Here is a 72,089-nt window from a genome sequence, read left to right as displayed (position 1 = left end):
TACTGAGTGGTAACACTGACATGGTGGCTTGCCTTTTGAACTTAGAATGAACTTAGAATTTGATTGCAGTATTCCTTTCTTTGCATGCATCTTAAATGCAGGGGTGGAAGTGCTGCTCCATTTGCTTCATTCTGCTCCAGCCTGCTTTCCCTGCTCCAAAATTGCTCCAACTCGACTGCATTAAATTTAGTGGAGCACGGTTTTGTGGCACAGTGGGCCATTACTGGTACTGACAGCAAGAACCGCAATCCGAGACGATTAAGTTAAGCGACTATGAGAAGCGCAGCTGGGCAATGGTCTGTTATGAGTTCTGTATACAGGGTATGTGGCTGGTGTAGTCAAAACAATGGCAGCACACCGGTAGCAGAGGTGTAATGCATCTCACCCGAGCCTAATACGTATAAAATTTTAATATACTAGAAAAGTATGCAGCATAATGTTTGCTTATAAGCAAATTTGAGGAATTCGTTACGGAAAATGTTTTGTGCACTTGATATAGCACCTACTCCCAGCCTTTTGAATCGCCTGTGGTGAGGAAAATGAGATCAGCGAGTGAAGCAGGCGCACCAAACTACTACGAGGTAGCGAAGCACTGGAAGTGGTAGGCAAATATGTTTACTTAGGACAGGTAGTAACTGCAGATCTAGATCATGAAAGGGAAATAACTAGAAGAATAAGATTGGGATGGAGTGCATTTGGTAAGTATTCTCAGATTATGACTAGTATCTTACCGGTATTCCTCAAGAGGAAGGTATACAACAGTTGCATCTTACACTTACTCACCTATGGAGCTGAACCGTGGAGGCTAACGAAAAGGGTTTTATTTAAGTTGAGGACAATGCAGATGACTATGGAATGAAAAATGGTAGGTGTAACATTAAAAAATAGGAAGCACATAGAGTGAGTTAGAAAAATAACTTGAGTTAATTACATTCTAGTGGAAATCAAAAAGATGAAATGGGCATGGGCAGGGCATGTAATGCGTAGAGAGGACAACCGATGTTCACTTAGGGTAATAAACGATTCCAAGGGAAGCAAATCGTCGCAGGGGACAGCAGAAAGTTAGGTGAGCGGATGAGGTTAAAAAGTTTGCAGGAGTAAAGTGGATGCAGCTAGCACAGGTAGAGGAGTATGGGAGAGGCCTTCATCCTGCAGTTGGTATAGTCTGGCCGATGATGACTACGAGCCATTGGAAACTTGTCCAGCTGCAACGAACTGCACGGTTTGTTTCTAGCGATTCTGCTGTGAATACAAGCAGGTGCTTCACCACCTAGCCTGTCATGCCTACGACAGACAAAAGCACACTTGGCACTCTTATGGAGGTGATGCCACTTAGGTGCCAGTCACTAAATGTGTTTTCAAAAGTGTTGGAAGGTCATACAGGGCCTATCGCCAGTGTGTTGAAACTAAGCTCAAGCAATAATTTGAGCAGCCACAGAGGGCCATAAAGTAATGAATTTGAAGGGGAAAAAGGCTATACTTAAAGTGCCACCTATCTTCCCTGAAGGCGTTACTGGCCAGTATCCAGAAATTTATCGGCACAGGCGCAGGATCAGAAAGCATATGCACAAGATAGAAAGCAGAAATGTACTGTTCATTGATGTGAACTTCGAACTAGTGGCGATACTTGAGTGCATCAAAGTGGTGAAGTCCACCTTTGAATCTTACAAAACAGTATAAATCTCTTAGTTAAACGATCTTCAATTATGAAATGTAGAAGGCAGCATTCCATTTGCTGCTATTTAACCCTTTGACTGGTTTGCCGTACAGGTGCTGTGGCCGCATGCCGACCCGCGGCGTTTTTGCAGTACAGGTATTGCGCTAAACGCATAGCGTTTGAAATAGTTCGACACTGGAGGTGATTTTTTATTTTTTTTTAATATTCAACAGTCAAAGAGTTAAGTGAGGAAGCTAGAATTCTATTATTAAAAGCGAGTCTAGAATCTTGCTCCAAGACATAATGTGATTGCTCCAAAACTCTCGCTTTATTGCTTCAAAGCTGCTCCGAAGTTACTTTATTACTGCTCCCTGAGCTGCTCTAAAATGCTTAAGCCTGCTTCCACCTGTGTAAATATGATTACTTTCTTCCCCTGTACGGCGCTTCAACCAAGAAAAAGCTCAGTTATAATTTCTTTCCCATGTTTTTTTGTTTTGTGACTAAACTACTTAAACTAATATTCTGCCTTGAGGTCTTAACCAACTTAATAATCTCCTTAATAATAAGCGAAGCATATAAGCAGAAGGAGCGATCACTTTCACTTTGACATTGACATTAGATGTTGCAGAAAGTCAAGTTCATCATGGTTGACAGCAAAGTCTTATTCATTGTAATAAATTTATGACTGTATCAATACTTCTGCATGTTACTATTGGAATGAGGTCTTTGAGATTTGAATAGATGTGGTCAGAGGTAGGGAGATGAACACAGCACTGACTGTCAACTGAGGTTTACTGGAAAACGGAGGAATTTATGCACATTTTCATAACGTGACTCAGCCGAAGTCAAAACGTCATATACACGTATACCAGTCTTCTCTCCTAACAAAGCATTGACAAAAAACAAAAAAAAGTAACAATGAACAAGAAATCACAAAAATCCAAAACGCAAGTGAAGTAGTATACACCATGAGCAAGCACATGCCTCACCGCTAAACATTCGATGAAGACAAATGAAAAAGCCAGGTTGAGCTGTATATGGGCTTCCGTTGTCAAAATATAAAGTATGAATGAGCAGGATTAAGTCGTGTCGTTAGCCTTAAAAATCACCAGATATAGAACCGAAAACTGCCATAAAAGAAAAGATATAACATACTAAGCGTTTTGAGTAAACCTACGCTACTTACAGGATCTCAAGTTCTTTTTCACTGAGCATAATCGAAGGTGCACTGACGCACAAGCCCTTTTTCTGTTTGATGACTCTTGCCTCCAGAATCTTTCTTGTAATCTGCTTGTTGCTTCTACCAATAATCCTTGTTTTGTGAAGCCCAGTGCTTAAAGTCTGGCTCAATTGGAGGGGGTCTGTAGTGATTCGAGCATTGGTGGAAAGGGAAATAAAGAGAGAAAGTGGCTGGTTGCCTGTTTTGCAAATCGTTTTATACAAAGGGGAGAAATCATTATTTTTCTCCATCTCTGGTTTTTTTTTAATACTCAATGTGAAACTGTTGAAACGATAGAGAAGAAATCTTCCAATTACACCACTGACAAGAACAAAACAATGGTTACCTGGTTTGTATTCTTACAGTCCTCATGCTTGAATTCAAGCTTGTGGGGATCTCGGACCCCTCTTAAATATTACGAAGGGGGGGTCTCTGACACACCCCCTGGCTTTAAGCCCTGTAGAAGCCAGGGCATACAACCTGTGCACCTGCTGCTGTGCAAAGCAACGTTTCCTTTGCAGATGTTTCTTTTTTGCAAGTTTTTCATAGGTATAATTGTGTTCTCAGAGCCGTTCATTGAGGCATCTACCCGTTTGTCCAATGTAACGTTTCCCACTGCTTAATGGGATCTCATACACCACACTTGTGCTGCAGGGTAGAAATAAAGTCGGGTGTTTTATGCTACATGCGCGTCGCTGCACTCCACAGGTTTGAGTGATCCTACAAAGCTTCGACAACTTTTCCGAAGCTGTAAAAACTACTTCGATATTTACCTTTTTGCCTATTCGTTTCAAATCATGCGATATGCTGTGCAGATAGGGTATTGCAACCAGATTTTGCTGTTGTATTCTGTCTGCTGTGTTAGGCATAGCTTCCTTGCTGTTTGTTTTCATTTTTTATAGGTTCCTTCAGCAACTGAGATGACACCACTTTTCGGATAGCCAGCTTCTTTCAACCTGTCAATTTGATGAACGAAGCTGCTTTCCAGGCATTTTCGAGATTATCTCATTCTTCTTTTGACACCTCTTCCTTTCTTCTGTCACTAAATCTCATGTCAAACGTAAAATAGGAACAAATTTTCTCACCATCCCGGCACATTTCATTTTCCGCACTTTTGTTTCGCGACCTGGTGGGCTTGGCTAGTCTTGCATCAGCTGACGGACTGGTTGGCCTTGGTGACCCGTACTCAGGACATTCTCAGTGCCTAATACTCCGTGTCATTAAAGTTTCTTCCTCCTTCTCCCAGTGCATTTCTTTCTTTACCGTTTCCACCTAAAGCATCTTGTCCCAACTATATCTCTCATTTGCATTAACCTAGAACACTGCTTTTCCTTTGCACCATTGCCATTCAGTCCCCCATTCATCTTGACTCTCCTCCTTTTAATTGGTGTACCTGGCTGGAGTCCTCCATGTCGAAGTGACAGATGGCCCTGGTTCTACAAGTTGCAAACCTCTTTGGCCGTCATTTTTGTAGCCAAATAAAGTTTATTATTACTACTTCTACTAGGTCTTGAAGTACAGTTTAAAGAGTTGAGGAAAGGTCTACAGGGACCAGCATAGCTGAGAGCGAAACCTAAAAAACACAATTAGACCTTAAACTTGGGTCGTTTTATTTTTCAGTTCATAACTTATATTTTGGATAGTTACAATGAAGCTCTGAATGGTCGCTTTTGATCTTGCTTCTATACCTTAACATTTCTAACTGAAGATATGAATGCATTCTAGAAATGAAAGCAAAAGCCTTCAGGGCTAGGCTTTTTTTGTGCTTCTAAGTGTTGCAATTTTTTAGAAAAATTTGGCATTGGCAGAACAGCCAAGTTGAGTATTAAATTTGGGTAAAATGAATTCTGCTTTAACCATACACTCTAAAATTGCCCAGTACTCTTGCTGAATTTTGGGGGTGCTATTAAAATCACTTGTTTTGACATTTCAAAAGCCTTTTTCTGTTTCTTCTTTGGCTGCATATACTGCAGCTAAGTCTCTTGATTTTAAGCGAGTATCTCAATTTTAGGACACTTTTGATGACTCAGTACTCGTGCCTTTTCCTTTCTTAGAAATTTTTGCCTCAAATTCAAGTTAGTTTTTTATTTCATACAAAGAGGAAGCAGCCACAGTTAAGCAATTACGGTAAGTGTCTTGATGAGCTGGCCCATCAGGTGATGAGGAATGCTTTGTATATACTGATTCACTAAATGAGAAGCATGGGCATGTTCAACTCAAATAAAATTAGCTACCTTTTCTTAATCTTCAAAAAGCATTTGATACAGTGACCCTTAAGATTTTAACTACCAAACTGAACTACTTAATTGTCTTCTGCTGTCCATTTATTGCTATTCTTATGAATTTTTGCATCAGATTAAACAACCAAATCAAACCTGGCGATAATGTATCAGTAAAGGGGGTTGTAAAGGGTGGGGTTTATTCCATCTCCCATACTTTTCTCCTTAATTTAATAACACAAGCCCCAAAATTTAAACTTCCACGAGTTTGTCCTTCTAGAATGAACAAATTATGTCACTAAGTGTTCTGACAATGCAGTTTCAATGAATAGGTAAGACTCTGTTGGCACCATGCAGGGGGTCATGCCGACGCCCATGTCAGTATCTATATCAGTGTAAACTTTCCCAAAACCTAATACTGTTGGCGTATTTAGCGCAAAAAATTTTGATGCGCGGGCTAAATTGAAACCACTGTGATGATCGAGTGCGTACCCGGCCATAGCCTCCTCTATTTTTTCGAAAAAATAGAGGAGGCTATGACCTGGCTCTCTTATGAGCCCGCTTCATATGCGCGGGTATACCTTGCTCTCGAAGCTTGCCGTCCCTCCTGGGCGCTACGAAGGAGGAAATGACAACTTTGGAACAGTACGCTGCCACCTACGCTAACTGCTCGGGTAGTTTCGGCCGCACACAGGCGAAACCGAAACTATACAGCGGGTGAGCGCAAATCGCCATGCTAGTCATGCATGCTGATCTTTACGATTCAATACGCGCCACGCACCGCCGCGGGTGTCACTCCTTTCATTATGTTCGGGAGCGCCCGGGAGGAATGGCTAGCGAAGCGTTCGTACAACGTACACCCGTACATATATAAGCCGCGCGTACTAAATTATCCTCTACCGAGAGGTTTCGTTTTCTGCCATGCGCGGCCTAAATTCATGTGCTAAAAGCTGGGACGATAATGGTGCTTCCAAAAATTAAAAAACTGATATAGATATTGTAATTGCGACCTCAGCAAACCTATAGCTGTTAGTAAATGAGGCGCTAGTGCGCATAACTAGTTAAAAAAGTATTATCAGTTATATACCAGCGCCTGCTTAATAAATTGTTACCACGTGTTACCTATTGCCTGCTCCACACCACCGCAGAAATCGCACCGCATACACGGGCACAATTAAAAGCCTCCAGCCGAACTAACCCGTGAAACTGCATGTTAATTCTGCAATGCCCGCAGTCCCGGCATAGTTTCTTTTTTCACGGCTCGCACCCGCAGCAGTGCTGCAACGAATTGCATGCCACCCGTAAGCGTGTACGTGGCGTCGATACACGAACTGTCTGGCGACTCGAGCAGGGTAAACCATGCTAATTCGACCAGGAGGTGACTTTGTGCCAGGAATTGCATGGCTGCGATTTTATTGGAGATCGAAATTGAATTGCGATGGCCCAGTGGAAGCTAGGTGGAACGGGACTGCATGACCATGTCACAAAAACGTAGCAGCCGTGGGCAAAACCAAGCACCCAACAACGCAACAGTGTCTTCTGCAGTGTCCCCCCTCCCCCGCTGTGCTGGTGCAGTTGGCGTACTCAACTTCTGCGTCCAAGGGTGTGGGATTCAATCCTGACTGGGGTGACTGCTTTTCGATGGGAGCGAAAACTAACAAGGCGCCCGCGTGTACTGCGCGGTACGGTAAAACCCAGCTAGGTGGTTGAAATTCTCGGAGCCTTCCACTATATACGGCGTATCTCATAGCCTGATCGAGTTGCTTCGGGACCTCATAAACCAAACCAAACCACCTTTTGCAGTGCAGTTTAATTCGTCCGCCACGTACCCACCTCGCATACACAGCATATGTAACGCGACTCATTCGAACATTTGACCTCGAGAGCTATTATTCGAACTGAAGTGGAAGCGCAAATTTTCATTTGGCGCTTGATCTCAGTGCGTGGTTATAGGCAATATATGTCTGTTGGGAACATAGAATGTGGAAAAAGAAGTAATTTTTTTTTACTATATATTTTGCGCGGCCGGATTTACAAGCAATGGTATATCCGGCAGCCAAATGACCGCGTATATCGAACAATTTGTTCAAATTATTCCATGTTGGTCTCTAACAAATCCAGTGCGTAAGATATGCATCAAAGTGCATCGCCGAACTTTCATCCTCTGATGTGCTCTTTATTCGCTTCGCCGGTTACGCGATTGCCATAGGGCTGCGCTGTAAACTAAACTTGATAAAATATTTTATTTATGTGCTCAATTAGTAGAGCTGGCTTACCTGCGAAAATTGATGGCCATTAGCAACCAAACTGGAAAGAGGGTTGAATCCGTGCCGCGGAGGGCGTGGCGTCGCTGGGAGAATCGACGGCGACGATGCGTCGGCCGACAGCTGCCAGTTGATGACCAGACGCATTGCATGCTTGGTTTGTAAAGGTGACCACTGCATGCTGCCGATACTTTACGTCGCAGTCGAGAAAAAAGAAGTGAAAGCGATTAAGTTGACTTACGTTGCACTCTCTCCAGGCGTTTTAATTGAGCAGTAGCCCGTCCATGTTTGGTGTCAGTGCTGCGTTTTCATTTTTAGTATCAACCAAGCAGCTCGATCAGACCACTAATAATTGTGCTTGAGGGAGTATATATGACAAACACTAAGTGACGACTAGATATATCAAATTTTCTTTATTAAAAATAGTAGTTGGCAGGGCCCTTACCTGCAGATATACTTAAAGCCTGATAGCATCTGGTTTAAGCACCCTTCCATATATATTTCATGGAAATCAGGTTAAACCTAGCTGAGTCCACTTAGAAAGGTACCCTCTCGCAAAACATGGCTTGCCAGTGCGAAAGCACGAAGGTGCTGTATAGAAACTAGCAGATGTCGTTCTTGCATGATGGAAACTGGCAGCTTGAAATATGAAATCTATGTGTGCCAGCAGGAATTCTATGTAATATTAAGCATTGCAATACTTTGCTTGAAAGCATTTTTTTTTTTGCTCATTAGTTTCATTCACAGTGCACGGTGTCCACTCGGAGACATTTACTCTATTTTCCTTTTCCAAAAGCTTGCTTCATCCCTGAAAGAGTACTGCCAAATTTTTCACTTTTTTAAGCTAAGAAAATTTCTCGCTGCAAAGTTGGAAAGTGTGCCAAGTAATTAAGTAAGGCAACAATGCTATGCTTCAGAATACTCCGGCTACTGGAGGCATTAAGCTGAAGGTTTCATCATTAAAATCTTGTCAAACATGAGGATAGTCCGAAAGTGAATTGATAAACTACTGATGTATTTATGGTTCCAAAAATGGCTGGAATCACACGTGTATGCTGATGGTACAGTATGGCAACTTTTGCTGCTATACGTACCTTAATTACTATTTCTCAATTTTTTGGAACGCTGTCATCTTGACAATGCTATTTTTTTAACTGCCGATTTTACTTACAATTACTGTGCCTAAAGGTTATACCAGAAACTGAAATACACCTAAATTGAGCAAATGCAACAAATATTTCGGGGGCACTTCCGCACCGCTGTTAAGGAAACATGCCACAGCATTTAAGACTCCTGTATCCTCATCCCTGTACATTTAGTTGGCTACTTGTTGATCCACCGATATTAGTTTGCACTTTTATCACGCACACCAATTTGTAAAATTACTAATTACCACATTATGTAAAAGAACTCCCAACTCACACATCTGACTTGGGATTCTGAAAGGCAATGCGTTTTTCTCATGTCAAAGGAGCTGCTTGGGTAGGCAGCTGGAATTCATCCGGTCATACTATCTGCCACTCATCCTTGTCGCTCAAATTGCCTTTTTTGGTAAATATGGCCTTTTAATGCAGTCACATTAAATTAGGCGAGGGCTTCAACTATTGTTGCATGTAAAAGAATTACAGCACACGCTTCTTTTTATGCCTTGTTAGTATGCTGCCTCACCATCCCAGTAGCATAGAGGCACAGCAATAGTGTATTAAGCGGGTATCCAAGGTTAGAATCTCATTGCTACAAGCATGTCACCTCGCTATTGAACGCAATTCACTTTGAAGGGCCAAGATTTCAATATTTTAGTAAAGTGATTAGCACTGCCAAATGTTTGAGCATTAGATGAGGTGACAGTATGGGTGTAAGTATCCCGCAGACAAGGGCATTGCAATTAAGAAAGTTGTTGCTCATCTGCAAAATACTGAATTAAACCAATCTTATAATTCAACAAACACCGCCCACTTTGCCTTTTTATCATCAGTCCCTGTCTGCAGTTCGAAACATCTTCATTAGGCTGCCTCAAAAAATTGTCTACGAAACATATCTGTGAACTTGAACAAAACGTTGCGGGCTAGTTGGTTCATCGCAAGGGGGAAACAGCGCAAGCTAAACGCAGACAAACAGCTCATCCTCCCTTTTTGTCCGTGTTTAGCTTGCGCTGTTTCCCCCTTGTTATGTCTGTGAACTTTTCTTACTTCACTGGCTTTGCGGATTATTTCCTGTCTCAAAAGGAATAACAAATACATGTGGTTCTATGACGCATACAGTAAATACTTACCTTTCTAGGTAGGTTACAGAAGGGAAGTAATGCAGAAGGTAGGCAGTCTAAACATAAATGAGTGTGTCAACATGGTGTTTTGGCACTGGAGTGTTTATTACTCCAATCATGTGCGTTAATAATGAATGAAAAGGCACATAAGTAGGAATACTTTATTTTGACACAGAAGCTATGGCCAACGTGTGTGTGTTGCTATTACGCTCGTAAGTGAAGTGCAGACTTGTGAGTACACTGTTGAGCCAGTAGCACAGGGAGCAGTCAACTTGGACCAGGGAATGCCATGCTTTGAAAGGTGGGCAGCTGTTGTGATCTCTCGACTAGCATCAGTCACGTGCAGGATCAGCTGTCATGGGGAGAAAAAACAAAAAGTATGCAAGCTCAGAACAATAACAAAACACTCAGAGAAACTCACGAGACGTACCAAATTTAAATAAAAAGATAACAGGACTGCAGACTATGCAGCAGCTCATATATTCTAATAGTGGATTTGCATATGGTCACTACACCTTCAAAAAGGAAAGAAGCACAAATGCTGAATTCATGACTCGTCAAAGGAACCAGACCAAAAGAAAAGTGTGCACCATGTAGCACAGCTCAAGAATGAGAAAAGCCAAAACAGCGAAAAGGTTACCCTAAGTAAGGCCAGTACTAGTGCTCTCTGCATGCGTGCGGCAATATATCACTGCAGTGCACACGCACAGCAGAATTGGACACCGTAGGTGGTAAAGAACTGATATGAAGTTATCAACACTGGCCACAGACATCAGAACAGACAGCTGATTGTGCTTTGGTATAACGCAAGCATGTGGGCTTTGGTAGGTTGTGAAGCATATAAATAAATGTTGAGACATCTTGAAAACCATGTGTGCACATTTTCATTTGCTGCTGCATCCAAGAAGTTTCGCTTGCACTGTTCATTAGACGACATGCGTTGCTCTCGGATTGTAGCGTTTGTCGACTACACAGCATGATTCCAGAATTGCGACTGACTCAGCTGTGGACTTTTCATTTTCTAAACTTGCAAAATCCTTCCTATGGGCTGTGAAAAAGAATGAGGAACTGTTCCACCCAAATGTAGTCGCTCGCCCTCTATAACGCACATGATGGCAGCCACAAGTCATTTTGTGCCAAACAGTAGTTTCCATACAAGTAACAAGAAGTTCTCAAACTATGTGACAGGACCATAGCTATTTACTTTGAAGGTGGCCACAGCAAACAGGCAACAACTATGAGATGGCCAAATCCCTCACCGAACTGCAGTACCACGACAGTTGCTACAATGCTAGCATCCTAAAACCTCTGGCTGTCTTTGATATACAGTCCTCATCACAAATACACCAGTTCATGTTGTTAAGGAGGCTGTCCATGAGCATCATACTTCTCAAAGCAGCTAAAAAATATTGCAAACAGAGACCAACACTTGACTTTAAGTGCAGTAGCAGCACTACTAACATTCAGTGTGCTAATGGAGTATAGACATCCTGAAACAGATAAGACAAAAAATCAATTATAAATTATTTAGCGGTTGAAGATAAAAACCAGGTGATGATCTGTACAGAGTAATGTCTTGCATGTTGTTAACAAGCAAAATGCAACTAAAATTAGGTACATATGCTCCTGTAAGATGAAGTGCTGCACTGGCCTAGCCCAAGCAGTGCGAGTACCTCCAGTCAAAACGTTTTCAAGTGCCATCATCCATGAGATGGTTGCGCAATAGCAATCGGAATTTTCACAATGCAGCGTTTCTTATCTTCAGTCAGCATTTTTCACTCTTCCCAATGGATGCAACCCTCCCCAAAGCTCCAAACTGAAGACATCAATTGAGTCATGCAGAATTGTCAATAATGACCTGAACCACAAACCAACTTGGAGAGGTGGAAGCAGGCTCGAGCACTTTGAAGCTATAAAACGGGAGTTTTGAAGCATTCAAATTGTTTTGGAGCACGTTTCTAAAGTCAAATGATTCTATTAGCTGAATTTTTTATACCTGACATACCAAAATAACCTATTTGATTCCTTTTTATTCAAAGATCAATGCATTGCTGAAAATACAAGACTAACAGCCAAAACATTGTACAGATGTTTCAAATAACACACATGACCTCAGCAACAATTTGGAACAAACTAGCAGAAAATGCAATGCTTGTTTATATACTTGAAGCCCGAACGATAAATTTGACTAAAAGCGTGACTATTTTAGCTTGAGAAATGTGGACTATACCACTATGATGTGCCCAAGCACCACTAGACTAGTTCGGAGTTGACATCAATAAGCAGCACATTTCCACTCCCTATCTTGTGCATATAATTTTTTTTATCCATGCCTGTTCTGATAAAATTTCCAAGGCACTGGTCAGTGATCCCTTCAGTGAGGATAGACTGCACTCAAGGGTAGCCCTTTTCTCCACGTTTTCGCTTGAGTGGCACCGAAGCTTCCTTAATTTTAACACGTTAATGATAAGCCCTCCATGCCTGCCTAACACTTGTGACATTTGTAATGATTGACACCTTCATGTTGTCACGCCCATAATACTGTATGTTTTTGTATGACGTAGTTTGACAAGCTTATTATTAACAAAGAGGTTCAATGAAATAGATCTACGACTATCAGAAACGAGGCTCATGCTGGTCTGGCTTATGGGATTCAATGTCCCAAAGAAACACAGGCTATGAGAGGCTGATGCTCTTCTATTTAGCAGGAAAGGAAAAATATATAAAGGCCCTGTTACGACACAGGTATGCAAACCAACAGAATGAAATTGAGGAAAGCATATAATTAACTAATAAAATACAAAATCTGCATTGGTGATGTCTGTGCGTTGTCAGTGCACGATAAAGATCCCCAGGTGGCCGCCTTCCACTACGGCTCCCCTTTCTCGCTTTCCACTTTCATTCCCACCTTCATCCCTTCCCTTATGGCGCGGTTCAGGTATCCGCATAACAAGTGTGACATACTGCGCCTTTCCCTTCCTGTGAACCAATTATTATTATTATTATTATTATTATTGGTGATGAACGGTAATTAGCAAAGTATCTACTCTTAAATGAAAAATAACTCATTGCAAACTAGAAAAACAAAACAAAAACAACAAACATGCCACCGTTGAGGTCCGAGACCTCCACATTATGCATCCCATGCTTTACAAACTAGCTACAATGATGGCCGTGCAATATTTTACTTTCAAGCTATTTATGTTGCATGTATCCCAACATAGACAGCATTCACCAGTGCTAAACTAAACCACAGTAGCAGATGTGGGAATGCCCTGTAAATACACGAACAAGGTTAACGACTGGGGGAGTTGGTAATCATTCATTTTAAACCAGCCAAAAGACGAGATACAGAGAAGCCAGCCTCATCTCGTTCACTTCTATTCTCTGTCTGGTCTTTCGGCTGGTTTAAAATGAAATACAGCAAGTGCCAAGTATAACATGATGTGGAGCGTGGTGTATGAAGGGTTGTGTATGAACGAGCCGCGCTCCCGCGGTGCGCCACTGCTTGTAGTGTGCCCAACCTCTGACAGTCAGTGAGACTCTCACGAATTCGGGCAGTACGGCCAGTGTAACTCTTTCGTCTTCCCATGATAACTCTAGACTGTTAGAAATTCGCTGAAAAAGAATGGTAAGAATGGGCCGTTTACAGTCTCCAAACACACCACGAATTATGTCAGCTGTATTGCATTTCGCTTCTGCTAAGGGGGGACATGGCTCTTAAAATTATTTTCCATTTTTTTGACAAAATTTGACAAAACCTGGCATCTTGATTCAGTTTCTTGCACTGATATTAAACATGTAACCATTTTTCCAACTGGCCAATTAGTTCAGGAGATAATGAAATTAATTGTTCATAATTTGCAGAAACATTGAAAAAATAACAGCACTACAAAAAATTCACATGGACACTGCTAGGTACTAGAAAGCGTAATGAATACAATGTTAGGACCATTTTTTTTGTTTAACAAATATTAGCGATGTTATAGCAGTTCAAAATTTTCAATTTTGCTCTAAATCAGACAGGAAGGCACTCACATTTGGAACAGTGAACTTTGAACAGCTATACTGCTATAACATCGCTAATATTTGTTATACAAAAGTGCACCTAACATTATATTCATTATGCTTTCTAGTACCTAGCAAAGTATTCATGTGAATTTTTTGTAGTGCGATTATTTTTTCATTGTTTCCGCAAATTATGAACAATTTCATTTATCTTTTGAACTAATTAGCCAATTGGAAACATAATTACATATTTGAAATCAGGGCAAGAAACTAAATCAGAATGCCAGGTTTTATCAAATTTGTTGAAAAACGTAGGAAAAATAGCTTTAAGGCGGGGGTCCCACTCCGGCAGCGCGAATGTGCCATTTTAGGCAATGTTTGCGTGAGCATTCTGCGCGTTGTTCTTTTTCGAACATCACAATGTAGGCATCATTCGAAAGCTGAATATACGCTCTGTCAAATGATGTGCGCTGCTTTAGTGTGCCAACGTTATCAACTGCATGAGAGGTGGTATTGCAGACGACAAATTCGCTAGCGTCGTTGATATACCCTACTTCGGATTAATTTGCTGAAGAAACTGCTGCACTTAGAACAGTTTCCTTTGGCCTACACGTAGAATGGGTATTTATATTAAGTGACATGGCGCGTAATTAGTTTTAATTTAATCAGTATTTGATCGGCAGCCTTTTCAACATGGTAAAGTTTGGCTATTTTGGGCACGAATATCTGCGCTTTATCAACGTGCACAGCAGTAAAATTTTTACCACTTCGGACGCACATTGTAATAGTTGAGTGTACGACGTTTCATCGAAATTTATTCGCTAGTTCGTTTTTAATTACCTTTCCAATTTGAAGATTTCCGTAATACTGCCTCACATCGCATAGCTTGACCAGAAAAACCGCTCATTCTACAGCCTAGGAATGATGCATGGCGAAACTAGAATAGTAGTTATTTGTGAACATGATCGCAAATTGCGCTTTATACAATTAGCACGATTATACTGAGCCTTCAAATATAATCAATTTTTCCTACACGGCATTCAATCGAGAAGGCCGTCATACTCAACAACGTGAGACTTGTTTGAGTTGGCTTTTTTTTTTAACATTGTATTACTGTAAAATAAAGTTAAAATAAGAAGCACAAACCATGGTGATAATTAGAATTTGCACCTGTATTCGGTCATTAAAGGTTTTTTACTGCTAGCGCCATCTAGGTAAAAGCAGCAAAAGTGTGAGTTCATTCAATTGCCAGGAGAGGCGCGGCGCGCGTGACTACACTCCTTCAAAGTATTGAAGCTAGTCAAGAAACCTAGAAGTCAGCTTCTCTGCAGTGCAAAAACCCCTTCACCATGGCGGCCAAACCTGTTTTGGGGGCAGAAATCAGGTGCAGTGCAGGAGACGTCTATTGTGGCAATAATGACCACATCCATTTCCTGCACCCCTCTTCTTCTTGTCGCAATTATGGGATTAAGAACCCCTCCGTTTGTGAGTGCCATTCATAACACCTCCCCTGCCCCTACCTCCTCCAGGCTCTCAATAGCGAAGGAATTCTGCTCAACACATCAGGCTGGACATAGAAGTATTCTGCGCTGCACCCAACTTCTGCCCTCAAAACAGGTTTGGCTGCCATGGTGAAGGGGTTTTGCTCTGCTGACTTCTAGGTTTCTGCAACCCACCTATACTACTTTTGTGCTGTGAATTGTTTTGCTTGTTGCTATTTGCATTGCTGTTTGTGAGGTGAGTGTCACACTTTTCAAAAATTCATTGCCTGTCCAAACAACTTCTTTCTGCAGCAGATCCGGTTTCAAACATTCCATAGAGGAAGAATTTCGACAACTCTCTCACCTGATGCAGAGGCTACAATTCATGATCTAGAGGAAAGCAGAGAGTGTCAGTGGAGTGAAAGGAATGAATGGATACCTGGAGGCACCACTCCATTGAGAACGTGGTGCGAGACGCCACTGGTTCTTAGCACAAGGAGACGCATCTACTCAAAGTGGAAACACAAACAGTTCATTAGGGAAGGACCGCGGAGTGAAAGTTTTTTTTAGGTGACAAGACATGACACGCACACTGCGTGCGTGCACATGTTTTGCGCGCATACACTGTGGTTTATGCAGGGGCTATTCGCTCGCACGAAGAACCTGCACATGGTCACCGCATCACCCTTTGCACCCCTGCATTGTGTGCGAACAGTGGACGCTCGCCTGCAGTGCTAAGCCGCTAACCTTCACGCCCAATCACTGAGGGGCTTTGCGCTATTTTGTGATTTTCTGAATATGCTTCTGGCCCTGTACTTTTTCCCTCACGCATTCGTATTTCGCCAGGCGCTTCATGCTCGGATAGCAAGTGACACGGCTAGCAAAACCAAACAGAATGCGCAGAATCTTCCGGTAAATTTACATGTATCGGGCTTGCTTTTCGGCTGGCGACAAAAGTGCAAATTTATCAAAATTAAGACATGCCTTGACAGATTGCAGGTTGCTTGGTCGAGGTTCTTCATCCGTGCGCGCAGTTGGTCCAGTGGTATTTCTCGCAAAATCTAGACATTATGTGTTTGACAGCGAGTGCTACGGATATCGCCACGTTATGCTGCATGGTGTGCTGGCAAAATGCTCGCACGTGACATCACGATACGCCAGCTGGCGTACCACGCGTATGATCCACCGTTTAGATGCTATGTGCGTCATGCGACTCTCAAATATTGGTCGAAAAAGGAATAGGACAGTAGACCAAAAGAAATAGTTTCGGCCGGCGGTATCGAGTGGTTGTCTCCTTCACATCTTCGTTGGTGCGTGCTCTGTTCCCTAGAGCTTTCAGTGGCACACGTGTGCTTAGGTACAGCTGTCCTCTCGGAAAGCACCGTTTTGAATGTAGCTTCGCAGCCGCTACAAGAAATACAACTGCAAAAGGACGACGTCGCATACGGAGTACAGATGAAAAGAAAAAAAAAAAAAAAAAAGAAACGAAGGAATTCGACGCCGCTGAACCGAATGTCGAGCGTTAGCTGAAATGAGAATGTACACTGTTTTGGTTCATTGCTTTTCATGCTTATAAACATTACAAATATGTGCTCATAGATAATCAAAAACCAGACGTCATCACCGATAATCATCGTAATGAAACGATAATGAAACGTAACAGCCGTTGTACGTCTGTCTAATTGTATTTGGTCACTTACGAAGCGTGTATGGACATCTTCGCAAAGGTGGGACAGTTGACCGCACTACGCTGCGTGGAAAGAGAGAAGTTTCAACTGCAGACAGCGTAACATAAACAAAGTGACACCGAGAGGGCAGCTGGGCGCATTTCACTGACAAGAGAAAAGTGCTTGCCTACATGTAAACCGAATTACCGGATTCCTTCGGCGCACACGCAGTGGCATTAGTGGGGCCAAGTAGGGCTAATGCGCGTGCGCAGCCGGCACTCTCTACTTCTCTGTGCGTCTACGCTATGCTCAAAATAGTAAGCCTCGAAGCCGTGGATTCATGTTTCAAGGCCAGGGGTCTGTTTTATTATTATTATTATTATGCAATGCACCGTAAACGCTTTCGCGGACATTTAGTGCATGTGGTGGGTTGACGGAATGAAGCGCGTGTCTGTATCGGGCGGTCGTGCAGAACAGAGTACTGATATCCATCGCGGCACACGCACATCGCCACTGTTTTTAGACTGCAGCAATGAAAAAAATCGAACATATTTATTAGCACAATGACAGCCTCCCTTTACGAGCGCACATGCCCAGTCGAAAAAAACAACAGAAAATTTCTCATGGTCTGTAGTCTTGTCGTATTTTTGACCTGTTGTCTGACGTTCGTTGTTTGTAGTTCTGTATTGTGACGTTCATTGTCTGTAGTTCTGTATTGTGACGTTCACTGTCTGTAGTTCTATATTGTGACGTTCATTGTTTGTAGTTCTATATTGTGACGTTCATTGTCTGTAGTTCTGTATTTTGACGTTTTGTAGTCTGTTGTTCTATATGTGACGGCATGCATTCTGATGTCCCACAATCTGACATTCCGTACTCTGATGTTCTGTAGTCCGAGGGCGCATGTTCATTTCACATACTGTTGTGACTTTCTTCTCTCCTATTGTGAGAATATTCACACGTGCAAAATGCAACCACAGCCAAGTGAGAAAAATTAGTCTGAAGGGATCATAGTCATTAATTGGGCTATTTTGCAGGCATAGACCTAGCAGCTCTGCACAAAAAAAGTGTGCAAGCATGCCGAAGACATGCGAAACAACACCTGTGAGAAGCCGCCTTTATTTGGAATCCATAAAGCTGTATTTCCACAAGGCGCTTGAACGGGAACACCTGAATGACAAAAAGATGCAGATTTCAATTAAACACCTATTTAAAATGCATTTTTAAACAAAAAAAGTGGTTTCGATGAAGAAAAATTGATGCTAGTTATTTTGAAGGTAACTGAAAAATAAAATAATTATTTTGTACTTTTCCATAGACATTGGCAATGGAGAATGTTGCAGTGACAGGCACAAGAATATTTTAAACCTCATTGTGCTCATTATATGGACCAGAAATGGACAGCACAAGGCCATTTTTGTATTACCATTTTATCAAATCGTAGCCCGCCTCTCCTACATAAAGCCCACAACTCTAACGTAAGTGGTAGAATGCCAAAGTAGTAAGCCTTCATATCGAGCAATAAATAAATGTTTAAAGAGTTTAACAAGGCTCATTGAAAATAACTGAAAGATTATACGTGTTTAGCCTAACCATTACTGCACACAGATATCCTCAGGACAGCCAGTATGTAATGCCCTTATAACTGCGGCCCATGCAAGTCTTTCTCTGCTAGCAAAATCTCCTGAAATTGCAATAGCTTTTATTGCCTACTATAAGCCTATAAGCTTTTATGTTAGAGAACTGAGCAACCTGTGACACCCGCTGATTAGCTACACCTTGAAAGCAAGCATAACTCCGCTGCAAAAAAAAAAAAAAATCCTGTGCATACATTACTCTGTCACCCACCGGAAGGAATACACTATAAATCTTACCCTAGAGAAAAAGGCGCAGACATTTCTGTGCCAGGTACTGCGGCATCATCTTGTAGCGCTTGACCACATCTTCTTCGCTGCAGCTCACCTCCTTCAGCAATAGCGAGGTGTCTGCACAAATAAAATCATTAATTATTTTCTATTCAATCATTCATTTGATTTTGCAAAAACGACAAAATCACAATTTGGATGAAAACTTTACATATTTTCCAGAAAATTATTGCTCAACTGAAAGCATTGATTTACTACTGAAATACTGTTTAGCATAAAATAGAACATTGCTAGGGTTAGCATGCTGAAATACAACTACTGCTCTGACCATGGTCAAGCAACTGCTGTATACATTTCCAAACGAGCAACACATGTTGTTTAGTGTTGTTAAATTTTGCAGCAAATATGGCTTATTTTTTCGTGCTAGCCAAGTTCAGCTATGAAAGTGACTCAAAACTGCTAGCATAAGTGTTGGTGCCTAACAACCAACACGCACATTGAGCCAGTCATCCATTGATAATGATAAAACCGTTTTGTGTGATCTCATCAGCCTTCCCCTGCACTGTATTTCAAACAGCAGCCATGCTTCTTAAGCAGCATGGTTTGCAGCTTGCTGATAGCCACAGTTAAACCATCACCAGCTTCAGTTTCTGAAATACCAAAAACAATACAATTACAATTATATTGTATACAGCCACCACAAAACCAAATGAAATCTCTTCTGCAGTTCATGGAAAGATGTTTTCGTTTACCTGACAACTGATGCCACTCCAAAAGGGTAAGGTGGAGGGAACACTCTTGAGATGGCTCTGCTACGAAGGCTTCCTGTCACGCTCCTTGTACTTCATTCCCCCCGAGGTAAACGGACATCAGCTTGCAGAAGTCGGAATCCGATCGGAGACTGAATTGGTTCATACAATTTCCATGGCCAAGGTGGACCTGTAAAAACACGAAGGTAAATGTAATTGATGTGGCTGATTCTTTAAATAAATAAGACTATGCATCATTCAAAAGAAGCACACATTTTGTTATAGTTGTTGAAGAGACAAAAGCACTTGACTGGATAAAGTTTGAAGCAACCAAGTGCAAGTTATTTAGAATATACTTTAATCGTGAATCAACGGAAACGCGAAACGGCGACGACGCTCTGTGTTACTGGTATAGTACACCGCAAACTATTTGCATATGCAAGTCACAATTGCAAGAATTGAAGTGTTTAGCGATAGCATGCCATAAAATGGATTTACACTTGCGCTATAAGAGTATACTAACTTGACCTTTTATTTATTTTTTTTGTTGCGATTATACATTCGTAGAATCCTTGCCCATTCACCATTATTCGTACAAAGCGAGACATTTAAGGCTGAATCGCATGCACGCGAAAACTCACGCGAACGCGAACGCGACGGCGGCACGCGTCGCGCGAAGCCTTCGCGCGAACAGAAATGCATGTGTCGCTTGGCTCGTCGCTCGGATCTGCCGAAATAGAAAATTTCGCTCGTTCGCCCGGAAGTAACCGTACGTCACTGCCGCTCATTTCGCATGCTTTCTTTATTTTGTCGTGTTGCATTGTGATTGTGCATTACCGCGTAAACTTTTCGCTTTGTACGAACAATGGTGGATAGCCAAGGATTCAAAGAACGTCTAATCGCAACCGAAACAACAGTAGAAACAAGGGGTCACGTGACTATTCGTGCCGATTATAGTGCAAGTTCACTCACATTCGATACGGTTTGCTGTAAATACATTTTACTTTGCCATGTTGTCGCAAAATAACGTCAATTCTTGCAATCGTTATGACTCTTGTTAGATTTGGCAATAGTTTTGCGGTGTACTAAGCCACTATGCCAGCCAAATGCCAGCGTTGTCGTCGTTTCGCTCGGTTCGCGCTGTTGCGTGCATGCGTCTTCCCCAGTAGGCGACGGAGCGAACCATGATCGCTTACGCCGCGCCGCCTTGTCGCTTCGCTCACTTTTTCGCTCACATGCGTTTCCCGCTTTACGCGGAAATGCACAATCACGATGCAACACTGCAAAAAAAAAAAAAAAAAAAAAAAAAAAAAAGAGAGAGAGAGAGAGAGCGCGTGCGAATAGAACGGCAGTAACGTATGCTTTGCGTTCATGCTGTTAGCTGATTGTGCATGCGATTGCGAGGAAGGGGCAAAATTTTCTATTTCGGCAGGTCGGAGTGCCGAGCCAATCGACACATGCATTTCTGTTCGCGCGAAGGCTTCGCGCCATGTGTGTCGTCGTCGCGTTCGCGTGAGTTTTCGCGTACACGTAGCTCAGCCAAAGAAGCGCGTTTCGCGATAAGCATGAACAAAAATACAGAATCGATCCGTGCTCTACAAGGCGTTATCATTGAAGATCTGAAAGGTTGGCGACAATATTTTGCGACACATAGCACAGCTCGAGTTCTCCAGGCAAGACTAATAACGCCCGTACTTGGCTGCTGCTCGCGAACTGTAGTCTGCCGCCTTTGTGCTTTTCATGCTAGGAGGCTAGAGGCAGTGCTCAAGATCAAGATGGTTGCTTAGGGTAAGAGTGACGGTTTAGAAACTTCATCCGTCATCGTAGCTACTAAAAGTAGAAAAGAAAGACAAACATCACATTACGTACCTTCTTCCGCGCATCACGCTCGTCATGGCGTTTCCGGTTCAGCCTGCTAAAGGCCCGGGGCCGTATTACGCACCGCTCTCAAACGGATCGCTCTCAAAATCGCTCTCAAAGGCCTATGTCCTATTGGTCAGTTCTGATCGGTCAGTTCTGCGTCACCGGTGGACGTCATCAAACGTCATGAACACGAAAGAAATGATGACGTTGAGCCCCTAAATATGGCCGCCAATTGAGAGCGTTTTTTTGAGAGCGACAGAAGCAGTCTCAAACGTTTGAGAGTGAAAATGGCGGCCGCGTAAATTGCGATGCGCCGCTTTGAGGCATTGTATCGGCGATCCACAGCGAAGAATGAAGCACGAGCACGCGTTTGACTTGCCGGACAAGTTGCTCCGGCTCTGTTCAACTCGGGAACAAGCAGAAAGTGTAGTGACTGCGCGACGATTGCCGACGAACATCGATGAACGGCGGCTTGCGGTCAAGTACGTCGTCACCGCGGCGGCAAGCGCACCGCATTTTTTTGCTACCGGAGGCTTCCAACCACGATTATACCGTGCTTCCAACGTACGTAGGGAATGTAAGATCGTTTGCATCACGCAGTGCGTCGGTAGCGGAAGCCATCGGGCGGAACGATGATTGCCGTCAAGGATACGGAAACAAGTCGCTAGGCAAGGGGTTTTACGCACGTTGTGAACATCACAATAGTGAGTAGATTTTGTTATTGACTGCGTGTGTTTGCCAAAGAGTTCTGAAGATCATAGTAAACTTGTATTGTGCCTGCTTTATCTCAGATCTGCGACGCGAACATGCGCATTTCGTGACCCTGGCTGCCCCGCCGGACCAACGCCTCCTCCACGGCGCGTTCGTCTAGCGTTTGTGAATGCGCCGTAAAAACGCCTGCTTCTTTTCATTTCATCCTTCTGTCAATTATATATGCGCGAATCAAAAGCGTCCAAAATAAAGTTGTAAGTTCAGTGCAGTTGTGTGTGTCCCTAGTCTTGTCCTTGTCTGCCAGCACTGCGACACCATAATGTTTGATAGCGGTACTCCTGTGCACCGAAAGGTGATCGAAGGTCTGCTGAACACCTGCGTCATTTTCCTGATTAAGATCTAAAAACCCGTGTTGGTGATCGAATGATCTTGATTATATGCATTGATGTGTGCAATACCACTTGTTGTAAGTCGGCTTCTCTGCAAGGCTTTTTTTCCCAACCAAAAGGTCTCGTTCCCACTCGTGCATTGTTTTTTAACAGTTGTCTTCAAAATGACCTAGCGAGAGCTGTCGAAAGGGTTCTGTATACCTGCCCTTTATATGTAAAGCACAGGATGAAGGGACTATTGATTGTCCAGCGCGCCTTGCTCCTCGATGACTGGTTTCGGGCCATTTGTCACGCTCCCTGCCTGCGACACATTCGCGGCTTGAAAGTGAATGCGCCGTAAAAACGCCTGCTTCTTTTCATTTCCGCAAAGACCGGGAGTCTTTTCTGAGGACAAGACTTTTTAATTTTTTTCTCGAAAACAAGCCTTGCAGGGAGAAACTGACTTAGATTTCGGCTTCGGCAAGAGATACATTTCCTGAATATGCTGAGACGGGCTATATGCCAAAGAATGCATGTTGCAGTGAAATTTTGTTCATGGCAAAAGCAATAGGAGACAAATATTTATAGTGTTTAAATTTATTTGCTGCCTAAGAGATCGGGGTGCTTCTGTTATGCAGGTAATCATCACTACCAAGTTACAAGGCTGTCCTTACAATGATGCTTGCCTAAACAGCATTGGCACACGTTGTAAGCATTCCTGCGAATGTTTACGATTCTGGCTGTGGGCTACTTAGTATGGATCTTCAATTGAGTGCTAAAGCACGCTCAAAAGCTGTTGAGATTAGCAAAAGATGGGCCTAAGTGGATGTCATATTTTGGTTACCCATGAGACGGCAACTACCCACTGAAGTCATGGCTGATTACACCAGCGCCAAGCCATCCCAGTCCCAGCTCGCTGTCTCTTCTCTGCTACCGTCTTGCAGCCTGGTACAGTTGGCTGTGGTCACTGTGGTGTAAACATGCTTAAACTGAAAAGTGCAGTATTACAGCAAGGCAGTAAATGTTCATGATGCTGATTGTAATCAGAAAATACTACCAACAAAGATTTTTTTTTTTTTTTTTTTACTGCCACTTATATTCAGTAGAAACACTTATTTCTTGGCAGCAGCATTTCACTTGAGTGTTTTTACTGCAAAAGAGGCAGCATATAGAGAAGCACATGTACCTTGATATACATTGACCATACGACATTGACATGTACATTCGAGAATAAATTACTAGGCCCAAAGAAGCCATTGCATATTGAAGCTACCTATACAAATAGGTACTGTATGCATGGTGCAGTATACAAAATGCTTATATATCAGATATAACAAAGCCAGCTGGATGGTAGACTATTAGACGTCTTGCTCTCTGCTGTAGCAGCTGCTAGGAGAATAGTGCATTTTACTTGGCTTCAGTGCCCAGAATGACTGCTGAATGACAAAAATCTTAGTGACAATAAAATAACTGCTATCATAACAAATGCATTGCTGGGGCTATGTGTGAATAAAGGTTATTTTACACTAATAAAACGTGCAACACTGTCAAGAAAAATGCTAAACAGCTTGAAGACAGTAGACGATGCTAAACTATAAGCATCCAATAAATGACTACGCCATAAATGTGTGATATACACATTTTGCACAGCTACTTTTGTCATTGGCATTTATTTTCTAAGTCTTTTCAACAAATAACCAAAAAAATTCATCTTCTGTTCAAACTGGTATTTTAATAGAAAAGGCTTGTACATAATTCACACAATATTGAAAGAGAATGCGTAATGTGTGTAAAATGAACATATTTTGAAACACTAAAGACTCTTTGATGGATATAAAGGCACTTGAAAGCTAGTTGTCATAGTGCGATCGCAGAAATTGAGCCGATTTCGAGCTCGCTCGCGGCATCACATGCATGATACGCTTGCTTTTCCTGCCGACAGAGTGGACACCGTCTAGCACGAACAGAAACTATGACACCGTCAGAGAGGCCTTGCAACAATGTGCGACCAACACCATCACTCTTACCGCTGCGCGAAATGCAACATACTAGACATCCCTGCTCAGGCCTACCTTTATCGCCTCTAAACTGAGGTCTGGTAGAATTAACTCGTTCTCGCCTCGGTGACAATTAAAAAAAAAAAAAAAAGAGTGCTTTCTTTCTCTTAAACAAACCAAAACGGAGCGTAAACGTCGGTTTCTGTACCTCACACAGAACATCAGCTACTGAACATGAACGGAATGGAGCAGCAGTAGCATCAATCGCAATATGAAGAACCGAGCCCAATGTGCCTGAAGTCAACTGGTTGCTAAGCACAGCAGCGAGTCACTATGGCTTGCACGACAAGTCAGTGGTGAAGGGTCGTGCGTCGGATCTCGTTTCCCGCACTGCAGTCGCGAGCTCTTGCATAGCGGCTGACACCTACTTTACTGATACTGTCAGCTTCCATCTATCGGTAGAAGTAATAGTGTAGCCTTCATTTTCCTCTTGTATTTTCCAAAGAAACAACACTAGATCACATGGCTACCGCTCGTCGCTCTTGTCATCGCTGGTAAGCACTGATGAAAAACACTCTTCAGCAAGCTATTTTCGTGACAAACACTTTCACCAAGCTGTTCACTGCAGGTTCGTAGCCTTTACTGCTTTCAGTCAGATTTTTCCGGCAACTAACAACATCCGCAGAGGACCTCGATTTTAAACTACGCGTAAAAAACAGCAAATAGACTGGAAAATCAGCTGGGGCCCGATCCTCGATATTCGCCTTCCCCTGGCGGCGCCATATTGTCTTTCTGATTGGCTCTGAAAAGAGTCACGTGCTTCAAACTTGTGGCGCGAAACCATCAGTTGAGGCAAGCACTTTTAGCGGTTACGTCAAAATGACGTAGCCGTGAAAATTGATTTCAACCGGAGCTATCCTTGTTGCCTGGATGACAAATACGAATGATTTTGGAGTGGAAGCAAAGTTACTGATGGTGGTTTGGAGAACACTTACGCTCGATTAACCAATGTGATGAAAATAATGGCATACTGGGAAGGAGCGGATGCTCAAATTTGATTGGCTGGAGCTATGTCACGTGAAACACGTGATACGCAGGCATATTTAGATTACGTCAAATTGACGCGTCATGACGTAACTGATGTGCCGCCATTACCGAAAATGCTGACGTTTGGCCGCCATAATTTCGCCGAGTGGCGAGGTGCCCGAATTATGCTAATGAGACTATGGCGACAGGCAAGCTGATTTATGCAGCCGTTAGCCTACCGTAGTTTCTTAGCTTGTTATTAAAAGTAAAAGGATAACTTTATATACACCTTGCATGGCTTTTAAACGCAATAGAAAGGCAAATAATGAGCGCGTATGAAATAAAGGACGCTTGAGACAATCTGTAATGGGGGCAGAAGCTTGCGGCCGCGTGACGGCGCTAACTGCTTTCTTATTTCAAACCCTTTCTTCCCATGGTAAGAAATCATTGGTCTGTGCGGTTATGATAACCCAGCAATGGCGGCGGCCATGGAGGGAGGCATGAAGGGAGGTGTACGCTTTCATTATAGTGAACTAGAATATATATTCTAGTTCACTATAGCTTACATGGAGGAAAGAAAGAACTTGTACGCTTATGAGTGGTCTTCGTGCCGTTCGTCGTCTGCAAGTAGTGATCGAGGATTTGCTGCAGCACAGCAATGCTGTCAAATTGTCTTGAAAGATAGCTCGTCAGTACAGTCAGATCAATCATCTGACGAGGAGTGTAGTGTGGCGGCTTTGCAAGCTCCGAGGCGAGAATTGTCCTGCGCTCGGAATGTTGAACTGTTGAGCTACTGGTGCTTCGGGTGTGATCGCCAGTGGTGAACGCCTCTGATGTTGGATGGCACGAAATGTATTCGTTCGGCCGAGCGACAAGCTCCCGGAATGTGTCGGGCTTCTCGATGGGTGTCGACCAGCAGGGCAACGCAGTCAATCTGCTGGAAATGGTGCAGCACGTCGAGCATCACAGAGGTAAGTGCAATAAGAAAACCTGTAAAGGTGACTGTTCATACAGCGTCATTCGCATTCAAGTTGTACGCAGGCGGGAAATGACTGAAGATTAAAGGAATACTCACAGGACGCATGCGGCGAATCCGATATTTTTAATCAGCACTTTGCGTTGCTTTTAGCTGCATATTTCTACGACGCATTATAATTTTCTTCAACTTCTCTACACTGCACGAACTTAAAAAAAAAAAAAAAAAAAAAAAAAAAAACCTGAGTGTGCTTGTAGTTGTCAAGATTTCTTGGTTAATGGTTTCGACGACCGAGGAAGGAAAAACAAGTGAAATCGCCTGATATAAGTCGTTCCCTTAATTGCAAAAAAAAGAAAGAAAAAGTTAGCCACAATACAATTTCCGCCACCAAGCCGTCTTTACCTGTTACGGAAATGGTTCACTTAGGTTTAGGTTTTGCACTGACCATTTCTTGCATTCATAGATTACACTTTACCGCAGCCTAGCTTGTAGCTTTGATGATTTTGAATGTTCCTGTGCCATGAGTGTTTGATATTTTATTTGCATATAATTTAGGCACTAAACATTTGCAGGTGATCGTGTGGACCTTGTGCAGCCGTTGCAGCACTTCCAATCCGAGTCATCATGTGGTCGAGAAGTCCTGGGGCCATATTCAACATCATTAACCTCTCTGCTAGGCTTGTATAATCTGGGAGGCCACGCCTTGTCCCTGGACGGCCACATCAGATGTGAAGTGCTATGCAGATGGACAGCTCTTTTTGAAGATCGTTACAGCTTGTAGTGTGTGCAGATCACATGACATTGACGCCACCTTCAAATGGTAATCGCAGCAGGAACATCAACAAGTACAAGGAAGAGGACGTGCAACATTTATATTAACTCGGACAGGAACAACTTGATCACCTGCACTTGAGATTTTCACTCGCTGTCATGATTTTGATATATGCCACAAGTGATCAATGTGCACATTCTTACTGCTTCATGTTCGATAGCATACTGCTGAAAAGCCGTCCAAGTCTTAATTTTTTCTGTGGTTTTGAGATATAACCATCTCTTTGGTGTACATTTTGTTGATAGCATGTGCAAGAACCAAGTTCAGCTTTGGGGTGGCGCAGTGGTTACGGCGCTCGACTATTGTTCCCAAAGACGCGGGATCGAATCCCGGCCTCGGCGGCCGCTTTTCGATGGAGGTGAAAAGCAAGGCGCCCATGTGCTGTGCGATGTTAGTGCACATTAGTGCGATGTTAGAACCCCAGGTGGTCGAAATTTCCGGAGCCCTCCACTACGACGTCTCTCATAGTCTGAGTCGCTTTGGGACGTTAAACCCCACAAACCAAACCAAACCTTTCCTTGGTGCTATAATTTTTTGTCTACCATCTGTAGACATACTGAGTGTATTCTACAAGTGCTGTGGCCCTTGCTGAGAGCTGTCATTCTTTGTTGTATACTTTGCTTTTTTGTGTTCTGCTTAAACTCAGTGTGCATTTTATTAAGTGCTTCATGTCAATGAAACACAGGAAGGTACAAAAACGTTCTCCTTCTACCTCCAGAAGTGCCATTCTGAGTAGGACATGCGGGCAGCAACAGTTCACAATTCACTTTGGTGTTTGTGGCAAGCAGGCAGCCTGCGATGTACTACTTCAGTGAGAATATTTGACATACGTGCACCCTGGTGGATGTGTCTGCAGTCGTTTACCATAGCAGAGTCCATTTCGTTACACCTATCTTGTGTGCTACTAGGGTGAAATGTGAGGTGCCCACTGTGTTTTTCCACAAACTGCAGAGTGAAGCGAGCTGTGCTTCTTTGTATTTGGTTGCCTTTATGCTTGTTTTCTATTGCTTCCTTCATATGCTGAATGTAGATGAACAGCAATCAACTAGTTTTCCCAAGGATAATTTGTGCATCTATTTGGTGGTCATTGTCTTTCATTGTTGTATGCACGGAAAATGAGGCCCCCGCCAACTTGTCAACCCATTTTGGCAATTTTAGATTCCACTTTTGCAAAATTTGCCAGTTTCATTTTGCACTGCAATTACTGATGCTTTGTAGTGATGTTAATCAAGATCCCAGATAACCTGTTTAACCTCTGCATCATTTGTGTGGCTCGGCGATCAATGAACATTTTTGTATTCTTCAGTTTTTTCACAAAGGCAACTATTGACTTCTCTGTTTTGTAACTAGGTGATATTGATGTGCATGTGCACCCACTGGCAAAAGTTCTTGAAGGTGGCTTCGCAGGGGAAAGAATGCATTCATTTGTGTACGGGATAAATTGCTTGACATTTCATGTTTCACTATATAACTCATAGTCACAATAATGATGCACAAGCGCAGGAGTGAAATAAAAACTTTTTGATAAGATTGTCCTTCATAAATTTTTGACTGCAGCTCTACAAAATGCTTTGCTCCTTTTGTGCATTGCTACATATCTTGTTCCATAAAATACCTCCCTCCATGATAGCGTTGTGTGTAGTCCTTCCATACCTCTATTATGAGGCTGCTATCTGGGCCATTTGCTTCTTGACACATTCTTGCTGCTGCCACATGCCCTCCGGCACTCACATATGTTAAAAGAGGGTTGGTAAAGCTCACATATTCATGCTCTAAGCCACTGGAGACTGGCTTCATCACTCGAGATGTTTATCGAATGATTGCAGCTGTGTATAACTGCTTCATTACTTTTTTTCTGTTAGTTGCTTTTGTAGCCTTCATTGTTCTTTGTGAGCTTTAAATTGAGAATTTTAAGGAAGGGGCACAAATTTTATGCCAATCACTTTCATTTCATTTATGTAGAAGCACTTTCAAGGAAACTTGTGTTTCATCATCACTTTTCAACATTTTGTACCATTGTGCTAGTACTGAGTTGTATAACTTTTTGCTCTCATAAGTGACAGCTGCGCTAGTTTCACTTACACCTATCCTATTGTCGCATGTGTTTTCTATGTTATCTAGTATCCCTATGCTTTCCTATTATATCAGCTTCAGCAATCCTCTCTGCATTTAACCCTCAGAATGTGCTGCATATTTTGCACGTCTGCTATGTGTACAGCCTAAATTGAACACCACAATATATTCTTAAGATTGCATTCAAAAGATAACTTCCTGAAGGTACAATCCTATTGAACACAGTAGACGTCATACTATCCATAAGTGAGCCATTCTTTTTCGTGATGTATTGAAGAATTTGTGAACAAAGCGATTTCATTTTATCTTGACCACATTCATCTGTTGTTTCTGTGGTACAGCCTCTGCCACAGCTGCATCTATAACTCGGCTGTTGACACTGTGGTCAAATGTCTTGCGAGCCAGCAGAGCCTAATGTAGCGTTGATGTTCAGCTATTGGCTTCTTGCTTTTTTTTTTTTTGATGCAGCAACGTTAAAGCCTCTTTTCTGCACAAAACGCGACGTTGTGAGTGGAAAATCTTGGGCACATTTCAGACAGGTGACATGGCCGAGTACTCAGTGTGATGTCTCTGGCTTCACCTTTGAGATGAATGTGTGAGGTGATAAACCTTGCAGGATCTTTGGGTAATAAGACAGGCAACCCTTAGGCCATGGAAACGCATCCGTACAGCTTGGTTAGAGTGGGCTTTATAGGTATCTAGACAAGTGGTCTTCCACATAATTGGATAACTTACAGGTATATGCTACTGATATGTATCATAGAATAAATACTAGATGTTAGCAGTAGCAAAGTCGATTCACACGAATGAGAGTCTGCAGACAGGAGCCATAAAAGCTGTTGTGTCATAGCGGTAAATGCTGAGCTTGCGTGTCCCCACAATTGTTTTTAGAGCATGAAGTTTTCAAGTGCTGTGCTGGTTTGCCTGATAGCCGTCACACTGAGTGACTTGCTGAAATAATGCTTAAGGCTTGTCTTCCTGAGCCAAACATTTCTCCTTTTTGGTAGACTGCATAAAGGGAACATTCTAGGTGTGGCAGGCATTTATGCACAGATAAAATCATTCTTACACACACTATAACTACCTTTGCCCTGTCCATAACAGAATCAGGGAATACTTGCTCTGTCCCAGGTGCCGACTACCATTTAAATGACGTTGAGTTCCATAATCTTTGATACTGGTAATACTGCGGAACGCATAGCATCCCTTGACTGCAGTTGCAGCCTAGTGGTTTGAGCATTTGGGGACCAATCCTCAGTGGTGTTGGGTACTCATTGGTAAAACAGTGGGTGCTTGCTTTGCTGGTGTTGGGGTTATCTTGGGCCAAACACTTGGAGAATGGGTTTTTGACCCTATCTTGTGTTCCCTTGCTTTGTATAACTAATTTCTCTTCTTTGGTCTCCAAGGCCGTGCCACCTTTCAGATATGGCGATGAGCTGTACAAGTACAACAATACTGTAATTACTTGAATGTGTGACAGCCTTTCATTTTAGGCTGTGTATTGTAGAGTGTGCAGTGCTGTAAATAAATTTTGTATTGTTTTGTATATTGTAATTTTCAGTTTTCTTATAAGCAAGGCTTCATGTCAGGTGCATGTAAAAAAAAATGCCAAAAAGTACCGAAAGCAAATGATACACCAATTGTTAGTCAACGACGAGCTGTTTAAAGCTACAGGGAATGTGTTACGTGAGTAGCAGGTCTCTTAAAGTGTGCATGTTTTACCAAAATAAAGGACAGAAGCTATACTGCAACCTGTTGGAAGAACCATGCATACAAGACGCACTAGCTGCAAATCATACGCTCATTTAAATCACGTTTAGTTTTCCAATGATATGCAATCAGAATGTCGAAAAAGTAAATTTCATGCTTTATTCCCATATTTATGCCCATATTCAGGTGAGGTTCATTTGAGCATGTTTTTGAGTCAGAGTGTAGAGAGTGGATGTTAGACAGTTGCACGTTGGACATTATGCATTGCTGGAAGAGCACACAGGGGATGGCACAGCCAATACAAATCATACAGTATTATCACCTGGCATTAATGAACCTTTGCCAAAAAATCCAGAACACCACCCTGATGTGCTGCAGGCCACATTGCTGCAGGCCTTGCAATTCATGCCTCTTTTTGTCGAATATTGTTCCTGTGCATGCTTCTGTTTTTCTTTTTTGTTGCTGTTACTTTTTACTTACGGTGTCTTTAAAGTCACGCTTGCTTTCCCCTTTGGCTCCCTTGCTTCACTCAGAGACAGGTTCGGGCTTTGTGTATATAGCATGTGCACTGGTTAATGTGTGCATGAATGCTACATTCAATTGACAATTGCTTCAAGAAAATGGTTTCCGTACTGCATCTAGCTCATTGTAATTAGGCATCATATATCATATTCACTCTTCATGTCTGTTCCTTCACTTCCTGATCGTCAAATAGTATATGTGAAGGCATATCTCTAGCCGACCTCATCACCCTTCTCTCCTCTGAGGAATCATGCTGCACTGAAAGAAAGTGCCGGATGCTATTGCAAGTGCAAAACTGGTAAACAGTAGCAAAGGAACTAGGCTGTACCTGACAAATTTTGTTTCTCTTGTGACATTGTGGTGTGATGTGCACCTGCATCAGACGAGCAGTGTTGCTACTTTTATAAAATGTTTTTATGCAACATGCTCAGAAACCAAGCAGAATAATACCGACAGCTTTTTTTTTTTATTATTATTATTTTAACGAGGCATCTGCCACAACAGAGTGACACACTCTGCATGCGGTGAAATGTGCATACAGCGTGCTATGTCTAATTCAGGGCACATTAAATGCCATCAGCGTGAAAGCTAACCTGTTGCTGCCAGTGGGCATCTGGATACACTTTTCATTGCATTTTCATTGCTGCCAGAAAATCTTATCTGCTTATTTTTGCGGCTGCGTGAAAACGTCCCCGCCTCGATGGCTCAGTAATGATTATAGACGCTCGGCTCTCTGACCCGCAATATGTGCGTAGCCCAGCTACGACGATCGCATTTCGATGGAATTAACACGCTAAAGGTGGTCCGATGTCAGCGCATGCTAAGATCGCCAGATATATGGCCTAATCGAGCTCTCCACTATGCGTGTTTTCACTACGCCGCTCCAGTCGGGCCGATATCTGCACGCTACGCCACAGAAGCCGACACGTATACCCGGCCGTAGCAGACTTGCTAACATGATGGAAACGGTGGGCTGCCGCAGGCAGTTTCCAACGACAGTGATACCCTGAGAAGGCCAGCGTTGTCGTCGGATAGGTGCGTCTCTTCTCTAGAGGCAACTGCAGCCCGAAAATCTGTTGGGCGCTTCCAATTCTCAGTCGTAAACAAATTCTTTAATCCTGATACTCGCCGATTTCTCTGCGCGACTAAGTCCATAAATGAAACACGGACAGCTAGCAACATGCAGGCATCTCAAGTGAGGCATCGCTCACACTTGACGACCGGCTGTTTGTGGGGTTTGCGTCGAGTACCGCCGTTCGCTCAGCCTAGCTGCTGGTGGACGTCCGACAGCGTGTGTACTATGATGCACTGTGGTCGCAACTACCGTTACTATAATAGTACAGTACAGCCGCAATGTATACGTAAGTATCTCACTATCTCCTCAGCCTTGCCCTGCCGCGCGACGCGTGTATGCAGCGTAAACACTGTTCGCACCGACCCTTCAGCTTCTTGGCATCGCAGCGTTGGCATTTTTGTAATCGGCGCCAAGTAGCAGACGACGGCGTTATTTTTTGTAACTTTTTTCCTTGTTTTTTAAATTTCGTCATCAATTTCTGTTTATACGCGTTTTAGCGCCGCCCCAATATTTACGTCACGGGTACGTCACAACATGGCCGAAAAGGCGAATATCGAGGATCGGGCCCCTGTTTCTTTGCAGGCCGCCATGTTCACGCCTCGCTGTCGTCAGCTGACCCTCGCGGCGGAAATCGTTACCTAGGCGCACATTTAATTGTAATACTGAAAATGCTTCTATTTTTAGTTGCCGTATTATAGCTTCGAACAATGTTTCTTAGGTAAATAGAACATTTATACTTTTATTCGCTGCGTTTTCACGAAAAATGTTTGCACACGGCCCCTTTATCGTGCAAATAAAAGTTTCCGGGGTGGGGCTTTGCTATTAAGCACCCTAGCCTGCTTGTAATTGGCTAAAGCCGTGATGTCGTCACACTTCACATACGGTGGCTAGATGGGTAGGTGTGCCGACCGGCAGGGCACAAAGCGTAGTTCCGCGTGCCTCCGCTTCATGACGACGAAACTGGCGCTGTTGTTCTCCGCCCGGTGCTCACCGGCGGATCGTCTGCTACTTGTCGCAATCGCATCGCGCGTTTTGTTAACCTCATTTTTGTTTAAAAACATTGCTTATTACTTGCGTTATCAGTCAGAATAGTAGCTGAAACTGAGACTTTTGTGGTCTGGCATTGAAACAATAAACAGACGACACTAGCTACCTGTTTTCTCGTCTGTTTGCTATCTGTCATCGTCCACATGCAAGCGCCGTAGCGGAGCAGGCGCTGCGCTTTTTGTGAGAAGTGATCGGAATGAAGACCAAAAAGGACACAACTTGTTTCGCACCCTTCTGCAAATCCGGCTACAAGTCATCGAGAAAAGGACTGAAAGTCTCGCTGTTTTCGGCGCCGCGGGATCCCGAACTGTTCAAAAGGTGGGAGCTTGCTCTTCATCGTGCCGACAAGAAGTTGCAGCCACACTCCGCTGTGTGTGAGCGGCATTTTATCGAACGGGATTACAAATATATGATAGAAGGCAACGTTGTTAGCCTCCCACGTTCTCACCCACGATTGACGAAAGATGCCGTGCCTTCTGCCCTGCCCGATCGCTCCTGCTTATCTGTCAAGAAAGGTGACCGCGAAACGAAAGACGAAGAATTCCACAGGCTGCCGCCCAACCAAGGCTGCCAGAAGTGACAGCCACGACCCTGAGACAGTGCCGGACGATCCAGTACCTTCAAGCTCCAGTGAAGGTATCTCTACGTCTGTAACCGAAGTGTCACCTCGTGCGGTTGACATTGACTTCACCACCTGCACGGTATCCCACAGCGGCTGGACACATCACTCTATTGAAGATTCTGGCGTCTCTGCGTTCTCGACTTGCAGAAAAAGCGGACAGAGCATCGTTCTGGTGAAAGTAATACTCCTGGAGCACTGTGCGTCAAAACTGCGAGCCACCGTGTCCGTGCAAGGCGCCGTAACACAGAAGCTGGATTTGGAAACTCTTGAACAGATTGGGGACCTTTGGCTGACGTGGATGCCATGATTCCATGTCAGGGCATAAAATGCAATGACCAACTTGACACCGTCCTCGCGAAATCCAAGAATATAAGAATCCACGGAAACACAACATTCAGCTCCAAATGCGTCGGCATATCGCCACAAGTCAAGGAGACTGTTTGCATTGCCGATACGCAAAAAAGTTGCTCCTAAATCAGCTCGTACAAAAGAACAAAGGACCGGAGGTCGAGGGAGCGCGAAAAGAAGAGAAAGCTTGTAACCGCAAAGTTCAAGAGACTGAAGCGAAATATGTTTACTCTTGAGACAAAACTGGAAGAAATGAGGAGGAAGAACTCAAAACTAGAAAGCTGCGCGCTCATGTCAAGAATAGAAAATTTGCCAGTAAGACAACAGTCACAAGTCATGGCCTGTTTAAATGCTTCAAAGCGGAAAAGCACGAAGAGTTTTAAGTACCAGCGCGAGTGGCTGCTCGAATGCTTGATAATGCGGATGAGGAGCAAACGGCTTTATGAGCACCTGCGCAAGGAGAAGATCATGCTGCTGCCAGGCAGAACGTGTCTCCAACGGTACCTGCGCGGATTTCGAAGCGGATTCGGCTTCAACAAACGGGTGTTTGCTGCATTGAAGGAAAAATGCATATGCATGACGGAGCAGCAACGTCATGGCGGCATTATATGATGGATGAAATTAAACTTTCCGAGAACCTGACGGTCAGTCACTACGGGAAAGTGAACGGTTTGGTGGACCTCGAAAAATTTTCATCTAGCTCCAGCTCAGAATTGGAGGATCACGCCCTAGTTGTTCTCTTCCAACCATTCACGGGAAAGTGGCACCAGGTGCTTGGCGTTTTCGCCTCGAAGGGGAACGTGAAAGCTGATGTGCTAGCAAAAATTATGGTGGAGGGTGTGATAACAACAGACGCTGCTAGCTGGAATCGTTCCATGTGCGTATTTTTGCAATTTCTGGGAAAGCAGGACAAGTTAGAAAGTCTCGCAGACTTCGCCTCTTTTCTGCAGCTCAAATCTCCGCCTATGATCGGTTGTGAGGAGCATAAGATTGAGATCACTAACAGCGTCGTCAAGTTTTACTCTATCATGCGCCTCCACTTCTTGGTCAAGAGCAAGAACCTGGCCCGTGAAAACGCGCGAAAAAAAAGAAGACACCTGAAATTAAGACGCGTGCTTTGAACGCATAGACATGATTTTGGGGTGTGTTACTTCACTGACTCAAAAACACTGTGCATGTCATTTATTGCACTTTCAAAAGTTCAGCTAGAAGATACCGTTTTGCAATACAAGCTTATGCACTCGTTTTATTTTATTTATTCGCAAGGTCTGCTTACGCCCATGCACACGCATAAATCACAGCTGAACACTGTGTTAATATATATTCGCGTTGCCTTGTGATGGCGTGGAACATTTAATGGAAAAAAAAATTAAGAACGAGGAAGTGACATAACAGTGTTTGGAGTTGCTTGCCTGAAAAATCGGGAACGCAGCAAACACGCTGTACGTAAAAAAAACAGCCTTAAATTCGGCTCCCCTGCCTTTGTAATATGTTTACATCCCTTCCCTATTCCCGTAAGACAGCTTGTTTGCAATAAACTCATTTGCACTTGGAAAAAAGTGAAGCGAGTCGCTTTCTGTCATGCGTGGCGACGGCCGGAGGAAACGGTCATGAACCGGGCTTTCGCTGGTGGCGCCACTGCGGCGTCATGAAGAAAAGGCACGCGTTACCCCCGCCGGTCGGCACACCTACCCATCTAGACACCGTACTTCACATGTCTGAGCCTCGTCATTTTGACGTCACGCTCTCAAACTTGAGAGCGATTTTGAGAGCGGTGCGTAATACGGCCCCCGTTCACACTTGCGACTAGCAGCGGTCGCGCGACCGTTTTGGTCGAAAAGCGACAGTCGCAAATGGTCGCATCGGTCGAAAAGCGACTGCCGCTGGCCGATCGGGCACTGCTCGAATTTTCAGTCGCGCGACTACTAGTCGCAAACCATTTCACCAATCAGCGAGGTCTCGGAGTACTCGATCGAGCACCTTCTCAATGCAATTAAAGAATACCCCTACCTTTTCTACAAACGGCACCCGGAATTCAAAGGCAGGGAGATAGGATATGGCCTGGGAGGAGATTGGAAAGATATTCGGACTATCCGGTAAATACCATGAACTTTTGAGAAATGGGTTTTTCACGCAGGTGCAACATTTTATATTGACACCACGGTAATTGACATCGTCTATTCGTCGTCGGCGTTCTCTTGGAAACACGAGAGCGCGGCATGCGTACCGGCTCGCCTGAAAAAGCTGAAGTGTCTGGCAGGCGGCAGCTACCGACGTTCACTGTCATCGCCCAGCAGCTCTCCTACTCCCAACTCGTTCGGAACGAACGAGACGGCGACTGTCGCAAGTGTGAACATCGGTAGTGGCGAGCTCCTCTCCTCTGGTCGCGCGACTGGTAGTCGCGCGTCCTCATCTAGTCGCAAGTGTGAATAGACCTTAAAGGCCCGTTCACACTTGCGACTAGCAGCGGTCGCGCGACCGTTTTGGTCGAAAAGCGACAGTCGCAAATGGTCGCATCGGTCGAAAAGCGACTGCCGCGGGCCGATCGGGCACTGCTCGAATTTCTAGTCGCGCGACTACTAGTCGCAAACCATTTCACCAATCAGCGAGGTCCCGGAGTACTCGATCGAGCACCTTCTCGATGCAATTAAAGAATACCCCTTCCTTTTCAACAAACGGCATCCGGAATTCAAAGGCAGGGAGAAGGATATGGCCTGGGAGGAGATTGGAGAGATATTCGGACTATCCGGTACTATGAACTTTTGAGAAATGGGTTTTTCACGCAGGCGCAACATTTTATATCGACACCGTCTATTCATCGTCGGCGTTCTCGCCTGAAAAAGCTGAAGTGTCTGGCAAGCGGCTGCTACCGACGTTCGCTGTCAGCGCCCTGCAGCTTTCCTACTCCCAACTCGTTTTTCGTGAAGGCGACAGTCGCAAGTGTGAACATAGCTCCTCTCCTCTAGTCGCGCGACTGGTAGTCGCGCGACCTCATCTAGTCGCAAGTGTGAATAGACCTTAAGCCGTCTGCTCCATCCCTCCATTTCTTCGTCTGCTGTTAAGTGCAGCGTTACGATTCATTTCACGCTTCAGAATACAATTCAAAACACATCGTAGCAAAGAGACGCTTACCTGTAATATGAAATATAGGTGCAATGTGGTGGGCGCCGCGCGGATTTTCTTCGCCTTCCCAAAATCTTCAACATCGTTCTGTCGAAGTTTCCAATGTCCCGCGGTGAGGACTTTCGCACTGTGTCTTCTCAGATGATATAGCACTTGTGCTCGTTCTCGTGTTAAATGAGTACGAACAGAAACGTCGCAGATCAGCATAAAGTCACCGAAGGAGAAAGACGACTGCACGGGCAGCACTGACGTGATCCGCGAGACGAACAACGCGGCATCTTGCTAACTTGAGTGGACGAGGAGGAAGCGAAGAAAGAAACAAAAAAGGGAGGGAGGGGGGGGGGGGCTGTGGACTGCCGGCGGAAACGACACCGACACTGTAAGCATGCGGATAGTGGGAGAAGGAAGAGGGGAGGATAAAGAAGAAAGAAGAGAATGCAGATGGTCGCTCGCGTCCCGCTGCCGCCAACGCGGCATCCATCTTGGCCAACTGGTTTTTCGACCGGTACTGACTACAGTGACGGGGCCCGTCACTTTAACAAGGCCGCTGCAGTGACGGGGCCCGTCACTTTAACAAAGGCGCTGCAGTGACGGGGCCCGGCACTATATAGGTAGAGTCCCTAGAAGTATTTGCTAGTCTGCCGTCCGAGCGGAGTTCCCTATGGAACCGGTTGGCCGCTTCCCGGATGAAAGCGCAGGGGGCGCTGTACGCATTCGGAGCGTGGTCGCGTTGTGTACATGGGGTGCTGTGGCGGTTGGGCCGTACTGCGAATCTGCGCCGCGCTGATCCGTTGGTGCCGTGGCAAGGCTCGTGCACCACGTGCACTTTTTTTTCGCTCGCGAGCCTGAATGCGCGCAAATTAGCTAGCATGTGTGCAAGTGTGCAAGTGTGCCTTTTTTATGGATATGTGATCGCGTCAAGTGCAGAAAACGGGGTAAGCGTGATAGCACGTGTTTCTTGCCCGGGTGCAAGACCGGGTAGCGCTCGTGCAAGGTGAAATGTTCTCTCTTCAGGACACCGAAAGACGCAAGGAAGAGGCAAGAGTGGGAGCGCAACATCAAGCGCGGCGGCAAAGGCAATAACATTGTTTATTGTCTCAGCTAGGGCATAAAGGAATATGTAAAACGAAAATTAAAAGGCGTAATAAATGAAAGAAAATAGGCTGGCTGTGTTTTAATAAAATTCAAGAGAGAACGATGATAAGGCCCTTGCGTGCAAGCAATGTACGAAGATGGGTTGCTCGGTGAAAGGCCCACTGCCGTCAGGTGCCGATATTGTCGGCTTCAGTGGCGGGCAAACCCACAAGTGGTGAATTTTGTGAGTTGCAGACCGGAAATCCTGGACGTTGATATAAATATCGGTATATATAAATATCGGATGATCCGGATCGGGGTGGCCCTCACATTACTGTAACACGAATAAGCTAGTGTCGACGTTTGTGAGCGACACTTCAAACCCTGCTTTATTGAGCGAAGTTTTAAGACAGGTAAAGGTAATTGAGATTCCACGGGATGTTACGCAACTCACGAAGGATGCCATCTCAACGCTGTTTCCTGACACTCCAAAATACTTGTTGAAACCCCTGCCTCTCAAGAGAAAGGAGCGCAACTTGTACGAGCAAAAACAGTCAGCAGGGAGACCTGCAGAGAAAGAAAAAAAGTGCACTGATCCTGAAGCATCAGTGGAGCCAGTTGAAGAATACAGCGGTGGTGGATCGTGTGACGTGAGCCTGCTCCAGGAATGCAGAAAGCTGCATGCCACCGCCACTGGGGACAAATGTCGATCTTTCTGATGTTGAACAATGAACATTCGCATAGTGCCACTCAAGCGAGGACGAATCTCCGGAGGCAATTGCCATCGGCGAGTTCTGTTCCATCGCAGTGGTGAAGCTGCCATGAATGCTGCTGTGTGCATTCGAGGAAACAAAGTCAAGGAGATAGCTGTAAAGTCGACAGAAGAGGTAATTAATCTTATTCAGGACATTGCGAAACTCAGCTTGTGTCCTGGCAGCGGATTGAAGCCTATTACCAAGACCTTTCCCACCTACAATGGGCGTTACTTAATTTGCGACGAACTGTACCATTATTTCTGATGCAACATGCATATAGCCTGCAAATACGTGCGAAAGTTAACTCAGAAGACCCTGTCAAGAAGAAGAAAAAATTAAGAAACAGACTTATCAACCGACTAGGCGAGGTAACAGTGTGAGTCCAGATACCTGCCCTGACCTCACCTACATTAAAGGAACAAAGCAGGCCGAGTGGGAAAATCTGCTGGAAGACCTAGGCAGTGACCACTACATACTAAGAACGACAATTGAAGCAGCCAACGTAAAGAAGAAGATCGGAACGGCCCACCTTACCAACTGGGACGCCTTCCGCAAACACTGCGAACAACTAAAAGGGGAAATCACTTCCGTGGAGGAGTGGGGCCAACAACTGAAACAAATACAAGAACTCTATACGAAAGAAATAGATAGAACAGAACAAGTACCGGAGGTGGACAAGCGGCTGCTCGGGCTATGGGAGGCAAGACGCGGGCTCACCAAACGCCGGAAAAAGCAAAAGCTAAATAAAAAACTCAAAAAGAGGATCGCGGAAATCACGATAAAGGCAGAGGAGTACGCAACACAACTGGCCAGGCAGGGATGGCAGCAGTTCAGCAGCTCAGTGAACGGCACGCTCAGCACGGCCAATACGTGGCGCATACTAAAGGCCCTCATGGACCCAACCAAGACAAAAACAGAAAGTGGCAAGGCAATTCAGAAATTGGTCCACCAGTACGACGGAACAGACGAAGAACTGCTAGAAGCAGTCCGCATCAAATGCTACGGAAAGGACAACCCCCAGGGCTACGACGGGGAGTACCAAGGGGCGGACAATCCTGCAATGGACAGGCCGATCACGGGAGAGGATGTCCAGGCGGCGATAAGAGCGACAACACGAAATACAGCAGCCGGCGCAGACAAGATCAAGAACGCCTTGATTCGCAACCTCAGCGACGAAGCAATCGACCAGCTCACGGTGTACCTCAACATGCTGTGGGCAGAGGGGATGGTCCCGAAGGAGTGGAAGCACGCTGTCGTGGTTATGATACCCAAGCCCGGCAAGGAGCTTCAGATAGAGAACCTGAGACCCATTTCCCTCACGTCGTGCCTTGGCAAATTGTACGAGAGAATCGTCACCAGGCGAATCCAACAATATCTAGAAGCCGAGGAGGAGTACCCGCACAGCATGTTCGGCTTCCGGGCGAACCTGTCAACGCAAGACGTCCTACTGCAGATCAAGGAAGAAATCATAGACACGGCACCCAGAACTGGCGAAAACATTATCATGGCCCTGGACATCAAAGGGGCCTTCGACAATGTTAGCCACGAAGCCATCATGGAAGGCCTAAACAACGCCAATTGCGGAAGGAGGACCCACGACTACGTAAGATCCTTCCTATCAGAACGCACAGCGACAGTGGGGTTGGGAGACCTGCGAAGCGACACCTTCACCACCCCACGAAAGGGCACGCCGCAAGGATCCGTAATCTCACCAGTGCTCTTCAACATTGCGATGATCGGACTGGCCAGAAAACTCAGCAAGATCGATGGCATCCAGCACGCAATGTACGCCGACGACATTACGGCTTGGACGAATCGAGGCTCGCTAGGACAAAAGCAAGAGAGACTGCAGGAAGCAGCAACATGTGTAGAAGAGTACGTGAGAGAAAGGGGCCTAGCCTGTGCCACGGAGAAGTCGGAACTTCTTAGGGTAGGGTCCAACCCCACCAAGGTGGACCTGACAGTAAGGTTAGAAGGCCAAAATATACCGGAAAGGGACATGATACGCATCCTAGGCATGTGGATCCAAGGAAGCAGAAGATGTACCCACACAATCAGTTTACTCAAGACGTCAACAGAACAAGTAAGCCGCATGATAAAGAGGGTATCGCAGAACAGAAGCGGGATGAAGGAAAGCGACACGATCAAGCTCGTCAAAAGCCTGATAGTCAGCAGAGTCACGTACTCGTTGCCATACCACCGCATGACCAAGAAAGACAAAGAACAGACGGAGGCGCTGCTAAGAATAGCGTACAAGACGGCACTCCACCTACCAAAAAACACATCAAATGAAAAGCTGCTACAAATGGGCCTAAACAACACATTCGAAGAACTAAGGGACGCCCAGCTAAGTGCGCAAATAGTCAGGCTCCAACAGACAGTCACCGGCCGCAAGCTCCTAGAGAGATTAGGACACGACGTAGAAGGGATCGTAGATAGAACAGCCGCCATTCCAGACGAGGTCCGTCAAACACTGGATGTCAGCCCCCTGCCGAGAAACATGGATCCCAACCTCCACGCCGCTAGAAGGCAGGCCAGGGCAGACTATGTGCAGCGGAACCTAGCCACAATGGAAAATACGGTATACACAGACGCGGCCCTATACCCATGGGACCGCAGGACCAGAAAGTTCAGAGTCGCAGCAGCAGTGGTAGACCACATGGGGGAACCAATCAGCAGTGCGACGTTAAGAAACTGTACGGTAACGGAGGGGGAGGAGGCTGCCGTAGCTCTAGCGGCCGCCGAAGGTTACCGTAGGAACAAGTCTCTCATAATCCTAACAGACTCCAAAGCAGCATGCAGGAACTACACACGGGCAAAATAAGCAAGAAAGTGCTGAGCATCCTCCTCGAAGCAAGGCTTCCAAATAAGACCTTAAGACACAGGATTTTCTGGATACCGGCACACACCGGGATAGAGGGTAACTCGAGGGTAGACAGCCTAGTTCGCGAGATCACGAACCGAGCAAGGCAGTCAGAAGCCCTGGAGGACCCCATAACGGTGGAACCAACGTATACAGAAATACTAAACTGCCACAGAGGGCGGAGATTCAAATACCCACCACCCCACACATCATTAACACAGCACGAGGCGGTCTGCTGGCGGAGACTGCAAGCAGGGACATTCCACAATCTATACATACTACACAAGATGTTCCCTACACAATACAGGAACACATGTCCGTGGTGCGGGGCAACCCCCACACTATACCACATCACATGGGAATGCGAACGAAACAGAGCCTTCCACAAACTAAATAACCCGAGTGCGGAACAATGGGAGGGTCTGCTGACCAGCAGCGAGCTCACGGCCCAAAGGGCACTGGTGCGGCACGCCTGCGAAGCAGCAAGACTCAGCGGTGCCCTGGAATAGGGGCGCCGACCTTGTGAAGAGGCCGAAGATATGAAGACATCGGCCCGCCGCTAAAACCAGAAACTTTTTAGAGCAATAAATGTTTTTTCTCTCTCTCTCTCTGTCTCGAGCAGTTTGCCGTATGAAGGACAAGGTGGCAAAGCTGGTAAAAGCTCTCGGTGAAATGAAAAATGAAAATGAACCTTCAAGGACAGAGTTTGAAAGAAGTGTTAGTGCTCTTCCTCTCAACTAACAGCTGGCTGTTAAAATATGTTTTAGAGGTTGCAAAACGGAAGTCAACAAAAGTGATGGCATATTCTGATGAGTGCACTACTAGGCTTCCTAAGTACCAAAGAATGCCTATCAGCAGTCTGCCTGAAGCGCGGTGCGATTTGAAGGGCTCGGGTTCCCATCTTGCGTGCTTTAATTGTGCATGCATCCGAAAGTTTCTAGTTCTACATACGTGTTATAACTTAGCTAAACGTCCGAAGAAGTTAAGATGAAACTATAGTGTGAATGAAAACGCCGGCGACAGCGCTCTGTTGCTCGCACACATGGTCCTTGGAGCCTAGAATGTGCGTCTAGTATAGTTCTCCATGCAAGCGCAATTGTTTGCACAAAATCCTCAGAAATCTTCATTACAATACGGCACGGCGGTAGCTTCAGCAGGATAATAGGGTATAAAAAGCAGCTTCGTTTCTACATCGGCTCAGGGGCATGCGCGCAAAACTTCGCTCACGAAAAAAAAAAGTCGCATCCGTGGTTATGCCAACAACTCGGCTGCGAATTCAATATTACGACTAAACTGAAATCAAAGACTAAAGAGCGGCATCGCATGTACAAGGCACCTGACAATGAGCATGCAGCGAATGCATTTCGAAGCGCACGGGCGCGCGCGTCGTCTGCTCCGTCAGCAGTGGCGCACTCCGGTTCACCGCAGCGCCACCGCGGCGATCATTCAGCGGCAGCCCCCGCCGTGGCCGGCGGACGACAGACTAGCAATATTTCTAGGGACCCTAATATAGGGCACTGTGCACAAGTTAGCACAGTGACAACGCCATTGGGTGTGACGCATGCTTGCATTGGCTTCACTTTAAATGTGCATCTGTCACATCTGCGCCAAGAAGTAAGGTGTGGTTTTGTCGAAATTGTTATACATGAGATTTTTGTCTCAAGATATGCAATGTTTCCTGTTGATATTTTGTCGTATGTTTAGTGTATAAACTGGGAAATGCCAGCTTTGTTCTCTTCATACATGCATGCACAGAGAATTGTATATTGAATTGTATACCCCTCGGCCCTCGTCTCATCTTTAAATAAATTGGTGTAAATGATTTTTTCTCCTTTCGACTCGGCATGACTTGAAGCCTTCATTTGCCAAGCATATGAAGTGTACCGTTGAAACATTCTATCAAGGTAAGATACAGATATGCCTTAACATGAATTAAATATAAAAGGTTTTAATCTGCCGGCCGCTACCAAGTGTTAAAAATTTATGCAATTGAAACAAATAAATTTGTGCAGTGATACATATATTCCTTTAATTGCGCAGCACCAAGTTTCTAACTGCCTTAATCTTTCACGAGAGGTGGACGCTGCACCTACCTCTACGCTATCGCCATTATGTTACCTAATACTGGAATATGCAACGGTTCCTATGCATTTCTTACTAATGTCATGTAACGTCACGTGTGTGTATAGGAAAAAGTCCCAGGACGGTTAAGCCTGTGTAACGCGAGATTCAGCAATAGCTGTAAGGAATATATGTGTAAAATATATATCTAAAGCGTTCGGGATTTATACTCCTGTCACACGGGCACTTTCAATCCTCATTGAGTAAATGCTCATCGAACTCAATGCAAATCGGAGGTTGTCACACGGCCACTTTCAAGCGCAATTGAGTCCAATCGGGCTTGGCCCGATGCCGATTCCCCAAGCGCGCTTGAGGTTTCAAGTAGACTCGGAAAGCGGGCTTTAGCACTCTCGCTCTCACTGAGCTATAAAAATGAACACAAGTTACTGTAATAAAAACAAATTTTATCGTATCAATTGCTAAAAATGCATGCTAACAGATATTTAGGGCACTGTGCTAACTTGTGCACAGTGCCCTATATAGTGCCGGGCCCCGTCACTGCAGCGGCCTTGTTAAGCACTGTAGTCAGTACCTTTTCGACCTGCCGGTCGCCACCGCGCGATCTTGGTAAGCTGCGCATGCGCGAGAATAAAGAAGGTAGGCGAGGAGGATCTGTTTGTAGTCTGGCGGATGTGACGTAATAAATTGCTTATTTTTGTTTTTTGCTTGCGTGTACTCTCGAACCCAGACGTTTTTTTTTATCGCCGCCGCAGCCGCAGGTGCTTTTTTTTTTTTTTTTTTCCTTTTCAATTTTGGCGCGCAGTGGTACAAGCAAGCGGGAGGCTTGTTCGCGCCGTGTTTCAGATTGACCAGACTGGAATGTATTCTGCAAAATAGACTGGGCGGCACCCATCCTTGCAAGTTTCTTCAGACTTTCGTAAATACAGCGAAAATGCAGCGCAAAACACTTACGGTGGCATCCCGTACTTTCCTCGCCAACTTAGGAGAGCTCATGGCGCCGCTCTTCTCACGTTACAGCTTGTCTGGAAAGTTTTTCTGCATCGATGCGTTATTGCTAAGTGATCTCAATTCTTTTTTCGGCATCTTGCTGTGAGTTGGTGGCTTCAAGTGAAGCGTAGAGGATCTACGAAGCTCTTTTCCGTGCGCCAGGAAGCAGTCCCTTCAATATCCATGCTTCGATCGGTCGCCGGCGGCTCATTTTCGAGTGCGCCTCCGTTTTGCTCCCGAATAGCCCTGTCTTAGCAAGAGCAACCATTTCTATTTTTTGTTTCAGTGTGTGCCGAAATACTCTTGCTGCACAGCGATTTTGGGATCTTGGCTACGTCGCAGCTTCTGCTCATGGGCTCTCCTGCACCATGAATGCCTTGTGCCTCATGAAAGGTGGGTACAAAATGTGTGCTGGCAAAAACAGGTTGCTCCACAAGAGCGCTACTATATGAAATCGAAGTGACCTTATTTATGAAGCTGGCACTGGGCATGCATTTCGGTCAGCACCGTGACAGCCAAAGCAGTAGAAAAGGGTGAGGGGGGTGGGGGTGCCAGTACATATCTGCCGGACTGTTCTGACCACTAGATAGGACTAACCCGGTCATACGACTACAACTGTATAACATTTTAGCTAAGCGTGATAATATTAATGACATTTTTGCATCAACTCTAGGTGAATTCAAATTCTGTTTCTAGTTATGATTGTATATTGTCTTGTGCACCATACAAGGTAATTGCTGTTCATGGGCACGGTAAAAAAAAATGTTTTTCAATGTTCACCAGCAAATCTACTCAGTGACAGTGCTATTTCTGTGGCCATTGTATAGATCCTTTTTGTATTCCTGACTAGAGCGGGTGAAATCGCTTCTTTCAGCTGTAGCGCGTTAACAAAATAAATGCTGGTGCATATTTTCCAGTAGCTGTCAAATACAGTGAGAGGGCATTCAGGTGCACAAGGTGGGACTAGGCTGAACCAGTCTGTTCCATATAGAGATACTAGTGCCCACGTAGGCCTGTCATGGTAGAAAATAGAATTGTATAATTGCGCGAAGAGCTTTCCAGTAGCATGCTTTGATAGGCTAGCTGGCACACCACTGCAGTGTGGTTTGGCTGTGCGAGCAGGCCAAGGACGAAAGGAACGCACATGGAAATGCCAAGTTTGTTTTATCATTTCTTCATCTCCGTGTTTCTTTGGTTTACACTGCCAAATCATATTCACGCTTTCCTATATGTTATCTTGCAAACAGCAAATGCACTGCTGACACTAGGGGCAAATTTTATTTGCTCTTTTTGGTTGAGGCCAATTTATTTTACTGATAGAACATTAAATGTTTCCATGTGAGTGCCATGTGACAGCTACTAGCATTATACTTTCATTCTGTGTTGCAGCGGGATCATTCATGTCTTACCTTTCCCAGGAGCCGGCATTTATTGCATTGTTCCGATTTCCAGGCCCTTCCCTGTTTGGTGCGTGTGCTGAAACAGGAATCCCTTGGAGGCGATTTGCAGCTTTTGTTCATCATCTTGATTCCGTCCCCACATAGGTAATAGCCACTGCAGTGGCACAGGATTAGGGTGCTCAATTGTTAAACCCAAGGACACAGGATGAAATCCTGGTTGCGGCAGTCCCTTTACAATGGAGGTGAAAAGCAATGCCGTGAACTGTGCGATGTTGACACACATTTAAAGTTAAAGACAAGGTTGTTGAAATTTCTGGAGGCCTTCACTAAAGCATGTATCTATGTCCCAATATGGAAACAGTCTGTCCGGGCAATGGACAGGGAGAAAATCCAATGAGGTCATTGAGAGCATATTTACCACAGTAGCAGGGGTGAATTTAGGTGCCTACCCTGTTGGGGGGGGGGGGGGGCACAGCTAGTATTATTGCGACATATCTGTGTGCTTCCATTTTTTTACATAGTGGCCATGCAGACCAGTTGGTGCAAACCTAAGTTGCTGGACATGGACATGGGAAGCCAAGGACATGGGAACTCAATACAAAGAAGTACATGGGACAACACTGTTTGGTCTGAGACCCATTTCCAAAGCATTTCACCCCAAAAGAACCAAGCATCAGGTCAGGGGAAATCCTGTACCAGTTGGAAAACTGTTGAGTACCTGGCGGCACCTGGAATCAAACCTGGTACCTTCTGAACGCGCAGCATTTCTTTTTCTTGTGTTCCTGTGTCTTTGGCTGGTCCAATATGTTAGATTTAAGTTTAGTACAATACCCCAAGAAAACAAAAATGACAAAATATTTTTGGTCAGTACATAATCTAATTGCCCACTGTTCTTTTAGTTTTCATGGCATTGTTTGTCATAAAATATATATCCATGAAATTTGTTGCCGCTTAACTAAATTTGTGCAGAGCTAAACACAAAATTTCACCGATCCAGTCTTTGTGTGTGTGTGTGAGTGTGTTCAGGTAAAGACTATCAGTGTTACAGAAACATTGTTCTACATGCTAGTTTAACATATTTGACAATGGCTAAGTTTCAGAAATAAAAAGCACAGCTATGAGGTTCCTGAAAATTTTCAGACAGCTCGTCCCAGTGTATATTATTTTTTTTAAGAACATTGGTGAGTATGCTGAGCACTGATGTCTTCTTGCAATGAAATTTTTTCTAGCTTGGTCAGTTCTTTCAAGAACAAACTTAGTATTATCCTTTAACCATAATCATCACGGAATGACACGGATCTGGTGTGTGAATCCACCCCAAGTGCTCTGTAAAAAAAAAAAAAAAAAAGACGAAAATGTACTGCATACACCAGCGCACCTTTGACCAAGGCCTTTCTGAATTCATGAACGATCATTAAGCTTTTTTAAGATCTTCCAAAGCCACGTTGAGCACCATTATAACGAGAACCCGAGCAAGGGCTACTACCCCACCAAGACATGATGGCCTTGTGACAGAATCTGCCTCACATTCAGGAGGTACCAGTTTCGATCCTGGTGCTGGTGGGTACAAGATTTCTCCCGGCCTGATTCTGGGCTCTTCTGGGATAAGATGCTTGGGAAAGGTATTCTAGTTCTTTTCAGGAAAAGGGTCATGAGCCAAAATTCACGATTCGTTCCACCATTAGACAACCCTAAGTCCGCTTCGTGCAGCAGAAGCCCATATGCAGTTCCTTTTTCCTCCTTTCCTAAGCCATGAGCCCTGGTAAGCCAAGCACCAGGCTGGGCCATAGCTGGTACACATTTGAGAAAATTGAAAGTGGAAGTCGAACCCACCACATTGCTGTAATGTGGAATGATGCTGAGATAAGGAAATAGTGAGCCAGCACTATTACTAACTATTCAAGAAAGACTACTGATTACTCACACTGTGGTTCATTAAAAGGATGTACTCAGGGGTGCAAAAGCTCAAATAAGATTTGTAGCGATTTTTGGAGCAGCAAAATCTTCGTTTTAGAGCAATAAAATTCATATTTGGAGCAGCTCACAAGAAAAAAAAAATTAATTCAAATTTTGGAGCTGTTAAACATGGAAGAAACTTTGCTTTCGGCACAAAAGAATGAAGAGGTGTGAATATCGGACTGTATGAATGCGATCCAAAGGAAATCTAGCAAAGGCCACCTATCACCGATGCTGCGTGTATTTATTTTTGTAAATAAGCTTTTTGTACTGCTAGGCATGCTATCACACACACAAAAATGTGAATCATAAAATTGAAGAGGCTAAATAAAAAAAGCTAGAGAATATGCCTTTTTTTTTTTTTTTCATTTAGCACGGTTTGACAACCTTAATCATGGGACTTTATGTTGCTTGCAAGGCTCAAAAAACATTGTTTTACTCTCTGCGAAATCCACAGCTCGTGTCGTGCGAGGGCAGCTCCGAAAGAGCTTAATTTGAAGCAGTGACTGCGATCAGCCTGTGTCCAGAAGCGAGCGTAGTGCAAAGACAAAATGTTGATTAAAAAGCAAATACAGAAACAGACAAAAAGAAACGCCGACCAAAAGGCGAAATGGCAAATGCCGAAAGCAAGTTTTAAGCAAAGAAAACCGACGAGCGAGCACATCTTCGGCTTGTAAATTATACTTCTTGTGGACTGGCGGTGGCTTTGACACAATATTTTGATTAAGGACAGGTGGACGATTATTAGGTTATGTATTTCATGCACAATGCATACCTTATAGTACTTCAATGTTGCAGCATGCATAAATGTTAATTTTGGCAGTCTTGGGCTCCACTACGGCATTATGGAATTCAATAGCTAGGCTGCTGTGCGTTTCTCGACCTTCTGATGTTCGAAATAAATTTCACATGTTCCACCTCCAGTTGTATTAGCACGAACTTCGGCGGTGATGCAGGCATTGCGAAATCAGGGGGTAGACGAGTCGTATGTGAAAGTGCTGCAAGATATATTTAGTGGGTGCACAGCAATCATAGTTCTGCATAAAAAAGTAACAAAATTCCCATACAGAAAGGTGTTAGACAAGGAGACACGCTCTCCCCAGTACTATTCACAGCTTGCTTAGAGGAAGTATTCAGAGACTGGAATGGGAACAGTTAGGGATCAGGGTAGATGGAGAATACCTCAGTAATCTGCAATTTGCTGATGACATTGCCTTGCTAAGTAACTCGGGGGATGAACTGCAAATAATGATTGATGACTTAGACAGGAAAAGTAGAAAGGTAGGCTTAAAAATCAATATGCAGAAGACTAAGGTAATGTTCAACAGCCTCGGGAAGGAACAGCAGTTTATGTTAGGTAGCGAAGCACTGGAAGTAGTAGGCGAATATGTCTACATAGGACAGGTAGTAACCGCAGACCCGGACCATGGAAAGGAAATAACAAGAATAAGATTGGGATGGAGCGCATTTGGCAAGCACTCGCAGATTATAACTAGCAGCTTATTGGTGTCACTCAAGAGGAAAGTATGCAACAGTTGCATCTTACCTGTACTCACTTATGGGGCTGAAACGTGGAGGCTAACCAAGAGGGTTCTACTTAAGTTGAGGATAACTCAGAGGGCTATGGAACGAAAAATGGTAGGGGTAACATTAAGAGATGGGAAGCGTGCAGAGTGGGTCAGAGAAATAACTCAAGTTACCGACATTCTAGTGGAAATTAAGAAGAAAAGGACATGGGCAGGACATGTAATGCGAAGAGAGGATAACCGATGGTCGCTTAGGGTAACAAACTGGATTCCAAGGGAAGGAAAGCGTAGCAGGGGGCAGCGGATGAGGTTGAGAAGTTCGCAGGGGTCAAGTGGATGGGAGAGGCCTTCGCCCTGCAGTGGGTATAGTCAGGCTGATGATGAAACACAGAAGCCACCTCCTACACTATCTGATGATGGGAAAGTGAGACTATCGACAAGACAGTATAAGAATAACCTTAGTGTACATGAATGAACCAACAGGATATCGAAAACTTCCATGAGCCGCATAAAAAACTAAGATACATCCAATAAAAACATGCAGCACTTAAAATGCAGGGTTGAAGTTTTGCTCCAAAATCACAAGTACCACTATGGCCCACGACGAAAGCAATAGCAGTGGTGCCTTGTCGCTCCCCACTTGCGTTATAGGGTTCCTTCAGCGCATAGACAGTGACTGAACTGGAAAGCGGTGAAAGCACATTGATGCAAAGAAAATATGAGTAGCCATTGGAATGCCATGACGCCATCTCAAAATAAAACTAAAATGCCAGTGACGCATGCTACAGTGTCTGAAGCATCGTGATTGGTTATATCACGGCCGCAGAAAGTTGTCACTGAGTATGGCAAACTTTTGTGGATAGTCAGGGCATTTTGGCACAGCATGGCGCAAATTTCACGCTTAATGCACAGCTTGGTGCAGAAATATGTAGCCGTATCAAAATATGCAATTGGTGCAGCTGTTGCACCCCTGTGTGCTGTCCGCTCATCATTCTTGGATATTCAGGCACCAAGCCGCTTCTGCTCTTTGAGGCCTGGGAGAGGTCTGGTGTCTTTGCCTTTTTAACTGCTTGGAGCACGACAGATTTTATTAACCCTATTCAGTATGCCCACTCTTTTCACTTCCATTAATAGCCTGGTACGCAGATTTAGGGTGTCTTTGGCAGGCGCACCTCCTGCATATCCTCCAAAACCTCTAGCAGTCTCTCCACTGCTTTGAAGCTCCGTTCGATCGATAGCCTTTGTCCTGCGAAGCTCCCTAGAAATTAAATACTGAAACCAAATACTAGAAACCAAATACTGTGGGAAGTCTCATCCTTTATAGATGTATCGCTGTCATACCTGCTTAAGTGCTTCCGCACTAACTGGGAACCAACATGGCGGCCCACCAAGCCTGACTGCCGTTTTTAACCAAAATAGGGAACCCTAGCATGAGATTTCACCACCCGAAGCCGGGCGCTGCGGCGCAACATGTAGGCTCCCTATCCTCTGAATTCGGCGCCATCTATTAGTGTTGTGAGAAAGTGTCTGCTGTCCCATATTGCCTCCGAGATCATTCCCAACGCTTGCGGGGGTGATCTCTGAGGCCATGCTTCCCGCCCTTCCTCGCAAACATCTCCTCGCCTTCGACTGTCTTTTGACCGAGCCGCTTTTTTAAAAGAGCGAGAATGAGTGGCGACTCACTGAGCGGCCACTCTTTTGGAGAGCCGCTGGTTCAGTGAGCCATCGGGAATCGTGAGCAGCGTTTCTTTTGGAGTGCTGTTAGGAACCGTTCTGCCAGAGTTAGGTCTTCTGTTTGCTGCTACTTTAGCGCCATCTATTAGCAGTACGAGAAAGCAACTCCAGTGGTCAGGCACAGGTGGATTGGGCCGGCATGTAAAGAAAAGAAAAAAGTGTGCTGTCTGCACAATCCTTCGCACGTAGTTGGTCGGCTGCTTCGGCGCCGTGTTGAGGCTCCGCGCCGGCGACCTGGCAGCCGCAATGTGTGTATGCTTCGGGTGGTCGCCGCTGTTTTTGTGCGTCTTTTGTTTTGCTTTCAATAATTGCTATGTATAGTTTTCTCAAGCTGCATTACAACAGGGCGAATGTGGAATGCATGGCCCCTTCCGCAGCCAGCCCAGCAGAAAAAAAATATCTGGTTCAGTCATGAACAGCACTGACTGCTGCAGCGCGTCGTGTGCTCAAAACGGGAACAGATGCTTTATGAAAATTAAAACCACACTTCACAGCATGAATGGCGAGCGATTCGGCTTGAAGTAGATACAAAATGAATGAATTAAATACGGTCGGTGTATGTATGTGGCGGCAAAAACAGGAAGGTTGAACAAGTTTGGGTTAGGGTACTGGGCCAGAAACCTGTTGCCAGGAATAAAGGAAGCAGTGGGAGAAGCCGGGGCGCTGAGAGCTGTGGGCATTGAGAAAAACTGTCGCAAAGTTGAACAGGGTTATAGGAATATACGAAATACGAATCAGCTAGAGAAAGCATGTGGGGGGAGGGGGGATTTAGAAAGTGAAAAAGGACTAACGCGGACTCGAGCTACAAAGAGCACACTGCATTAAAAAAAATGATGCATTTATACTTCAGGCTCCTCCTGAGTTCACTGTCTCCGGGAATGTAAGAGGGACCTCGAATCAGGTAATCTGCTTTCTCTATATTTATAATTCACTATCTATATCTGTCTACATTGTCACTGTCAGTATTTATTAACAGTCAGTCCACAAGAGATTTTGGGCTAGAGATTGATGGCCCAAAGTATTTATTAAGGATAATTCTCAGTGTGTTTAATGATGGCCAATGTTATTCAGATAATTTTGAAAGGATAGGGTATCAAAAGAACGAAGTCCTCTCTTGGGGAATGGGTGCACCTCCAGTAAATATAGTGGACATAAAGAGTAAGAATCGAGTCTAAAAAAATATGGATGTTGCTGTTTACTGAGATTTTGTAGTCACCATTAGGGGAGATAGGATGGACACACAAATATTTCCACGCTTTCGTTAAATTTCGGCAGGTCGAATGGGTGCGTATCAGTGAACGAGAGAGAGGCAGAGTTGGCTTTCTCTCTCTCCAATAGACCACTGTTCGCTCCTGAGCGACCCAGGCTTAAGTGAGCCGGTGAACCGTTCAAATGAGCCGGCTCACTTCAGTAAGCTGAGCCGTTCTGAGCCGCTTTGCTGATCTCTAGGTCGTCGTCTCTTCAGCTCACTGTTCCTGAGTCTGTGTCGCTTGGATGGTAGCTATTGGAAGGTACTCTTGAGAAGATAAAGGTGGCAAACACCTGCCACATGGCGGCTGCGACGAGGCACTGGCTGGATTCCCAGGATGTTTTACCCAGCACCTCCACCAAATGTAGCGGATGAAATGGGTTTAATACAGGTCAACGTTTGAATAATGAAGGCTGCTTGCAAACGGCCCAAAGCCCAGAACAGTCTGCACGCATCTCTCTCTTCCTCGAACTCCTCAGTAAGCACTTCCTCATTTGAAAGTAAAAATGGGGTATTTCACATATAAACCTCTGGCACCCATTGCATTGACTTATGCTTTAGTCCACTTCAGCAGATCATAATGGTTGCGGAGCACTGCAAGTTTCATTTTCAACCGTCAAAATGTGGAGCACATGCAGTCGAACCCCGCAAAGGAATTTTTTTTTTTTTGTTCCCGCGAGAATTTCACTCTTGCAAAAGTTGACAAATAAGTAAATATTAGCAATTGGCAATTCAGCTATAAGTTGTGATGACTCAAAAAGTGAGCATGAAAACGGCGAATACGCACTTGTCAGAATTCACAACCAGGCCGTGCTGTTGGAGGTGCTGTAAACTGCACGCAGGTAGTTCTCGTTATCTATAGACATATTGCTGACTGTGTTCGCATACATCAATGATCGATGTATGCGAACACAGCTGGGAGGCCTCTTGTGACCTTAGCAATGAACTGCTGAAAGGTTTGAGTTGGGTTCTGAAGTCCAAAGGGCATCCACACATACTCTAACAGCCCAAACGCAGTTGTGATGGCTGCTTTAGGTATGCTGGCAAACACAGTGGGTATCTGGTGATGTGCCTAACCAGGTCCACTTTGTTAAAAATGGTGCAGCCATTCAGATGTGATGTGAAGCAGTATATAGCTGTCGTGGACAGTCTTGGTATTCAACACTTCATAGTCACCGCACGGACGCCAGTCACTTGGATCTTTTTTTAGATATGAGATGGAATGAAGCCCATGCGCTGGATGATGGGCGTATAATGTCGAGTTGCATCATGATTGAACTCCCGTTTAGCAGGTGACCACCAAACAAGAGGTGTGATGGTGCTGGTGGTGTTGGTCACACCATATGCTTTGGTGGCTCGGTGAGATTGAAACGCTTTGCCAGTTACTGAAATCACACCGGGATGTTCTCAAAGGAGGTGATGGTATCAGCATGCCGATGCCAGTGGGGACAAGGTTAGACTCGACGCCAGATATAGATAGCCGAGTGAAGCTGTCTGTCGGGCTGCATGCTGAATGAAGCCCAAGTGAAAGTACGATAAGAAATATGCGCTGATGATTGGGTCAACATCAGCGATGACGAACACTCATCAAAATGTGTGGCAGGGTACCAAGTTGAGGGTGAGGGAGCGAAGTCTATATGTCACTATGGTCGAAGGGATGGCAGCCCGTTGCGATTGCGCCGCAAGCTAGGCAAGATGGCTTTTTTTTTTAAGGATCACGCTGACCTCTGCACCATTGTTGACAAGGAACGGATTATGACAGGTCTTGTCAATTACCACAAATGGACCCCGCCGGGGTGGCGCAGTGGTTACGGCACTCGATTACTGTTCCCAAGGACGCGGGATCGACTCCCGGCCTCGGCGGCCGCTTTTCGATCGAGGCGAAAAGGAAGGCGCCCGTGTGCTGTGCGATGTCAGTGCACGTTAAAGAACCCCAGGTGGTCGAAATTTCCGGAGTCCTCCACTACGGCGTCTCTCATAGCCTGAGTTGCTTTGGGACGTTAAACCCCACAAACCAAACCACGAAAGGTGGCCGCATTGGGGAGCCACGAGTTGCCATTAATGGTCTTGAGGGGTTTTTCCCAACCACGAGACATGCACTTAGTGGCAGGATGTAGGAATTGCCAGTCATACCAGCAGTGTTAAGTTATGGCTCTTTGTACGCGATGGAAAGTGGTGACTGGAATATGGTGAATGGTCTCTTGGGACAGGCTCCTGAGTGTGTCAACTGAGGTAGTAAGCTCATCAGTACAGGCCTCGAGGCAGGAAATTGCCGAGTCTGCCAGTGGTGAGACAGCTGTGGCTTGCTGGAAGGCCACCTCATGAACCTGGTTGGTCAGCTCCATGGTTGTGTCACTGGCCGCTGGGAAGGCAAGGTGCAGATGCTTGGGCATCAGCAAGAGCTGAAGAAGAGCTCTCGAAGCAGCGGAACATGGGTGGTGAGTCCTCACCGAGGAGCTGCCAAATCCGGTGAAGCAGTTGTGAAAGGCGACAGTCGTCAAGGTCCACCAGTAAGGAGCTGCTGTAGGTGAGAGCGTTCTTACGCCATAGTTCTCTCGGGTACTTTGGTCTTGAGGTGCTGATGAGGGCATCTCCCATGAGTTTATAAGAATATCCTGCAGGTCACTGATCATGTCAGGAGAGAGCGCAGATACGACATGATTGTACTAAATCACCTTGTGAGGTGATGCAGTCAGTACAGATGTGCACGGGCCGAAATTCTGAGCACGAGCTAGCTTGGAATCTGTGTTACAGACCAGAGTCTAGCATGGCAACGTGTTCAGACGTAAAGGGCACACAAAGAGCTATTTATGAAAACTAGAAAACGCACTCTAGATATAGGTATCCTATCAGTCCTCTTTGCAACACACAAATTTTTATGCTAGTGTCAGTAATACCGAAAATATTGGCGACTGAAATGGCGCTCGTCCTCTGCACGCTTAACCTGACGCACGCCGCCATGGAAGAAAAAAAAATGAAAACAAGCTGAGACGGCACCCCACCACGTTCCATTCTGCCCGGGTCACCTGGGAGCATCCAGTGAGCGGGCACAACCAGCAAGCCCCGATGGAGGTTTGCGTGGGGGAACATGTCGCCCTAATCAGTTGGGAGCTTTAACCAGGAGCACTTTTTAAAAATTAGTTGTCAATTGTCTCCACGCAAAGTGTTTAAATTTGACTCAAATACTCACAAAGACCATATCTATAAATTTCTTTCACTAGAATATTAGAGCAAATATTGTTTAATGGCCCTTTAAGGCCCTGGTCTGGCCCAGAATGATACAGAAAGAAATAATTTCCAAATAATGAGTTGACCTTGAAATGCTCAGTTGTCGCGTTTAAGATTGAAATTTGTAGAATATATAGAGGCACAGCACAACATAGAATTATATTGATTTTTTTATATTATTACGCAAGAACAATTTATGCATTGATGAATGCTTAAGACATTTGTGGCACTTCTGGATTGTGAATCCAGCAACGCTGAAGTTGTTTTTACTGCTGTAACTTGTGGCTGCAATGAATAATGTGTTCTTAGCAAGAAAGGAAAGATTTAGGTACATGGTTTCCTCACTTCACCAAAAACACGCGGCCTCTGAGCAAGGGGTTGATTCTGTGGCCAAGTACTCGGTAAGCTTATCTTGCTTACTGCGTGTCTTTCATGGCACCGACAAGGTCGTGGACCGCAGATGCTTTGACTAGGTGGTACGGCCCATTTCTACTGAGGCTTGTTGAGGCCTGGCACAACAGACGTGGAAGAGCTGACAGCATACCGCGAATCTGGAAACTGATACCTAAACATCTGCCGAAGAGGAAGAGACAAAAGTCAAAATTCGATAGCCCACAAGCAGCCCTTCTGCTTGGTCGTTGACAGCTAGCAAAGATCTGTTCATGCCAGGGGTGTGTGGTGTAAAGGTGCATAAACATCTGTATAGAGAATTCACACACTCTTGTGTGGGAAGGATGCTGCAAAATAATGCTGTATTGTGACGCCTAGCACACCACAACCATATTCGTGCCTTTAAAAAGTTGTGAATACTCTGGATTGGTGTGTCCGGCCTGGCCCCGCCCAAGCTTGAGGCACAGAGCTTCTGAGCGGCCAGAGTACGAGCTTTTGGGCTAAACCGAGCCTTCGCACACCTCTAACGGTAAGGGCCGAGTTGTGCCTCAATCTGGAGAAACCACATTTGCGGGTTCTGGGGTCAGAAGGGTGAAAGGCAAAGTAGCAATGATGAAACGTTCTGCGAGAGTAAGGGTGGCTCTGTAGAGCAGGTGCCGGCTTCAGTCATCCTCTAGTCCTAGGCAATCAGTTGTAGATGTGGTGCTCTAGGTCGCAGGGAAATATAAGCTTCCCACACATTTTAAGGCATAACCAAACTACTGAGCTGTGGCAGCACGTGCCTCCGGCCCAGTACATTCTTTGTTGTCCTCCTCTTGTGCAGCCGCGCTTAAGGCACAGTCAAAGAAGGATGCTGCAAGGGTAGCTTTTCTAACCAATTGTTCCAGTTTATTTTTTCTGATATTTTATGTCGAGCTTCTGTACTCTGTGAAATTTCTGGAACTCAGCGGAGAGTACTATAACTGTCGCAGCATTCAACAAATTCTTTTATTACAGTTCTGTATTCTCTGCATGAACAAGACAAATTTATATATAAAAAAAGGAAATGAATACATAACTCCTCAGGGCTGTTTCTTAGACTAGTTAGTGGGGTTTACTCATTTTGGTGAGGTCTGAAGTGCAAAACAGACAGTGACGTGAAAGAAACACAGGGCAAAGCGCTAACTTGCAAATGAATACTGAGCTCATAAAAATATTAGGGGAAGGGGGGGGGGCACTTAAACTCTTCCTTTAAGGTCATGGCATGCCAGCGTTAATGGCGCCAGTTGCCGGTTTTCCTTGTGGACCTTCGTGTAGACACACTTTGCCACTCACTTGTTCAGAAGCTTTTAACTTGCGGCTGCATTGTCCCATACATAGTCGCAAGATACCACATTATAAAACCACCGCGACAAAGATCTAAAGCACCATTTTAACCAAGCCACACAAAGGTATCTTCGTGGCCTAGGGGTCCTGAAGGGCTGGATTCCGATTTCACTCTTCCATGTCACACCTGTGTTGGCAGCGCCTACCAATTCGGCCATGCCACGTCTCATGCCATCACACAACTCAATGACTAGCCATGCATGACCATGTCGTCTGCCAGCTACCACTTGCCAGAGCCATGCCCATGATTTTTTGCTCATAATGCGGACAATGGCTTTTCTGGGGGACGAAGCCTTTAATGGTGCTGAATGGGAGAACTAGGGTTGGAACACTTTCATCCAGCGATAGAACTAGTGCAGCTTCTTAGCACCAAGAACAGTCAAGGGCAGTCCAGGCTGCACTTCAAAAACACTGCATAATTGGTGTTTCACTCTTTTTAGCAGAACATTTTCGAGAACACTGCAGGATCTGCACTGGAGAAATGCGTAAGCATGCTCATTGCTGTGTTGTCCGCAAGATGTGTCAGCGGGATTCCGCGAGTAACAGATACTGCACCTTTCCTTTCCTGTAAACCAATTATAGAAGGGTGGTGAACTGTGATGCGTTCAATGGAACACTGGTTGTGTTGCATGCATGCGAGAGGCATGCGATGTACCATGTGCAGCAGCAATGCTCAGGCTTTCGCAAGATCAAAAAATAGCGCAGCTACTTGGGACAAACAGAGAGGAGAATAATGGACAAGCGCTTGTCCGTTATTCTCCTCTGTGTTTGTCCCAAGTAGCCGCGCTGTTTTTTGATCTTGCAATGCACCAACTAGCTCAGATTTCCGTTCTTCAGGCTTTCGCATTTCTCCACTGCAGATCCTGCAGCGCTCTCGGAATTTTTCAGATTGCAATTGGCTGATTACCTCTCTTTACACACTTTCTAACCATTCCTACCATTTGTGCACGCAAATCACGCCCTTTCCCGCTCGTTCACGTTTCAAACATTTCAAATTTCCCGCCACTGGAAGTTAGTACCACGTGACCCGTTTGAATGTTGCCATTACCCCTCTAATTAATTACCTAGTTAACCCACATGCATCAAATTATTTACCCAGCAAGATTTTTTGGCCCATTCTTTTTCTTATAACTTGTTTCGTTCAAATGTAATTGTGATGACAATTCTGGTGACATGAAACTGCTGACATACCTACATAATGCTGACGCATTAAAATGGCAGTGACAAAGCATTACTGCCCTGTGCAGTCATACCTATTTGACACATGGTGCCTCTGTTGCCACAGAGGACATGGGCTCAACTTCAATGTCTTAGCCGTGAGAAGCTGAGGAAATGGAGGTTAGCATTTCATTTACAATCATGCCAGTCACAATACTGCGGTCTGGCTAGCGGTGGTGATCGTTCAAGGGGCAGAACATGCACACCCTCTCTTGGCATGCTACTGCACTACTCCTCACTACTTGGCATCTCTGCTCCCATCCGCCTAATGCAATGAACTATACGAGTACTGATGCGACAGCATTTGCTGACCGAGAAGAATGTCAGGCATTCGGCGTCAGTGTCCATGCGAAGCCTTCGCCTACTAACTGTGGCAGGTGGTGTTAAGAGGTATTTCCCGCCCTCCATTTATGGGAGAGGAGGGAGATATTTGGACACGAAAGATTTAGCAAAGTTGAACCAAAAGCCACGACGAATAGAAATAGAATATAATCGGGATTGGAATAATTGGAGAGTGAAAAAACGATGGAATTAAAATTGGATTGGTTGAAACATTCCAAATTGACTGGCTATGAGGGACGCTGTAGTGGAGGGATGCAGATAATTATGACTAAGTGAGGTTCTTGAATGTATGTACTCTGAAATCTCACAGCACGTGGGCACATTGCATTTTGTCTCTATTGTAACATGGCAAGGGTCGAAGCCGGGTTTCCAGGCTCTGTAGTCAAGCACCCAATGACCAAGCCACCACAGTGCACAATGAGAGTAGTAATACATTGGTGAGTGAATTTCGTCTGCAGTCAGTCGAACTAACCGTCCTTAAATTTGTTTTTCCTACAACAAAACTTCCTATGAAAATGCTCTTTATGAACCGTTCCCAGCACTCAGGGGTGTCAGGCATTGCCCCTAGTATGTGGGCAATTCACTTCTGATCTCTTCAGTAGGCACTCCAATCCTGAGTGACCCTAGTTCATTGCTGCAAAGTGGTGGCTGCAGGAGACAGGATAAAATGGAAAAAGGTCCAATTGACTTATTTTCAGTAATGCTACTGCACATGTGCGAAGCCTTCTTCTTTATTTCTACATAGTAGGGCAGCAGTTCACTGCGTGTGCGAAAACCATGAAAGATGTCTGCTGGGTCATTGACGCGACAAACTGTTGCGCAATAATTGCATGCATTGCTAGCATGTACTTGGCCCTCAGGACCACATACATTTTCCCTGCCTGCTATTGCAACAAACGAAAAGACGCTGCCAGGTTTGCCTTCTAAGAGATCAAGTGCCGCTTGGAAAATAAACCCACCCTACTATTGTGAAAGAATTTCTGCAGAAAATATGTGAGGGAGCCTCGGTAACCCGCCCTGCCAAACATACCTTGCCTGACGTCTGCAAGAAGAGGCGCGATTGGAAAAAGGTCTATAGCAGAGCTACATTGCATGTGCTTAACAAAGTTGTTTGCTGGGTTAACTAGTATAGCATCCTAAAATTTGAAAGTGCTTGGAAAGACAAGGACAAGAGAAGTGGACGAGACAAAAGCGTTTGTCCTTGTCTTTCTGAGCATTTCACATTTTAAGACTGCAAGTGCTGTTGTGTATAGCAATAAATTTGGTTATTCATAATTTGCCTGTTTTTTATTCTTTTGTTGGCTATTCATGACAAGCTTACAGAGGGGTATTTACATGACCTCACACGTGCCGTTTTATTGCCCAGAAGATAGCTTTTGCTAAGAAATCCGGAGTAAATTGTGGTGAGCCGATGAGACATGCATAGCAGTTTTTTGCAACGCTCCATGAACAGCAAATTGGTGGCCACTGTGATGTTGGTGAATAGACCAAACGTGCACGCACAGTAATGTAAACCAATGTAGTGTAAACCAAGGATTAAAAAAAAAAAAAGGCTGAGCACTGCAGCTTACTGAAACCGACAACATATTATTCGTCTTCGTGTAGTTCTGTTTGGAGTATTCCTTATATTTTATCTAATTGGTTAATTAGTTGAGATTAATTATTCAATTTTTTTTATATTCAGTTTAGGCCCAAGTACCCTTAAGTTTTAGAGGGGGTTCAAGTACAAATGACCCAGTTTTTTCTACTAACATACTTCCTGCATGATTGTTTTTTCCAGCATTTAAACAAAGTGCGCAAATATGAAAGGAAAAGAAAATACCACATGACTACGGTCTTGCTTTGCTAAAGTTTGAATTATCCGAATTCAGGTTTTATCTTGCATGAAAGATGACAGAATCCTCTTCATGAGTATGTGGCTTCCGCCCACACTGAAAATCCGGAAAGTCCGTCTCTCTTTTTTTTTTTCCGAATCAATGAAGCATACACGCCCACTGTTTCAAAGTGAGCAGCCACCGCCACTGTCAGCCAACCCTGACAAAGCTTTTATCGAGCTGTCCCACTGACAAAATTTGGCAATGGCAAACACAATGATGATCCCCAAATTTGGTCCAAACCACCCTCAAAATTTGACTTCGTCCGATTTGGACCAAAACCGACGTTCAGGCTAATTCAGCTATGTCAAGCATGATGGTGACTTTCAAATTTAGTCCAGGCCACTCTCTGCTGAAGCTGGATTCAGTTTATTGACAGGCACACTGGACAGCACTCAAAATATTGTTATGTCACTAGTGAGATCATGTATGTAACAATACAATAAAACAAGGTGAGCGCTTGTTAAAGAACAGAGAGCACGTGCAAATAAAAAAATCAGACTTTTTCCCGAGACGTGGTTACGTGGTTACAGGGATGATGACAGTGTTTCACCGCAAGAGATTCCTTCAGTCGTTTTTATGCAATTTCAGTGCCAAATTAAAATAAATCCTCAATTCTTGGATATTGTAGTGCTCGATCTATACTAAATCAGACATTTTTTTTTACACCATAATCTAATTTAATACATATTGTTACATTTTGGTCCATGTTTTGTCCCTTTACAGGTCCAATGGGCACATTCAAGTGCAAGGCCCTTAGTAACAATTGTGCAGCAGTAGTACCGTGTAGCTGTGCACTATCAGACATAAAGGTCCAGTTCTGGAAGGCCTTTTTGGTGTCCATGGGATCGAAACATAAGTTATAGTCCTGTGCATTGTTGATAAATTCAGCCTAGCCCCACCATCCACTGGTTGTCCTGGTTAGATGACTTGGTAGACAAACTGCCCCACATGAGTAACAGTCCAGGGTTCACTCCTTGGACCACGTCAAATTTTTCACTACTGAAGCTTCTGGAAAACTTATATAGCTTTTCTTTTTACCTGTGCTAATGAGTAAGTAGCCTCTATTTGAAGTCTACTTTATCTTGTTTCCACTAAGTATACATTTGACTGATCTAGCAGTCAATGCGTGGTACTACTTTCTTTGATACACATCGCATAATTCAGCACTCTGCCTGAGATGAGCAGTGCACCTGCTGCTAATCATATTGCTGTAACGAATGTAGCTCAGCCAGAATGTTCTCCTCAGTTGAGCAAACCAACCGTTTTCTGGTCGGAGCATTTCATCAATTAAAATAATTAGTGGACAACACACTTTGAAACAAAATTATCTTTATTATTTCAATCGGTAAGCTACTATCATTTGCTTACCATGCATGAAACATTTTGTAGATTTTGAACTGTATACTCACCACAAGATGAGTTGAAACGGTTCCGACTGATAACAGCTACAAGTGAATGGCATCCATCCTTCCACCAGTGTTCTTGTGATCTGCAAAGAGCAAGGCTCCTGAAGTGAAAGCTGCATGGGCCACAATCTCCACACGAAGTCTTGTATCAAGGCATTTCTAGAACAAAAGAGTTTATTCTAGTAATGTCCACAGGCAGTTCATTGAAAGGTTTTGCAGACACAGCTGCTTCTAGCCAAGGGGAGCTTCAGTTTCTTGGGGTGTATTACCATTTTGTTTTTGTTCATGAACTTGCCGCAGAATACATATCTTTATCTGCCAACAGAACTTTTTTTTTTATGTACTTTGTTCTTTTCAAGGCTGAAGCAGTACAAGAAAGAGAAGGCTGCAAAATAGATTGATTCTTGTGGTAAAGTATGTGAAGTAAATGAAATAGGCTTCTGCCACAGTAAAAACCCTCCACCTAGTAAACAATCTATTTCACTCCGGCAATGTAGTGCAAAGAGCGACGTGTCAAAGAACGCGAACTAAAGAAAACTAAGCGCTGTTAAAGCTGAAAACACCATCGATCACTTCAAGTCTTGCGTGCACGTTTCTGTACGGTCCTGTCGTTTTTCAGAGAATAACTGGCACTTTTTACATCGGAAACAATAAATTACTTTCTTCCTGCCGATACATTCCGAACATGCTTTTAGTGCGCTCGCCCAAGTTCTGTACTTGCCCCCACGCATTGACATTATAAATGGCACTGAACCATTTTAACCTCGCAGAAGCCGCTGAAATCATTGTACTCTCCTAAGCTCGTTTCCGATGCACGGACATTTTTTAAATAGGAGCGAACTTACCAAGATTAGGTGAATTGCGCGTATCGGTCGGTGGTCTCGGTTCGCCGACGTTGCAAGTGTACGACAGTGTTTTAGCACAGTGTTTAAGGGTCTGGTTTCCGACTTATAAAAACTGGGAAAGCATATGACAACCACAGCGGTAAAGAGGAAATGTAACAGCATAATAACAGCGCATATTTCTGCCTCTAACGCCGTACGTTAAATGCTTCAAGCACGGCGCCATGAAGAAAAATGCAAAAGCGAATGCAGCGCCACTACTGGAAATTACAATTGCAACTTCATGGAAAATATTAGTAACAGAAAAGAGTTCCCTTCTGAATGACATCTAACGACATGACTTCAACATTTAGAACTGTATTCTTGATGAGAAAGCTGAGTATGTTGCATCCTAAAGAGAAAAAAAAAATGATTGGTAAGTGCCGCCATCTGCACCGCTCGCAAATGCAGGTTCGGCGCCCTATTTGAAATAATTATTTTAAACGAGCGCATGTTTGCGCAGATACACCTCGCAAGGGCCGCTTTGCTCCATCGAAGCATTTGACGCACATGTAGCAGTGATCGCAAGGCACATCCTCGCAGACCTGTGAGGAACCAGTGCAAATGTGAAGGTATTCCCTTGCTCCTTTTTCTTCTCGCAAGCAATATTCCAAGCACAAATAGAAGTGACTATGAAAATACTTTGCAGAGCCCAAAAGGAAGAATACACTGACGCTGAGCAGTCCCATTACGAATCCAACTGGATTGACATGTTGGAAAACAAGTGGCTGATTTGAGCCTGGCAGTTTTGTTGATGTGCTCAACTGACAGCAAGCAGCCTAACTACTGGCATCAACTAGAGCACAACTCACCCTTGACGATTTTTTTTTTTACTTTTTACAGTGACTCATGCTATACAGATATTTTATAAATGCACTAAACAAAGCGGCCCAAGCATACAAACAAGCGATAGTTTGTTTTGTCTCGCACTCTTATTTTTTCCTTCATGCATGAGCGCCCACACACTAGGAGGATGAAAATCCTGCAGGTTATGCACCTGTATGGATATGAACGAGGAATGACCAATGATGCAGCATTTGTCCAAACAAAGGCACAATGCTCTTGGAGAGCCTATAGAAACTCTCAAATTGAAATAATCTTATACTACAATCCCTTTTTTTTTTCTGGATGAACACAACGCTTATAAAATATGTTCTGTAATGCAAGCACCTTTCCTGTCATCAGCAGGACATCCGCAGCTATGCCTCTAAAACTTGCCGCCACTGTGGGGAAGCAATATGAAATGCAACAGTAAGATGCACTGCTTTGATCTAGCAATCTTTTTCCGCCTCAAATGAGAATTCAGTGTACTCACCACGTTTACAACTATTACAAGGTCCTTACTACCCATCCGGTTAGCCCCTGAATTTAAATCTCCAAAATGAGAGGGCATGTGCTGCACTTAACATATTTGCTAAATATGCACTCAGGCACAACAAAACACAGTGCCTTTCAGGTCTTGCAGACATGCGTTATGTTCATCTGTCAAGAAATGTCTAAATACTTGCGTGTCTAGTTAGAAACAAGCCGCACAGTTTCATGCTTGCAGAATAGCAGCTATGTTCTTCTACCAAGCACATATATGACCAACTGCTTATTTCTGTTATCTGAAACTGCTTCCCCAACAAAATCTTGGCTCTTCAGTAAAACTTCCCATCATGTCAGAAAAGAAAGAAATGAAGCACCATACAACACTTCCTAGCTGCGCCATAGAACTGAGCAGTGTCCACTTTTATTTTTTTGGTAAAGTTGTTTTTCTTTTTTAGATACGAAATGGCTGCGCTATTCCAAGTTTGACATTGTGTCCACTCCTATCTTCGTCCAGGTTGGATCGATAGTATGTATAAATCAATAAATAAAAAATGAAGCTAGTGTGACTCGATGAAAATAATGCTCGGCACTTTCTGCACATAGGAAAGTACAAAACACTAGCCATGCAACAATGACTAGCATCTCACAAGTAGGTTTCCATGGATATTGTGTACGTTTTTATGTAGGGGTGTCTTGCACTTTTTTTTTTAGATGAAGAGGATGCGATAGTGTGCAACAGCAAAGAAAAAAAAATGGCAAGAGCATAGCCGAACAGGTTCCTCATCATCATCCTAACCAGCCTGACTACACCCACTGCAGGATAAAAGTCTCCTTTAATTCTCTTGTAAGGAGGAAGATGAGCATGCAGGAAGCTCAATGTCGGCAGCCACAGCCAGTTTGCTCAAAGTGGGAGACAAATCATCAAGCTGCATGGGAGAAGTTCTAATTAGGCATTAACGCAATGATGATGATGATGGTGCCATGGTCAGAGAGAAAGTCAAAACCTGAAATGGTGTCACAGCAGCAGGACGAGAGAACAAATTCTATGGTACATAATGAGCTGTGAATGGTGGCCCTGGCCGTGCAGGCAGTCAAAGGCGAAAGACACTGCGCATTACGATGTGAGAAGCGAAAGATCAGATAATGTTGTCCACACTTTTATTAGCTTGTGCAGTTTCCTACACATCACAGATACAGTAGCCCCAGTATCAACAAGGAACGGCCCTACATTTGTTGACGTATTCGCAGTTCTTGCCTCAGGCAGTAACTAGTTTTCCTGGGGCAGAGATGCAGCAAAGAAACCGAGTGGCATTATGAGGATGGAGGCGAGTAGGCAGGTGGTGAATGGAGGTGTCAAAGTTGTCTGCAGGACAGACGTGGCCAAGGCTCAGGGGCGCGTAAAGGCAGGCACATCTGCAGGTGGCGACAATGACTCACAATGTGACCAGAAACTCTGCACGCATAACAAATAAGAAGGTTGTCATATATGCACCAGGAGTCCACACAAAGAGGGGACAGTTACTTAGGAATGAAGGTGGCAGGCTACAGTGGAAGGCGGAACGGGATAAACATGTCTGACCAGATCTGACGTTGCCATACATGAGCGTTATTGCAGCAGGAACCTGCAGATGAATGAATGGCAGCACTTCAGTCACTTGCTCTCAAATCAGCCTGCATGGCCAGGCTAGATGGAGATCCCCAAATGTCCTCAATTAGGAGTGGCTGTTATATCACCTCCCCAATCGCAGTCTTTAAACTGGTCCAGCAGCAAGCTGCTGACGGAACTAAGCTGGAAAGTGATTCAAAGTGCACAGAAGGTGGCTGAACCAGAATGCGCTGCTTTGCTTCTGCCAAAGCATGAATATATTGGCAACAGTGATAGGGTTTAGGACAACAGCGTCAGCCTCAATGTTTTTGAGAATGTGCTTTATCTGATCCATCCCTGGCTGGAGACTTCTAGATGTGTACACAGGTTCACAATGTCTTCAGTATAACTGGTGAAGGATCCTTGCAGCTGGGTTTAGGCTCACAAGTATTGTTTGGAACACAGCTTTTGTATGCAAGGGCAGCCAAAGATCTAAGAAAAGGCGCGTTTAAAAGCAGACTAGGTGGTGAAGTTTGCTTTGCGCTTTCTGCTCTACAAACTGGCAATGCCTGTCACGTAAAACACCATGTCGTTCAGCTTCACAGCGTCGTCTCCCTGGTTGTGGACGCTTAACCGCTTGTAAGAGGTAAGCCAATCCTATGTATCTTGGTCATTGAACCTATTGAAAATGGCCGGGTCCCACTATCGACATCAAGGTCCCTACATACCTATCTTAATGTTTAGCCAGCTGTGGCGACCTAATCCTTGAAAACATCTCATTCGCACACTTCATTTTCTGCTGCCCCTTGCTACACGAAGTCAAGAATGTAGCACAAAAATAAAGAACAATGGACGAAGAAGAACACATAAGGCGATTGACTAGCGCTGGTCAATCATTTTATATGTCCTTCTTCGTCCGCTCTTTATTTTTGCGCTAAATTCTTGACTTCATGAATCATCAACTAGCCCGGCAGCAAGCTACACTTGGGAGAAAACGAATAAGGTTTGCCACATGAGGGACGGTGCACGAATTCAGGATCTCTGAACAGAACAGATATTCAGCTTAAGCGACGAAGGCGATCTTAGTCTAGAAGCAATGAGCGATAATTTCAGAGCCATTGATAATGAGTGCATGGCAGAGGTAGACAGTAGGACAATTAGACAGGCTACCAGTAAACTATCTAAGCAGACGAAATATCTGATTATGAAATGGCAAGGCATGAAAACCTCCCTCCGATGGGTCAGGATAGAACTGGCAGAGATGTTAAAGGTACTCAGTGAACGTAATTTGTTCGACGCAAGGGAGTATATTACGGAGAGAATCGAGCATGCTCTAAAATACAATGCTAGCCTGAAAGAGGTGAAGGGGAAATTAAGTAGGTGAAAATCCGATGTATGCATACCAAGGTAGCCGAGGAGTTCTACACTTAACCAGGCTGATAATGAGATTAGCAATAGTGAAGAGCAATCAGACGTTCCGTCAGTGACAAAGGAAGAGGTTAAGAAAGCTTTAGAAGCTATGAAAAAGAGGAAAGCAGCTGGGGAGGCTCAGGTAACTGCAGATTTCTTGAAGGACGGTGGGGATATTGTGCTTGAAAAATGGTCACCCTGCACATGCAATGTCTGGACATCGTCACCGGAGTTTTGGAAGAATGCTGACATTATTTTAATCCTTAAGAAAGGGGATGCTAAGGACTTGAAAAATTACAGACCAATCAACATACTACCTGTTGCGTATACGGAATTTACTAAGTCATTGCTACTACAGTTATATATATATATTGAACTCGAAGTGGATCATAAAATAGTTAGATACATAGGCAATTTCATATATAAGGCAAACCAACAGATGAGGCTCTCTATAACCCAGAAGCATGAATATGGTACATGTATGGCAGTGGTGCGTTGCCTGCCGGCAACACACTGCTCACCAAGGGTGCGGCGATGACCTGCAAGGTGTACACACGCACTGAATGTCACCTGCCACCTAGTGTCGAAAAGGAGAGTACATTGGGAACACTTTCAAATGCCACTTCGCAGGCGCCAGAAATCTTGGCAGGCAGCAGCTGCCATGACTGCACAACCCGGCTCTATGCATGAAAAATGATTGCTGGTGAGCTGTTAAAACAATCCTTTGCAGGGCACGACGCGCAATTCGATGGACATGAACAACGGTGCTAAACTTTAATGTGGGATTTTCAGGGGGATATTTTGAGAGTTCGATATAGGAAAATGATATATGTGCATTTGATATATCCGGGATCAAATACAGAATCAGGACAACCTTAGACTTTAATCAACCAAATGATCAGGCAGGTTTTCGGAAAGGGTACTCTACCATCGATCATATTCATCATGCTATCAACGAGGTGATAGAAGGATGTTCGGGATATAACCAGCCTTTATAAATAGCATTCGTTGATTAGAATAAGCGTTTGACTCAGTCGAAACGTCAGCAGTCCTTGCCTAAGGGTGTATATGAGCCGTATGTGAAAGTATTGGAAGATATCAATAGTGGCCGCATAGCAACTATAGTCCTCCATAAAGAAAGTAATAAAATTCCCATAAGGAAAGGCACTAGGCAAGCAGACAAGATCTCCCCAGTACTATTTGCCACTTGCTTAGAGGAAGTATTCAGAAACCTGGAGTGGGAACAATTATGAATAAGGGCTGATTTAATACATTGCCTTGTTAATTAACTCAGTGGACAAATTACAAAGAATGCTTAATGACCTAGGCAAGCAAAGCAAAAACATAGGCCTAAAAATTAATATGTGGAAGCCTACGGTAATGGTCAATAGCCTCGGATAAGAGCAGCAGTTTACAAAAATTCCGAGAGCACTGTGGAATCTACACTGCAGAAATGCGACAGCCTGAGTGTTGTTGGTGCACAAGGTGCATCACATTTGCTCTCATTATCATTACCAACTAATTGCATCGTCATTGTTAATTCCATCACTGTCATTATCACTAATTGCAGCATTATTGTTATCGCTACTATCATTCTCACTGTAGACAAGAAGAATTATGATGTGTTTCACAATTCCGGGCATGGCTTCAGTTTGGTAAAACTTCATTTTTCAGTTTGGTAGAACTGAAAAAGTTTTAACCCGCCGTGTCACGCGAAAGTATGCTGGCACGTTTTATTGTTCATCGTCTTGTTTTGAATGTCCAAGTCGGCAATAAAGAAAAAAAAAGGGGGGGGGAGGGGGGGGGGGGGCATGGCGCAGTAGGTTAAAGCGCTCGGCAGGGGATCCGAGGTATGGAGGTTCGATTCCCGGTAGAGATCGGACTTTCATTTTTCTAGATTTAAGGACAAAGTTTTCAGCGCAAAGGCATGCGGCCAAAGGAAAGAAGAAGAAGGAAGACTATAGGGACGAACACAGCGCTGTGTTTGTCCCTATAGTCTTTTTTTTTTCTTTGGCCACGTGTCTTTGCGCTGAAAACTATGTCCTTAAATATAGAATACCAACTAGCCCAACAACTTACTCTACTGAAGTTCATTTTCCTGATGACGTTACTTTCGGTTTTGGGTGATGACGTCATAGGATTGATAGCTATGTGTGACCGGACGAACAAACAGCAACAGTATGAGCCATTGAAGGCTTTCGCCTTAATAGGTACACGGGTGGAAGCAGGCTCGAGCATTTTGGAACAGCTCAGGGAGCAGTGGTAATGCCACTTTGGAGCACTCAAATTATGCTTTAGAACATGTTTCTAGGGTCAAGCACTTTTAATAACTAAATTTTTTTTTCTGATATACAAAAAAATCCAATTTGATTACTTTTTATTCAAGATTCAATGCTGTACTACCTATGCACGCATATCTCAACATGTAAAGATGTTTAAAGTAACACAGCTGACTAAAAGCTTTTGCCTATTCTGACTTGACAGCTTTAGACATGTCCACGCTCAAGCACCACCACTACCTTGGAATTGAAATAAACGAGCTGCACATCGCCACTTTTTGATTCCGCAGCTGTGCTGATAAATTCCTGGGCACTGCTCAGTAGTACCTTCAGGAAGGATAGATGGCACTGAAGGGTAGCCTTTTCTTCCTTAAGCTTCTTTACTTCATGGTTGTCTTCCAGTGACTCATGTTTTCTTTTAAATAACACTGGGGCTACACGTCGGCAACAGGCTTTCTATGCCTTTCCAACACTCTTGAAAGCATTTCTTGCAATTAACACCGTCCTGGCATCACCCCCATAATGCTTCAAGTATGCTTTTGTCTGATGTAGACTGGACAGGTTTGTTGTTAACAACGATTCTATAGTGAAGTACACACTCGTTTTCACAGCAGAACTGTTGGAACAACTCGTGTAGTTTTGTAACCAGAAAAGTTTCCTCAACAGCTCGTGGTAGTCTGTGGCAATTGCTTCGCTCCTTGCCCTCACTTCTCTCACCACCGGCGATTCAAAAGGCTGGGAGAAGTTGCTGTCATGCGCACAAAACATTTTTCTCGCAATTAATTCCTCCCAGTCGTTTGTGACTCGTTTTAAAATAACTTGAGATCAAAATATTTCTTATGCTCGCTTTTCTAGTTTATTAAAATTTTATATGTGTTAGCTAGGCCCAGCCAAGGTGCATTGTACCTCCACCACTAGTGTGCTGCCATCGTTTAAACTATGACGACCCTTATAGACCAGAATACGGAGGGTAAATTGATCGCTGCCATATTGAGGGCGCTATAAGGCTACCTAGAGGTGCTGCAGCGAAATGACTGCTCTGCACTACCAAACGAGGTGGCCATGGCTATTCATAGCGCTTACGCCTTTACGTTTCTTTGAAGTTTTCACAACTTGCTGCTCACAAAATCGTCAAAATTGCATTTCTGCCTCATGGCAAGGCTGTTCTACACATTTCGCAATGGCAGAGGCAAGCACAGCGTCCACAAGTGGAGCGAGTGGTTCGGTTAAGTGCATGGTACCTTTCTATGCGAAAAATACTACGGTTGTGACTTTTCTTACCCTCGCGTGGTGTCTGCAAAAATTTGTTGCAGTCCGCACCGCACAAACAGGTGGCATGCCACAAGTGCGAGTAAACCTGATGTCTCCGTTTGCATTTCAGCAAGGAAGTGCCTTTTTTTTTTAACAGCCATGATAAGCAACGCCAACCAGTCACAAAAATAAGACCTTGATATCTCCTGTTTGGTTGATGTGCTGCTGATTCATT

General features: G+C 44.4%; 1 protein-coding gene and 3 long non-coding RNA genes across 4 annotated transcripts; 2 read left to right on the top strand and 2 right to left on the bottom strand.

The window, feature by feature from the left end:
* Positions 1–17,889: 17,889 nt before the first annotated feature.
* LOC146202241 (uncharacterized) lies at positions 17,890–21,924 on the bottom strand. The gene is made up of 4 exons (XR_014702069.1): positions 21,262–21,924; positions 19,396–19,582; positions 18,653–18,763; positions 17,890–17,948 (listed from the first exon to the last, which is right to left on the bottom strand). It is a non-coding gene; the product is annotated as an uncharacterized LOC146202241 (long non-coding RNA).
* Positions 21,925–25,875: 3,951 nt separating this feature from the next.
* Positions 25,876–30,989, top strand: LOC146202240 (uncharacterized). The gene is made up of 2 exons (XM_084588031.1): positions 25,876–26,328; positions 26,906–30,989. Exons 1-2 carry the CDS (start codon positions 26,208–26,210, stop codon positions 27,112–27,114), a joined length of 330 nt encoding a protein of 109 aa, XP_084444157.1. The 5' UTR covers positions 25,876–26,207; the 3' UTR covers positions 27,115–30,989.
* A 14,248-nt stretch (positions 30,990–45,237) lies between these two features.
* Positions 45,238–52,963, top strand: LOC146202239 (uncharacterized). Its single transcript, XR_014703666.1, has 4 exons — positions 45,238–45,375; positions 45,733–45,839; positions 46,899–46,990; positions 52,913–52,963. It is a non-coding gene; the product is annotated as an uncharacterized LOC146202239 (long non-coding RNA).
* On the bottom strand, positions 48,030–64,045 carry LOC146202238 (uncharacterized). Its single transcript, XR_014703667.1, has 3 exons — positions 63,983–64,045; positions 63,141–63,220; positions 48,030–48,172 (listed from the first exon to the last, which is right to left on the bottom strand). It is a non-coding gene; the product is annotated as an uncharacterized LOC146202238 (long non-coding RNA).
* Positions 64,046–72,089: the final 8,044 nt, after the last annotated feature.

The sequence above is a fragment of the Amblyomma maculatum genome, chromosome 1 (genome assembly GCF_055883805.1).
Source record: "Amblyomma maculatum isolate TAMU_Amacu chromosome 1, ASM5588380v1, whole genome shotgun sequence".
Classification (NCBI taxonomy): Eukaryota; Metazoa; Arthropoda; class Arachnida; order Ixodida; family Ixodidae; genus Amblyomma; species Amblyomma maculatum.
The sequence above is the reverse complement of the archived record's forward strand: the minus strand, read 5'-3'. Positions and strand labels throughout refer to the sequence as shown.

Bases quoted from the DNA above. Each gene is read 5' to 3' on its own strand.
- LOC146202240 (XM_084588031.1), top strand. From the start codon at position 26,208: ATGTATTCGTTCGGCCGAGCGACAAGCTCCCGGAATGTGTCGGGCTTC. The intron at 26,329-26,905 runs GTAAGTGCAATA...AAACATTTGCAG, and splicing joins GCACGTCGAGCATCACAGAG to GTGATCGTGTGGACCTTGTG.